The sequence below is a fragment of the Dendrobates tinctorius genome, unplaced genomic scaffold, assembly GCF_039654945.1.
Source record: "Dendrobates tinctorius isolate UK_male_01 unplaced genomic scaffold, ASM3965494v1 ptg000028l, whole genome shotgun sequence".
Taxonomy (NCBI): domain Eukaryota; kingdom Metazoa; phylum Chordata; class Amphibia; order Anura; family Dendrobatidae; genus Dendrobates; species Dendrobates tinctorius.
Genome location: NW_027361696.1, coordinates 49,262,118 through 49,334,206, shown reverse-complemented (window position 1 = coordinate 49,334,206; position 72,089 = coordinate 49,262,118). Strand labels below are relative to the sequence as shown.

The following is a 72,089-nucleotide window of genomic DNA, read 5'->3' as shown; positions in this document are numbered from 1 at the left end:
AGGCGTCTAGCATCTGTTTACTGTTCTGCCTTCATACACGTTGACATGGTGTGCAATCTAGTATACAGCATAAACCACCTTCTATCTTCCAAAATAAGCAGACAGTTCTCTGTAGTCTAACTTGTTTATTGGTGAAGAGTATAGAACATGCGGTAAAACTATAAAGAATACAAATGACATGGGTAAGTATCGGGCAGAAGATCACGCAGTTAACACAATTACAGGAAGTATACAATGTGATACAAACTTTACATACTGTAGAAATACACAGGTGCATTGCAAGAAAGATATTAATCTTATCAGATATGCTTTACCCGGATAATGAACTCAAGTAGAGGAGATAACAGGAGGACAGATAAACACGTGTGTCCTTATGAAATATACAGAATAAAATGGCATCTTCTTTATCCCAGAATACACTGCTTCATTCCTACAATGCATTGCTTCAATCCCACATGCATTGCTTCTGTTAAAGACACAGACTATAAATGCTATTTAAAACACAGCTATAAATTCAGCCATTCAGCTATAACTAAACCCAGCACATAACCAGCACATAATATAAACATATTTGCCCTATCAGAGGGCAGAACACTGGTCATGAACTTTTGGTTATTGCCCCAATGTCAAAATGACCGTATAATTCCCTGGTGGAACTGTGAACTGTCAAGTCAGAACGTAGATAGAAACTCAGTTTGTTTCAATGAAGACCAGCTTTTTGGCAAATCCTCTCCTGATCCTTGGTAAAGTCACCACATCTTAGCCTCATTTGGGTATGAGTGCTCATTGTTTGCAAGTGTCCTACCTATCCATTTTTTGTCAAAGATAACAGTGCGGCCCTTGACAAACTCTTCATTACTAGTATTTTGGTGCCTTCTCAAAACAAGGTGTTGTGAGCTCATTTTCGGGTTTGCCTCTGGCTTCTGGTGAGGGTTATGGAGCTGGCTGTGCTGACAGAGGAGTAGTGAGTTCTCTATCTGGACTCCCTCTGTTGGTGAAGGGAGGTAATGAAGCTGATCTAAATGGCAGAGACCGGCCACCTGAGGAAGAGGACTGCGATTGGACATCAGGAGTTTCTGATTGGATTTAAGGCAGCCGACTCCCTAGTTTCTTGCTGGTGATTTTTCCTGACTGTGGCTCCTGGTTTCCAGTTTGGTTCCTGCCTTCCTAAAGCTAAGTTTTCTCTGCTATTGTTCATATGAGTTTTTGTCTGGTTTACTTAGTTTTTGTGTTCAGTCAGCCCTGGCTGGAACTGGGCTGAATCCCCATTTTGTCTCTGATCGATCTGTTGATCTCTTTTGCTCTGTCTTCAGAATATACCTGAGTGCTGATATAGTGATTTGAAGTCTAGCGACTTCAGGGTCTTTTTCTATCAGACGTGTTGGACATTCTTTTTGGCAGGGTTTTTTTCGTGATTGCAGACAGCAGCTTTTCTTTTCTGTCCTTTGTAGTTAGCAAGGGCCCCATCGTTTGCTCAGCCTATCTTTCTACCTGTGTCTGTGTTTTAATCTTGTTTCACTGACAATACATGTTGGGGGCTGTCTATAGCTTTGGGGTCGGCTCTGGGGCAGTTTAGATTTTCCCTTTCTTTCTTTAGGCTTATTTAGTTCTCTGGCCGTGACGAGGCGCCTAGGACCACCGTAGGCACGCTCCACAGCTACTGCTAGTTGTTGTGGATAGGATCAGGGGTCTGCAATCCGCTAGTTACCAACCTCTCCGGTTTTCTGGGCTTAGCTTGTTTTGTTTTTTCCTCCTCGGTGACTCATTCATGACACAAGGTTTAAGCCCAAGAAATATTTGACCAACTTAAAAAATGTCTGCCCCACCTCAATGTCTACAAGCCCTGTTCTCTAGGACTTTCTTCTTCATTTCTGTGCATGTTCACATAAGATCTTACCTGCTTTAATGGTTTGCAAAGATGAGGATGATAATGGCTACAAATGTTCTCATGGTGGCTCCTTGATGTTGTATCTTTTTGTATTACAATATTACCGCCTCGTACAATTCTTGATGAATATATATATGCTAAGAGAACAGGGTGGACAGGCCTAACTATTTGTTGTCTTCCCTTTTGGTAAGACTTGTGATATCATGAAGAAAAGTTCCTCTATTTCTCCTTGAGTCAATGAAGGCTGTGCAGATGGAAAGACGACAGTAACAAGCAGTGATTGGTAAAATGGGTGTTATCATGAAGAAAAGTTCCTGTATTTTCTCTTGCGCTCAATGAAGACTATACAGAAGGAGAGATGACAGTAACAAGCTGTGATTGGTAAGAGGGATGCTATCATGAGGAAAAGTCCTTGTGTTCCCTTCACAGGGTCTGTAGGTTATGACAGAGGGAAAAGTAACAACAGGCTGTGGTCGTTTTTCGTGTTCTCACTTCCACCTCCCATATCCGTGTAAGGGGTGCCATAGGATTACTGCCTTGCTCTGCTTACCCAATGGTTCTTAATGTGTAACTGTTTACATATGGTACTGCTACATGTAAAATATGTATTACCCCGCATAGTCAATGGTACTGCCACACTCTTTTCAGTGTTACCATGTTATGTACAATGTTGTATATTTGTTATGTGTAACGTGCTGCTGCAGTGTATTACAGCACAACCTCCACCAGGGGGTGATAGTGAGGGAAAGAGGTTGCGCACGCGCACACACACACAGCATAGTAACACAGAGCAACAGCACAGGTGTCACAGGTAATGAAAGAGTGGTCAGACTAGCCGAAGTCAGCAACTGTCAGGAGCAGAAGTACCAAAGGAGACAGCAAGTGCATACTCAGGGACGAGCAAGAAGTCAGGACCTACCAGGATCGTGGTATCAGAAACGTAAGACGTAAGCCGTTGTCAGGGTACAAGCCAGAGTCAAAACCGGTCAGAGAGCGAGGTATCCGAGACAGAAAACAAGAGACAGAGTCCAGAGATCAGGCCAAGTCATACATAAGTCGGGAAGTCAGAGGCAGAAGGATCACCAGTATAGGGTCAGAGGTTCTAGCCAGGAAGCAAGAAAAAGCTGACACTGGCCCACAGACTGCAGAGGACTGAACTAGCCCCGCCAGCTCCAGAACGAGGCATAGGGGATTAACCCCCGCATGACCAGTCCAAAGAGAAGACAGCAGAAAACAAACTCTGGACTGGATCATGACATTATCTTCTTGTAATATACTTCTGTGTAAGATAGGAAAAGAAAAGTGCACTCTTCGAACATTAGAGGGGGGCACATTAGTATTCTAGTTCTTATAGTTATTGGTAAGTGTACTTTCTTTGTGGGCCACTAGATGAGGACATACTAGAGTGCATGGTTAGAAGAGGTCATAGCTGGGTGATAGGGGGTTAAAGTAGGAGGGTACGTCAGATACCAGCATGCTGATGCAGGGAGCTGGTAACCTTGGTATCTTAACGTACACTGCGGGTAACTAAGCGACGTGCGTCGCTTGTTACCCGCGTGTCGCTGTCCTGATCGCTGGTGAAGCTGCCTGTTTGGCAGCTCACCAGCGATCATGTAGCATCATACCAACGATCCTGACAAGTTCTTATCGTTGTCGGGATTGCTGGTGAGTCGCTATGCGTGACGGGGCCATAAGACGGTCCGGTTTGGACGTGTGCCGCACAGAAGCGTCAGCAGAGCAGGGAAAGATGTGGAGCCAAGTGAATTCCATGATGTGCAAACTGTGGATGTAACGTGTGAAGTACTAAATAAAAAGAATGTTCAAGTTATCCTGGACTGTGTCTCCATTACTGGGGGGGTCACCTGGAAGAGGGACTGTCCTTGCCTGAAAAGTGTTCAGGGGGATCTGAACTTGTAGATGCAGGTACGCTGAGAAGTGGAATACAGTTTTCTGTGAGGAAAGGGCAGGACATAGATGCTTCTGTGTCTCTGGTAACGACTACAGTCCTGGCCTCCCCTTACACCCCCTTTAACATCTTAAAAGCAACAAAGAATAAGAAGTTAAACTTTTCAAGCCCCAAGAATACCAAGATTCAGACTCCCAAAATAGGAAGATTCAGAATTAATATTCCTTCAGGGAATGCAATTTATGTGTATAAAGGAGGCCAAGTACAGTGCCTTGCGAAAGTATTCAGCTCCCTGGAACTTTTCAACCTTTTCGCACATACCATGCTTCAAACATAAAGATACATATTGGTGAAGAATCATCAACAAGTGTTACACAATTGTGAAGTTGAACGAAATTTATTGGTTATTTTAAATTTTTGTGGAAAGTCAAAAACTGAAAAGTTGGGCGTGCAATATTATTCGGCCCCTTTAACTTAACCCCTTTCCTACATTAGACGTACTATTCCGTCCATGTGACCTGGGACCTAAGTCCCAAGGACGGAATAGCACGTCTAGCGCGATCAGCGGCGCTCACGGGGGGAAGTACCAAAGGAGACAGCAAGTGCATACTCAGGGACGAGCAAGAAGTCAGGACCTACCAGGATCGTGGTATCAGAAACGTAAGACGTAAGCCGTTGTCAGGGTACAAGCCAGGGTACCTCACGGGGGGAGCGCCGCTTATAGCGGCCGGGTGTCAGCTGATTATCACAGCCAGGGGTGAACCTAGCCTATCTGCTGCCTGAGGCGAACAGCAAAATGACGCCTCCCGCACACAAAGTAAATTTTCATATCTATCCTGTAAAACTGAGTACAATAGTGGACATTTTGATTTAGATAAATAGAAAAAAAAGGTGTCCAAACACAAGGATGTCAGCGGCATCACACGCACATACAAGAACAACACAGAAGTATCCAGAACAAGGGTCTTTAATGGCAATGGTATTCCTGGCACAGGGCTGGACTGGGACAAAAATGCAGCCCTGCCACACAAACCCCACCATCCCACAAACTATAGCACTCCTCACCCCGATCAGTGAATTTTTGCTATACTTTGTCGTCCCCTCATCACTCTCTTTAAGGAGTTATTTGAATAGCCACATGTGAATGGCACCACAGTGCGTATAACTGACCACAGCTCCATTTACATGGTGCTCTTCAAAGCTATGTTTCCTAGGATCATGGAGGTCCCAGCGGTCAGATCCACAACAAACAGAAAGTCATCTCCTATCCCCACATAATGTCCATACAGTATTATGGGCCCCATATAATGCTCCATACAGTATAATGGGCCCCATATATTACTGCATACAGTATATTGGGCCCCAAATATTACTTCATACAGTATAATGGGCCCCATATATTACTTCATACATTATAATGGGCCCCATATATTGCTTCATACAGCATAATAGGTACCATATATTACTTAATACAGAATAATGGGCCCCATATATGACTTCATACAGTATAATGGGCCCAATATATTACTTCATACAGTATAATGGGCCCCATATATGACTTCATACAGTATAATGGGCCCCATATATTACTTCATACAGCATAATAGGCAACATATATTACTTCATACAGTATAATGGGCCCCATATATGACTTCATACAGCATAATGGGCCCCATATATGACTTCATACAGCATAATGGGCCCCATATATGACTTCATACAGTATAATGGGCCCCATATATTACTGCAGACAGTATAATGGGCCCCATATATTACTTCATACAGTATAATGTGCCCCATATATTACTTCATACAGTATAATGTGCCCCATATATTACTTCATACAGCATAATAGGCACCATATATTACTTCGTACAGCATAATGGGCACCATATATTACTGCATACAGTATAATGGGCCCCATATATTACTTCATACAGTATAATGGGCCCCATATATTACTTCATACAGCATAATGGGCACCATATATTACTTCATACAGTATAATGGGCACCATATATTACTTGATACAGTATAATGGGCACCATATCTTACTTGATACAGTATAATGGGCCCCATATATTACTTCATACAGTATAATGGGCCCCATATATTACTTCATACAGCATAATGGGCACCATATATTACTTCGTACAGTATAATGGGTACCATATATTACTTCATACAGCATAATGGGCACCATATATTACTTTGTACAGCATAATGGGCACCATATATTACTTCATACAGTATAATGAGCCCCATATATAACTGTATACAGTATAATGGGCCCCATATATTACTTCATACAGTATAATGGGCCACAAATATTATTTCATACAGTATAATGGGCACCATATATTACTTCGTACAGCATAATGGGCACCATATATTACTTCATCCATAAACAACAAGAATAAGTATAAATTGCCCAAAAATAAACACTTTTATTGAATACAAAAATACAAGGATAAAAATTACACACAAGGGTGACTGCTATCCAAAGTAGGAGCCATATTGCACTAGTGCCCATTTAACCAAATATAAGTACAAATATTAAACAATTACACATATTGATCAGAGAGTGGCATGTACTATGCTACATATAGCTGAATATTTATGTTGCCCGTTTAACCAAATATAAGTACAAATATTGAACAATTACACAATTTATACTTATTCTTGTTGTTTATGGATTCTAATTTGAGTTTTTGCCGTTATTATTCATTGGGTTTTTGTTGTTTATCATATATTACTTCATGCAGCATAATGGGCACCATATATTACTTCATACAGCATAATGGGCACCATATATTACTTCATACAGTGTAATGGACCCCATATAATTCTTCTACCCAAACCCCGCTGTTCTGGTCTCCTCAGTGTATTCTGATCCTCCGCAGTGCTTGGCACAGGGACATCATTAACTTTACCTATATAATTGTCCACTTGGACTGATAGTAATAGTGATTTGTTTGTACCCTGTTGTCTGGCGCTGGCCCACTTTATGCGGGTACTCAGGGCATATGATTATACACCAGTAAAAAGTATGAGAGGCTCAATGTGACCAGTGCCACCTAGTTTCCTACCCCTCTTATTCGACTGGTACTGTGGGCACACTGACTGGTACTGAGGAAAAGAAAGAAAGAACAGAGAGAAAAAGAAAACAGAGAGAGAAAGAAAGAAAGAAATAAAGAACTGAGAGAGAAAGAAAGGGGAAAGAAGGAAATAACAGAGAAAGAAGGAAAGAAAGAAAGAAGGAAAGAAACAGAGAGAGAAAGAAAGATTCTATAAAATACTATAGCAGTAGCCTCCCGATGCAGGACATATCATGATCCGCTCACATGGCCGGCATCCCCGAGTCCAAGGCGATCCTGCTGTCCGTGCTGTTGGGGGAGGACACGGTGATGGATCTGAAGCATTCCCTGAAGTGCCTCCATGGTTCCGTCACAATCTCCTCCCAAAATTACCTCATTTCCAGTCAGCTTCTACCACGTCACTTCCGGTGGAATGTCACATGCGAATTTTAAAGTGCTCCTCGGGGCTCCGCCGTGTACTCCTGTGTCCGCGGGAAAAGTAAGCTCCCAGCCGGGGCAGTGGGGCAGAATCTCTCTCAAAATCGGGACTGTCCCACTGGGAGGTATGAATGCTCCCCACCATACACCTTGTACACGTATGGCTCCGCATACATCATACACACACGGTTCCGCTTTTTATGCCTCGTGCACACATGGCTCTGTTCTGTACACCTCGCACACACACGGCTCCACTCAGTACACACATGGCTCCACTCTGTAAACCTCGTAGACATGCGGCTCTGCTCCGTACACCTTGTACACATGTGGCCACGCTCTGTAAACCTTGTACACAAATGGCTCCACTCCGTAAACCTTGTACACATGTGGCTTTGCTCCATACACCTCGTACACACGCGGTTCCGCTCCATACACCTCACACACACGTGGCTCTGCTCCATACACACACGTGCGACTCTGCTCCATATACCTTGTACACGTGCGGCTCTGCTCCGTACACCTCGCACATGCCCTGCTCTGTACACCTCGCACACGCACTGCTCCGTACACCTCGCACACGTGCTGATCGGCTCCGCTCCGCGTACACACACGGCTCCGCTCCGTACACACACGCGGCTCCGCTCCTTACACCTCGTACACACGCGGCTCCGCTCCTTACACCTCGTACACACGCGGCTCCGCTCCTTACACCTCGTACACACGCGGCTCCGCTCCTTACACCTCGCACACACACAGCTCCGTACACCCCACACACTCGCGGCTCTGCTCTGTACACCTCGTACACACACACGGCTCCGCTCCGTGTACACAGACAGCTCCACTCCGTACACATCGCTGCTCCATACACCTCATACACGTGCAGCTCTGCTCCGTGCACCTCCCACACGCGCGGCTCCGTAAACCTCGTACACACGCGGCTCCGCTCCATACACCACGTACACATGCGGCTCCGCTCCTTACACCTCGTACATACGCGTCTCTGCTCCTTACACCTCGTACACACGCGGCTCCGCTCCTTACACCTCGCACACACACAGCTCCGTACACCCCACACACTCGCGGCTCTGCTCTGTACACCTCGTACACACACACGGCTCCGCTCCGTGTACACAGACAGCTCCACTCCGTACACATCGCTGCTCCATACACCTCATACACGTGCAGCTCTGCTCCGTGCACCTCCCACACGCGCGGCTCCGTAAACCTCGTACACACGCGGCTCCGCTCCATACACCACGTACACATGCGGCTCCGCTCCTTACACCTCGTACATACGCGTCTCTGCTCCTTACACCTCGTACACACGCGGCTCCGCTCCTTACACCTCGCACACACACAGCTCCGTACACCCCACACACTCGTGGCTCTGCTCTGTACACCTTGTACACACACGGCTCCGCTCCGTGTACACACACATCTCCACTCTGTACACATCTCTGCTCCATACACCTCGTACACGTGCAGCTCTGCTCCGTGCACCTCGTACACACGCGGCTCCGCTCCGTACACCTCGTACACACGCGGCTCCGCTCCGTACACCTCGTGCACACGCGGCTCCACTCCGTACACCTCGCACACACGCGGCTCCGCTCCGTACACCTCGTACACACGCGACTCCGTACACCTCGTACACACGCGGCTCTGCTCCGTACACCTCGCACACACACAGTTCCGCTCTGTAAACCTCACACACTCGCGGCTCTGCACCGTACACCTCGTACACACACACAGCTCCACTCCGTACACCTCGTACACACACACAGCTCCACTCCGTACACATCTCTGCTGCGTAGACCTCGTACACGTGCAGCTCTGCTCCGTACACCTCACACACACGCGGCTCTGCTACATCCACCCTGTAAACCCCCCTGACCCCACAAATAAACTTCCCTCATCCAGGATGATGACAGCCAGCACAGACAGCAGAGTCCTGCATAAAACAAGGGCTGATTTGCACAGGACCTGTGATGAGGTCATAGGAGTACACTGGGTCTGATGTGGTGAATGAGTTAAACCAACATCGATAGACTGTTGAAATATTTATCCCATATAAATCGGAAGAATGGGATTATTGGCTCCAGTGTTTACATGAGATGTGAGAACATTATAGGTGATTAAGGGGGCTTTATACTCTCCACTATATATGTGTTTGTTCCCACCGAAGTAAGAATGTTTAAAGAAATGCTAATGGGAGCCGTTTTGTGACTATCAGTGCTAAATACAGTGGTAGTCTTTTATGTTTATTTGTCTTTTTGTGGAGTGCACTTTTAATAGGAATTATTCCTTTTTAAGGATTGAAATAAAGTATATTAGTTTTAATATTTCTGTTGATATTAAACAATGGAATATAATTAATTATGGAAATTCCCTCATTGCATTTAACCAGTTGAGAACCAACTATGCTGGTTTCAGATCTTTGCTTCCTGTCATTCTGTGGGAATCTCCTGTAACCATGTTCTTTTTAATTTTCTTTAACTCTTTTTATGTAATCTCACTTCTATATAATTCTATAATTTCAATTTGTGTTCAATGTGAGACCAATTACATCTCTTTCAAGAATAGTTTCTGTTCTGCCTTCTTCCACGTATGACGCTGTGTGGATTCCAGCATACGTCTTAACCTTTCATCCACTCGCAGAAACAAGACTGTATGGGTCCTTAAGTCTCTACTTATTGGGATGATATGGACAAAAATAGACAGTAGCTAAAACACAGACAGGTTAAAAAAGGTAGTGATCACTGGCTGGTGGGGACCCTGTTGCAATGTTAATAAGCACATGCATGGGTGGCTTACATAATGACATTAGTGACAAAATCATTGTCAAGGAACCCACCAATCATAAATAAAGTCTTCTCCAATTATTGAAAGTGTTTCTTTCAAAGTTGTAAAGGTATCTGATATCGTGCTGCGAAATCAGCTGGTGACCGTAAAGTCTTCTTTTTATGCGTTAAGTGTTGTCCAATGCTCCTATGAAGCAATTGTCTGCAGCCTAACTGACCAAGTATAATCTCGCTCTCCAAGTCCCCCACCTAACCTGGTATTAAATATATCAAATGTATTGAACACAGCCACTATTTTACCTGAACCAACTTTTGATTTGGAAGGGGAGTGTCATCTTGAATATTTCCAAATGATAGAAATGTTTTAACTTTTTTCCCCACGTCTCTTGTTATGACTGAGCTCTATTACACGGGGATGAACCAGAGGAGATATTAAACCTGCATACCATAGGCTCCTATACAGACTAGGCAAATCCCTAACCTGAACCTGATTTGTCCCTGCCTGACTGCAGAGGTTGGCATCCTAAAATTACGTAATGGCACCCCCTCTCAACGTCGGCTAACCATAAGTATCCTTAACTGCACCCTCAACTATACACAGAGTGTAAACCAAAAGAACAACAACAGAACATAGTGCACACAGACAGAGGGTGAGACACGGGAATAAAGATGAATAAAGACGGAAGGAAAAGAAAGGAATCTAAAAAGACCTCTGGTATACGGGGAAACCCTGGGAAGAGTATAAATGAGTAAAATATAAATATAAAAATATAAATATAATATATAATATATATACCGTATATACTCGTGTATAAGCCGACGAGTGTATAAGCCAACACCCCTAATTTTGCCACAAAAAAATGGGAAAACTTATTGACTTGTGTATAAGCCAAGGGTGGAATCCATAGAATATGCCCCCATATGCTGCTCCATAGATTATGCCCCCATATGATTCTCCATAGTTTATGTCCCCCATATGCTGCTCCATAGACTATGCCCCCATATGCTGCCCCATAGAATATGCCCCATATGCTGCTCCATAGAATATGCCCCCCTGTGCTGCTCCATAGATTATGCCCCCATATGCTGCTCCAAAGACTATGCCCCCATATGCTGCCGCTTAGAATATGCCCCATATGCTGCTCCATAGAGTATGCCCCCATATGCTGCAAAAAAATGCCATACTCACCTCTCCTGAGTCCATCGCCACTGTCTGCCGCTTCTTGTGTCAGTGACTGTTCAGCCAGCAGAGGGGCGGCGCGCACTAACCACGTCATCGGGCCCCCTGCTGCCTAAACGTCACTGACACAGGATGCAGCAGAGACAGCGGTGAGCAGCGATGGACCGGGGGACAGGTGAATATCGCTGTACTTACCCATCCTGCCGCGGTCTCTGCAGCCTCGCTCGCTTCTCCACTGTCTCCCTTCCCTTCCTGTCTTCAGCGGTCATGTGGTACTGCTCATTACCACTCATGAATATGCACATATTCATGAGTGGTAATGAGCGGCACCACGTGACCGCTGAAGACAGGAAGGGAGACAGTGGAGAAGCGAGCGAGGCTGCAGAGACCACGGCAGGACAGGTAAGTATGATGTGACACCCCCGCTCCCCCCCTATGACCCGTGTATAAGCCGAGGGGGGGGGGGACTTTCAGCCCCAAAAAAGGGCTGAAAATCTCAGCTTATACACGAGGATATACGGTATATAAATATATAAATGAGTAAAATAAATAAGAGTGCTGAGAAGGGGAATACGCAAGAAGGAAACAGGAGAAGCAATAGAGAAAACCTCAGCAAGATAATCCCTGACTGGGGCACTAGGACTCCAAACATCCATCTAACTTGGAGTATAGACAGCAAGGACTGCATGTCCAAGAAGAGTACAGGGTGGGCCATGTATATGGATACACCTAAATAAAATGAGAATGGTTGGTGATATCAACGTCCTGTTTGTGGCACATTAGTATATGGGAGGGGGAAAACTTTCAAGATGGGTGGTGACCATGGCGGCCATTTTGAAGTTGGTCATTTTGGATCCAACTTTATTTTTTCCAATTGGAAGAGGGTCATGTGACTCATCAACCTTATTAAGAATTTCACAAGAAAAACAATGGTGTGCATGGTTTTAATGTAACTTTATCCTTTCTTGAGTTATTTATATGTTTCTCTTTGTTTACAGCCATTGACATGTCGCCGAGGTTAACACGTGAGGAGTGGATAGAAATTGGGTTGATGTCTGGTGAACGCAGTACCCGGGTCATTGCAGCAGATTTCAAAGCAAGACACCCTACGCAAGAAAACTGTCACCTTTCCAATTTGATTTAGGTGTAGCCATATAAATGGCCCACCCAAAAAAGTCTGCCTCATCACTAAACATAATGTTCTGTGTAAACTGACGGTCCTGTTCCAATATTAGTTTTGCCCATTCGGCAAATTCTATCAGCACAAAAGGTGCCTAATAACAATATTAGGATGTTCAGAAGCTGGGGTTGGGGGTGGGAAACAATAAATGCCATTAGTTTTGGGGCACCCTTCCTATAAGGGGTTGTATACCCAGCAGGATGAATGTCCTGTCTATGTCCATTTGGGTAGCATACCTGTGTATCTTTTGGGCAGTCACATTAACATTTATTTACTAGGATCTATTTAGAACTAGCATGGACACGCAGGGTAACTTTGCAGAATAGATTAGCAATTTATTATTTTCAGTGACACAGGGCGGTGCGTGCAATAGTGAAGAATTAATGTATTTACATGACTGATAATTAATATTGTGAAATCTACAAAGGTGATAACAAGTGAGATCTGTTCTCATAGTTTCCAATAAGAGTTTGGTTAAAGAATTTCTTTACGTCACTCCTTAAGCCAAGTCTGTCATTGTTGTTATTTTGAATTTTTATGTATTATTCTGCTGGTTTATGTGTTCTTTACAAGAAGATGTATTATTCAAGCTTATAAAAGCAGCACTGTGGTTATATTGCTATAATGGTATTTATGTAATACAAAAAGTTGGAAACAATAAGTAAAAAATATAAAAATTAAATGTTAATGATATTATGGAGAAACAGAAGAAACCGCAGCAACTCAGCCACCAAGTGGAGACCCTGTAAGGTTACAGAGCGAGGGGCTGAGTACTGAGGATCAGAGGGTAGAAAAATCACCAACACTCTGCTGACTCCATGACCTCCTCTGGTATTACCATCAGCACAAACACTGTGCCCCTGCGGGTAGCTTTATGACCGAACAGCTGCATGCAGCCTTACTGTCACGGAGCAGTTGAGGGAAAACAGGGACGAGGAACCTGGGCCACCGCACTGCCCTTCAGGCTAAGGGGGTGCCCTGACTTTCCTTAACTTGGGGGTACACTTGATGGTAGTGAGGCCCAAGTCCCCGACCTGTCCCTATCTCCTGTTTAGCCCTGAGCTAAACCCCCAACCCCCTCCCCAGGAGGTGAGACAGGGAATAAAGTGAACTGCACCAAAAACCAAAGGAAAGATAATACAGGCACCTAGGGGTTAAATAAACAAAACTTAGCTTTCTCTGCTGCAAATGCTCCGAGCAGCAGAGTGAGGCACCAGATCAAGGAAATAGCTGGAGCTCCACTGTAACACAGCTTGCTCCTGACTCCAGCTTGGTTGGACTCCAAAGAGGAATAATATCACCAACAGTGAGCTGCAGCACCCGGTGAGCATTTATAGGAAGAAGGGAGTGATGACCACCTGCTGACTAACTAAACATGTAGTAAAGCCAGCGGCCACCGGGGGGGGGGGAAGCCACCAGCAGACTCACTAAACTTGTAGTAACACCAGCGGCCACCAGGGGAAAACTAATATTAACCACCAATGGCCTGAAAGGAAAAACGTTTATATAAGAGAATCCAGACTCTGACACAGATCCAAAAATGGATCGTGACAGTAACCCCCTTACAATGAGGGGCCTCTGGACCCTCAACACTGCACCTCACCAGAAAACCACCTATGGTGAGGATGCCTAGATCCACCAGAGTTCACCTCAGCAACCACCTGACTCTCAGGTTCATGGCAAACGTGGGCTGATGGAGGTGGCAATGTATGCTCTGGAGGTGCCACAAATCTCCAGAGCGCCGACCTGGGGAATGAGTTGTGTACGGGCATAACAGGGGGTAACTCCAGCTGGTAAGTCCCCGGGCCGAGAATGGCGGACACCTGATACTGATTAGTGCTGTAGCAGCCCACCTGCTAATACTATGGGCATCATTAATAGGTTGCAAGCCAGACACTTTGCATCACACTTATATATGTGTGACTGACGTCCTATGCATGCCTTATCTATGTGCATTTTTCCTACTAGGCAGCCAACCCCACCATGGTTTGTAAGGTGTGGGGTGGCTGTTTTTATCAGTAGTTTGCACCTGAGCTGCCCCTTGCCTCTATAAAGGGCCTGTCACACTAAGAGATATCGCTAGCAATATCGCCATAACTAGTGACATTATAGCGATATTGCTAGCGATATCGCTGTGTCTGATACTTACCAGCGACCCGCTCCCCCGCTGCTTATCGCTGATCGCGCGAGAACAGGCTGGACTGTTTCTCGTCGTCAGCTTCCTGCGGCGCTTCCTGCTGTGACGATGAGCGACGCGTGGAGCCGGGTGGGAGGACGCAGGATCGCCTGGTGTGACAGGTAAGTAGCGACCCCCGTCCCCAGCGATGTCGCTAGTGAGATCTGCCTATGTGGCAGCTCACTAGCGACCACTTAGCGATGTACCAGCGATCCTGATAGCGTCATATCACTGGTCGGGATTGCTGGTACATCGCTAAGTGTGACAGTACCTTTAGTGGAGGCCAGCAGCATCCTGCTATATGTGCACTTGTCATCAGACAAGGTTCTGGTAAGGCCATATCTTGTTGTGTGAGTGTTTCTGGCTGACCACACAAAAAACTGAATAGACCAACAAAATCAAGTGTGAACATTAGCAGAAAAACTTAGCTTGAAATGACTGGAACAGAGCTGAAAACCAGGACCTGAAAAGCCAGAACGAATCACCAGCACCAGACTAGGGCGTCGGCTGTCTTAAATCCAGTCTGAGATTCCTGAGGTCCAATCATCATCCTCATTATCAGGTGGCAGATCTCTACTGATTAAATCAGCCTCACTACCTCCAGTTACCACCAGAGGGAGCCTGGAAGGAGAACTCACAACTTGTGGACTGGAAAATGAACTCACAACACCCCACCATGGTTTGTAAGGTGTGGGGTGGCTGTTTTTATCAGTAGTTTGCACCTGAGCTGCCCCTTGCCTCTATTAGTGGAGGCCAGCTGCATCCTGCTATATGTGCATTTGTCATCAGACAAGGTTCTGGTAAGGCCATATCTTGTTGTGAGAGTTTTTTAAATTTTTTCTGTGTTAGCTGTTTTGATATTAGTGTTAAGGACCTGCAATATCATGAGGAGCCTTGACGTTGGCTTGCAGGCTATATCTATTTTGGCCAAAATATTAACCAATACCTCATTTAATGTTCTCATTGTATGCATTAATTTTTTGCACTTACATCATTTTTTTTAGGATGCAGTCTGGCCTCTTTTTTTGGCTTGGTCTATTGGGGCGTCTGTCACTGTGTGTTGCATATTTTAGTGCTGTAGCAGCCCGCCTGCTAATACTATGGGCGTCATTAATAGGTTGCAAGCCAGACACTTTGCATCACACTTATATATGTGTGACTGACGTCCTATGCAGCCTTATCTATGTGCATTTTTCCTACTAGGCAGCCAACCCCACCATGGTTTGTAAGGTGTGGGGTGGCTGTTTTTATCAGTAGTTTGCACCTGAGCTGCCCCTTGCCTCTATTAGGCCGGGGTCACACTGGCGATTAAATCGAAAGAATGCAATGCGATAAAAAAAAATCGCATTGCATTCGTCCCAATGTTATTCTTTGGGGCAGCTCCCATCATGCGATTTTTGATCGGATCCGATCCTCGGACCGAGAAAATCGCAGCATGCTGCGATTGTCACCGATTTTCGGATCGGATTCGACAATACAAGTCTATGGGGGCGAGAAAAAATGGGACTAAAAACGGACTAGATGTATGACTTGCGATAAAATCGCACCTGGTGTCCTTTAGCAAAAGCCGGCAATTCTTCCAATACAGTAAAATCACAGAGACCGGTTAAATAAAGAATGAATAGATTTAGACACACACATATATATATATATATATATATTATACATGTCATAGAGACACATTAATATATATATTACAAATTCATACAGTTCATCATAGCAGAATAGCCGCAGAAACATTTGCCGGCTTTTTTATAATTATTCTCCTGCCCGACATGAAATGACACATGGTTTACATATAGTTAACCATTTCATTTCATGTTTTTTTTGTTATGTCTATCACAATTAATTAGATGAGGGTTTGTGGGTAAAATTTGGGACTTGTAGGGGTTAATTTAAGGGGTTAATTCATTGTATGAAATTACGGGGACTCCCTGCAGCATCAGTGACGTCAGCAGGAGTCCCTGCAATTTAATACAACTAATTAACCCCTTAAATTAACCCCTACAAGTCCAAAATTTTACCCACAAACCCTCATCTAATTAATTGTAATAAACATAACAAAAAAAACATGAAATGAAATGGTTAACTATATGTAAACCATGTGTCATTTCATGTCGGCCAGGAGAATAATTATAAAAAAGCCGGCAAATGTTTCTGCGGCTATTCTGCTATGATGAACTGTATGAATTTGTAATATATATATTAATGTGTCTCTATGACATATATATATATATATATATATATATATATATATATATATATTTTATACATGTGACTAGATCTATTCATTCTTTGTGTGGGGAAACCAGTCATTGGGCTCTGTGAGGTGCCAAGGGGAGAGGTACTAGAAAACAGGTATGTTTCTCCCCGTTTCATTTCATATGTCTCCCTGTACTGATGATGAAGCCAGTTTATTTCACTGTAATCCAGTCCTGGTTTCCTTAGTGATCAGCATGGAAAGGACTGGTAGTTCCCCCTCCACTTATTCAATCCAGGTTTTGGTTTCCTGACTGGTCCAGCTGATATAATCAGGAGGAGCTGGGATCTCTGACTCTCTCTCGTCTGCTGAGCTGGGAGCTGACACAGTAAGATAACATGGACTTGTTTGCTGTTATATAGGTTTATTTTGTAGTTAGCCTGCTATTGTTAGTTAGTGGCCAGACGGCCTTAGACGTTTTATTTCATGTTTGGCATGTGTAACAATGGATAACAAGTGTGCACAATAAATATGCCGTGTCCATATTGCTAGTCTGCTGAAGTGACTTCATAGCCACACGCTTGTGCCAAAGCAAAGATCCCAGCTGAGCTATCTATTCCCCACAAATGGTGTTTCGAATGCGGGCACTTGTGGCTGCTGGACTGTGACTGCAGAGAAAACGCTGTGTATGTCCTGGCTGAAAGCTTCTGCGCTTTTGAAGAGCCAAGAGTCCAGTAATATGGAGGAACTAGTGAAGCAGTTATTGCAAGCAAATGTGCAACAACAGCAGACTAATGCTTGCTTCCAGAAGGCTCTGGAGCAGCAACACCAGATGCAGCAAGAGCAGTTGGAGGCAATAAAACAGGCCTTGGTTCGGCAACCCCGAGATGAGGGAGACCGTGCACAAAGCGCTGCTAGTGCGCAGAAAGCCGTACAGAAGACTTTGCTTAAAATGACCGCAGACGATGATGTGGAAGCATACCTCACCGTGTTTGAACGTATTGCAGAACGTGAGCACTTACCACTGGACAGATGGGCTGAGGTAGTGGCTCCATTTCTGAGCGGAGATCCACAAAAAGCCTATTACGATCTGAGTGGAGCGGATGCTATGGACTATATCAAACTCAAAGGCGAAATCCTGGCAAGGCTGGGAGTAAACACGTATGTACGTGCACAGAGGGTGCATTTATGGAATTTTGTGGAGCATCAGCCAGCCCGCTCACAAATGCATGATCTCATCCATCTAGTAAAAAAATGGCTGCAACCGGAGGCTTTGACGTCCGCACAGATGGTGGAGCGTGTTGTTCTAGACAAGTACCTGCGGTCCTTACCCGCTAAGATCCAGAGGTGGGTTGGACAGGGTGACCCAACTACCGCTGACCAGTTGGTGAATATGGTCGAACGCTACAATGCTTCTGAAAGCCTACTCCAAGGGACGTTAGCACCCCACTGGCCCCCCAAGAAATCGCTGGAGAGTCCTGCGAAACCTACTCCATCTTCAAAAGAAGAGAACGTCACAATGAAGGGTAGCAGACCTACAAAGGACTATGGAGGTGGTACGGGCTCACATCAAGCCAGCAGACCTCGTCTGGGATCTCCATCGAGGAGACAAGGGCCTATACAATGTTGGCGATGTCGCGGGCTCGGCCATGTAGCAGCTAACTGCCCAATGACTACAGAGCCAATGGACTGTAATGCTATGAGGCGTCTTTCATTATATGTGCAGTCAGTCTGTGTGGCGGAGACCCTCACGGGAAATGAACAACACGTGTGCCATGTCGAGGTTGACGGTTATAGTGTGAATGCCGTCTTGGATTCCGGCAGTCAAGTAACTTTGGTACATGCCAGTTTGGTGGACTCTAGCGCCCTAACGAACTTAACTGTGGGCATTAGTTGCATCCATGGGGATACTAAGAACTACCCCACTGCCTGGGTTACTCTTGCCACGCCAGTAGGGACCAAAAGACATCAGGCGGCAGTCATAAAGTCTATGGGACACAGTGTAATCCTGGGGAGAGACTTTCCCTTATTTTGGGACTTGTGGAACTTCAAAAGTGGCATGAACCCTCTAGTTGAAGACGGTGCTCCGGAGCTAGCCCCTGAACCATTGCAGCAAGACGACGGAGAACTCATCTCAGAGGAAGTACTAGAATCTGTGGACTCTCCTCTGGCTGTGTATGCAGGCGAGGCAGACCAGCTAGAGGATGTTTTAGAAATGCCTGACCTTGAGGTGGCTCGTGGTAAGTTCGGGACCGCTCAGCACCAGGATCCTACTCTAGCAAGGGCGTGGGAAAACATAAAGGTCTCCGAGGGAAGACCATTGTACCCAGGGGCTCAAAACGAGTTCCCACACGTGGCGGTGCAGCAGGATATGTTGTATTACATAGACAAGGTGCGAGGGGTGGTGGTAGAACAACTAGTGGTACCTAAGTCCTTTCGCCAGGTAGTTTTGGAGTTGGCACATAAACATCCCTTGGGAGGTCACCTGGCGGTAGAAAAGATGAAACAACGTATTCTGCAACGTTTCTTTTGGCCGGGTCTAGTGGGAGACGTGACCCAGTACTGTCGGACATGTCCTACGTGTCAATTGACCGCACCTATGTCACATTTTAGAAGCCCCTTAGTGCCCTTACCAATAATAGAGGTGCCCTTCGAGAGGATAGCAATGGATATAGTCGGTCCATTAGTTAAATCTGCCAGGGGTCATCAGTACATTTTGGTAGTATTGGATTACGCCACGCGTTATCCCGAAGCAGTGCCCTTGCGGAATGCCAATGCGAAATCAATTTCAAAGGAGCTGGTTAATATGTTTTCCAGTACCGGCATTCCGAAAGAGATACTTACGGATCAAGGGACCCCCTTTATGTCTCGTATACTTAAGGATTTATGTAAACTGCTAAAAATCTCCCATTTGCGTACCTCAGTATATCACCCTCAGACTGATGGTTTGGTGGAGCGCTTTAACAAAACCCTAAAGGGAATGTTGAAAAGGGTGGTGGATAAGGACGGGAGAGATTGGGATGCCCTACTACCATACCTCCTGTTCGCTATACGTGAGGTACCCCAATCCTCCACAGGCTTTTCACCTTTTGAGTTGGTTTATGGGCGGTGTCCTAGAGGCCTGTTAGATATTGCCAAGGAGACTTGGGAACAAGAGGTGACTCCTTATCGCAGTGTAATTGAACACATAACACTTATGCAGGACCGAATTGCAGCAGTTATGCCAATAGTTAAAGAGTGTTTAGAGCGCGCACAACATGCCCAAAGCACGGTATACAACCGAGCGGCAAAAACACGAGTCTTTCAACCCGGAGACAGGGTGTTGGTATTGGTGCCTACCATAGAGAATAAATTTCTTGCGAAATGGCAGGGACCATACGAAGTGCTGGAACGAGTAGGTGAAGTAAATTATAAGATACACCAACCAGACAAGAGAAAGCCCGAACAAATATACCACATAAACTTGCTTAAGACCTGGCGGGACAGGGAGAGTCTGGTGGCAGGAGCTGCCCTTGAGGATGGGCCTCGAGGGGCACCACCTTCTAAGGTAAAGGACCCCCAGGTAGCTCCGCCAGAAGTGGGTATTGCAGACACGCTATCCGAAAGCCAAAAACGAGAGACCAGGGAGTTCATACAGAGGAACGCAGATATTTTCTCGGAACTTCCTGGCCGGACTCACCTAATTAAACATGACATTATTACTGATCCACAGGCGCGGGTATGGCTTAAACCATATCGAATTCCGGAGGCTTGTAGACAAGCCATTTCCCAGGAAGTGAAGAAGATGTTAGAGCTCGGGGTCATTGAGGAGTCCCGGAGTGATTGGGCTAGCCCAATTGTACTGGTGCCCAAACCCGATGGGACTATCCGATTTTGTAACGATTTTCGGAAAGTAAACGAAGTATCGAAATTCGATGCCTACCCGATGCCAAGAGTCGATGAACTGATAGAGAGACTGGGTTCGGCTAGGTACATATCCACTATTGACTTAACAAAAGGTTATTGGCAGATTCCCCTCACGGAATCAGCCAAAGAGAAAACTGCCTTTGTTACGCCCCAGGGATTATTCCAGTACCGAGATATGCCATTTGGGTTGCATGGTGCCGCAGCCACCTTCCAACGTCTAATGGATATTGTCCTAAAGCCCCATGGCCAGTATGCATCTGCGTACTTGGACGACATTATTATCTTTAGCAATGACTGGGACACGCATTTGTCAAAAGTACAAGCCGTCTTAGACTCCCTAAAAACAGCTGGGTTGACTGCCAATCCCAAGAAATGTACGTTGGGATTGGAAGAGGCTCGCTATCTGGGATATAGCATAGGGAGAGGCGTCGTGAAGCCTCAAGCCAATAAAGTGTATGCTATTCAAACTTGGCCATGACCGGTAACCAAAAAACAGGTTGGAGCTTTTTTAGGGATCGTTGGTTATTATAGGCGGTTCATCAAACATTTTGCGACCATCGCAGCTCCTCTCACAGATCTTACTAAGGGGTCGAAATCTGTCACAATAAAGTGGAACGCAGAAGCAGAGGAGGCCTTTCAGCGATTGAAAACAGTCCTCTGTGACCAACCAGTGTTGGTTGCACCAGACTTTAAACGGGAGTTTATTGTCCAAACAGACGCCTCTGGGGTGGGCCTCGGCGCGGTTTTGTCTCAAGTAGTAAATGGCGAGGAACACCCAGTGGCCTATCTAAGCAGAAAGCTTACGAGAGCAGAAAAGAACTACAGTGTAGTTGAGCGGGAAGCCCTGGCTGTGAAATGGGCCCTGTGCACCTTGCGCTATTATTTACTAGGTCGCCAGTTTAGGCTAGTGACGGACCATTCGCCCCTAACGTGGATGTCCCGGGCAAAAGAAGGCAATGCATGGGTGACACGCTGGTTCTTAGCATTACAAGGGTTTAAATTTTCCGTTGAGCACAGGGCGGGCACAGCGCACAGAAATGCAGATGCGTTGTCTAGAACGCACTGCTTGGTGACTCGTCGTGTCCGACCCCACGGGCTCGAACAGAGGAGGGGGGTGTGTGAGGTGCCAAGGGGAGAGGTACTAGAAAACAGGTATGTTTCTCCCCGTTTCATTTCATATGTCTCCCTGTACTGATGATGAAGCCAGTTTATTTCACTGTAATCCAGTCCTGGTTTCCTTAGTGATCAGCATGGAAAGGACTGGTAGTTCCCCTTCCACTAATTCAATCCAGGTTTTGGTTTCCTGACTGGTCCAGCTGATATAATCAGGAGGAGCTGGAATCTCTCAGTCTATCTTCTGCTGAGCTGGGAGCTGACACAGTAAGATTACATGGACTTGTTTGCTGTTATGTAGGTTTATTTTGTAGTTAGCCTGCTATTGTTAGTTAGTGGCCAGACGGCCTTAGACGTTTTATTTCATGTTTGGCATGTGTAACATTGGATAACAAGTGTGCACAATAAATATGCCGTGTCCATATTGCTAGTCTGCTGAAGTGACTTCATAGCCACACGCTTGTGCCAAAGCAAAGATCCCAGCTGAGCTATCTATTCCCCACAGCTCCATTATATGTCCATTTAGCTACCCTGCGAGAAAATCTCGCCAGACGGATGTCAAACGGATCCTTACATGCGATTAAAATCGCATCAATGAAGAAAAACCGCATCAAAAACGGACCACTGGTTAAGAGACCTTTGTGCGATTTCGTACCGTTAAAATCAGACCGTTTTTTTAATCGTTGTGTGTGACTCCAGCCTTAGTGGAGGCCTGCTGCATCCTGCTATATGTGCATTTGTCATCAGACAAGGTTCTGGTAAGGCCATATCTTGTTGTGTGAGTTTTTTTGAATTTTTTCTGTGTTAGCTGTTTTGATATTAGTGTTAGCGACCTGCAATATCATGAGGAGCCTTGACGTTGGCTTGCAGGCTATATCTATTTTGGCCAAAATATTAACCAATACCTCATTTAATGTTCTCATTGTATGCATTAATTTTTTTGCACTTACATCATTTTTTGCAGGATGCAGTCTGGCCTCTTTTTGTTGGCTTGGTCTATTGTGGTGTCTGTCACTGTGTGTTGCATATTTTAGTGCTGTAGCAGCCCGCCTGCTAATACTATGGGTGTCATTAGTAGGTTGCAAGCCAGACACTTTGCATCACACTTATATATGTGTGACTGACGTCCTATGCAAGCCTTATCTATGTGCATTTTTCCTTCTAGGCAGCCAACCCTACCATGGTTTGTAAGGTGTGGGGTGGCTGCTTTTATCAGTAGTTTGCACCTGAGCTGCCCCTTGCCTCTATTAGTGGAGGCCAGCTGCATCCTGCTATATGTGAATTTGTCATCAGACAAGGTTCTGGTAAAGCCCCCGTTATACACTGCGATATCGCTAGCAATATCGCTGTAAAGTCACCGATTTTGTGACGTAGCAGCGATATTGCTAGCGATATCGCTACGTGTGATACTTCCGACCGGCTCCCCCGCTGATTGCGCGAGAAGGTCCTGGATCATTTCTCGTCGGGCGCTTCCTGCTGGGCTTCCTGTGGCGCCGACGAGCGACGCGTGGACGCGGGCGGTAGGACGTCAGGATCGCCGCGTCTGACAGGTAAGTAGCGACCCCCGACCCCAGCGATGTCACTGGTGAGATCTGCCTGTGTGGCAGCTCACTAGCGACCACTTAGCGATGCACCAGCGATCCATATCGTTGTCGGGATCGCTGGTGCATCGCTAAGTATCATGGTACCCTTAGGCCATATCTTGTTGTGTGAGTTTTTTTGAATTTTTTTCTGTGTTAGCTGCCGACACCTGATACGGCCCAATCACCCGAGAACTCCAGAGCCCAGCAGCACATTTCCACCGGATGTTTTTGGTGGACAGCCATGCGTACTGTGAGGTAGCGCTGTCATTCAAGGTTGGGGGACACTCGCTTGGCAGCCACACAATCAAATCCAGCATGGGTTTTCATAAGCCATAACATAGTCCATGAGGTTTATTCGTCATCATAAACCACAGAAGCAACATAAACAGCATTACAGCATTGCGTCCATTAAAGCTTCACTCTGGTTAAGCCTGTGGTCACACACAGGTTACTCAATGTCCATACTCAGGCTCTTCAGCCTAATCATTGTCTCACCCAGGTCAGGGTTCTCTCATGGCTGTTGCTCCATGCTGCAGACATCCACTCTCTCCTCTGGTACTCTCAGACGCTGGCAGCCATTACACCCAGCCACACACAGGCTGTTAGTGAGGAGATCCTTCTCCTCACGGGACCTTCCAAACTGGACCAATCAGGTCCCAGCATTCACCTACATGTGACCTAACCTGGCCACATTATATGGTCCATAGCCACGCCCACCGGGTCACATGACTATGACCTCACCACAGGTCCTTCACACAGACATATATACTTTACAATAGCGTTCATAAACATACATATGTCTCTATCTCAAGGTCACCCACCTTGAGATACATAATGGCTCTTCAACCACTCACACTCTTGGGACATCCACACAGCGCCCCCTAGTGGACACAGTGGTCATTACACCACATACCCCGCCCCTCTGTTCAAACTTGTGGGGTTGAACACACAATCTTACACCAGGATCTCGAGCCCGGTACTCATCACACCTTGCCCCACAGGTCGAGAGAACCGTCTCCATCTGTCATACGGCCTCATCTCTGCGTTAGACCTCCCCCGCCCCCAGCTGTCAAAATATCGGTTATTGTCTTTGACCCTCCAGTTGCAGTCTGTCTGCGTCATCAGACACTGTTTAGTCACCACCCTCCTAGAGTGCGCTTCGTCACCTGACCGTTCTCCCTCTGACCAGCTCTCCCGGTTGGTACGGTCATCAGTCTTAATCTGTCCTACTGTCTGGCCTGAGTCTGACTCATTCAGCGTCTCACGGGAACAGCGGTCTCTCAGCCTCACACGGCCCGTCGACCTGCCACTTGCTGACATTCTTCGGCCACCTGCCATGTCACTACTTGGAGGAACCCTTCGGGTCCTTACATCTTGGGTTGGAGGCGGCCGCCACCTGGTATTCTGTACTTCTTTATTAATTTACTGACGGTCCAGCCTCAACTGCTCAATTTCTTGCAGGTACCCCACTCGATACTCCACGAGCATCCGAAAGTCTCTCAGGCTCTCCATGGAGCCAACCACGAGGATGGGAATTCTACCCACTTCACTGGATACCGGGTCTTCATTATCAGGAGGGATCCTCACCCTCACCACACCGGAGATATTCACGAGGTCTTGCATCACCTTCCCGGATCTTCCAATGATTCTCCCAATCAGAGCTTTGGGTACCGGAACCACATGTTTCCGCAAACCCCACCGATCCATAGCCTCTCTTGCTATCTCTTGGCGTCGAGCAGCCTTCACATTACTCTGCCTAACTAATTGTTTGACACGTAGACACTGCAAATGCATCTCTTTCAGGACAGCTACTCGGTTTGATGTATCTTCTCTGGCTGATACTATCACTAACTGCCGAGTCTCAGGTGCCCAGTGCACCTCACACGCCTTGACTGCCTCTTTGAAAGCCTCATGCACACCTTCCTCAGCACAGGCTTCTTGCATGTCCGCTGGTACATCAATCACAGACTGGAAGGTTGTGGTCTTGCTCTCTTCCTGGACCGAAGGCTCTGGCTTTACCACGGACACTTCCCTCACTACAGTTGCCCCGACCGGGTGACTGTCTTCTTTAGTTCTTAACTCACCAACTTCACACGATGGGATCACTTCATGACCCTTGGCCACGATGGCTACTGACAGTTCTGTCTTATTATCACTCGCGCTCACCCGCGGTAAGTCTTCGTCCAACTTCTCTCGCAGAAGACTTTTCACTTCTCCTCTGATTTCCTCCATCTCTTCCTTGAGGTTCTTGTTCACACTTTGCCAGGTGGACAGGTGACCTCTGAGCTCCAAGATCTCTTTATTGAGCTCCTCGACCCTGTGCTCAGCCGTTTGTCTCAGGACTCTCTCTCGTTTGACACACTCATCCACCTCCTCTCTGAGGGCCTAATTCAGTCCTTGCCACGTTACCAGGTGGCCTTTGAGCTCAGAGACTTCTTTCTCTAGCCCTTCTATTCTGTGCTCCCTTCCTTTCTCAGAGCCACAGTCACCCCCCGAGATTGAGTCATCCCTCCAGATACTCACTAACCGTCTGACTACTTCAGCCGTCTTATCCACCATGTCAGCGTCAGTTTTGTCACGAGATGTCTGGTCCGTCCGTTGGGCTGACGTACCCCTTTTCCCAGTCACTTCCACCTCTGACCTTTCCACGTCAGGAGCCGTCACCGTCTTCGTATTGGTTAGCCCATCAGTAGGAACGTCTCCACCCTCCTGGCATATATCATCGAACCTGACAAAGTCCCGGCCCCACTCCAAGGCATACACTAAGTCTGATGGTAATACTGCCCCTTGGCACTCACTGCCTTCGAGCCCCTCAAACATTATTCTGTCTACCGCATAGTTCACTGTGACCCCATGTGCACAGCGAACTTGGACCATTTTCTCGGTCAGACAGAAAGTGAGAGGAGTTCCTACCAGCGTCACCTGACTCTTTGAGTCCAACCGTCCCAAGATCCCTTCCCGGTGTAGCATCACGGAACACACTTGCGGCCATTCATCACTCGGAAAGAATATCCCACATTCTGGAAATGACACAGATGAACACTGCAGTTTCCCAGACACACCCACTGAGCCAACCAGTGCTGCCATTTCTTCAAACTCGGCCCCTTTCTGGACCACCACCCCAATATGGGTTACCGCCTCCCTCTGAGACTCCACCCCTTTTTGGGTTACCACCCCAATTTGGGACTCCACCCCCTTTTGGGACTCCACTTCTTTTTTGGTTACCACCCCAATTTGGGACCCCGCCCCCTTTTGGGCTACCACCCCGATTTGGGTCACCGCCCCCTTTTGGGACTCCACCCCCTTTCGGGATCTCCCCATGTCTGTTGTACCGGTCTTCTCAGACCACAGTTCACACCACACAGTTTATGTCTCTTACGATACCAGACAAGTCCTTGCTGGCACCACCACAGTTCCTGCTGTCACCGATCACCGGCACCAACGGCTGCTGTTCACACACAGCGGCTGGAGTCAATGCAGCTCCTGCTGCACCATCTTCGTGGACCCGCCGATCCACCGGAAGCCGCTTGTCACCTTCGTGGCCCCACTGAGCCACATCAAGCCGCTTGTCACCTTCTTGACTCTCACTGAGCCACCGCAGGCTGAGTCGAGAAAAAAGAAGAAAAAACACCACAAAAAACTCACGTGTCCTGACTGTGTGCTATTCAGGACTCTCCTGTCTCCACCTGAGACCGTCCAACACACAGGGCGCACTGGGTGCGATTCAGGGAGCGACCCTCCTCCCAGGGTCTCACCACACACCGGCCTCACCAGGTCCAGGGGCTCGGCGGGTGCTCTTCAGGACATCTGTCTCCGCCTGAGACTGCCCAACACTTGCGCTTCACCAGGTCCAAGGTCACACCACGTGCTCCTGGGATTCGACTCTGCTGCCAGGGCTGACCCTCCAGGACCTTTCCTCACTGGACCCTCCAGGTACACTTTCTTCCTCACTGACCCAGGTCAGTACCACACGAACAGCTGTCCGATACCTGTGTCGGCCACACGGGTCACCGTTTTACTCATTGACCCAGGTCAGTACCACACGAACACCAGTCCGTTTCTCCTGTGTTGCCACACAGGTCCTCGGGTACCTCTTCTCCGCAGAGGCACCCTAGCAATTACCAGTCTTTCTCCTGGGGAAGCAGCCGCACTGGGCTCACCGATCCAGACAGTGCCTTACTCACTAGGCCGCCCCACGGTTTCTAGAACCACAGCCGGACAGTGGCTTCCCCACTTGCAGGCCACCACAGGCTCGGCTTACATGTGGCCGGTCAGCAGCACATCACACGGTTTCCACAACCGTCAGCCCTCCTGGCTCAGCGTTGCTCTTTGCCACCAAACTTTGCAGTCCTTTTCCGTTGCTCACAGCAACAAGGCTACAACACTGCCCGCATTCTCCACCAATTGTGAGGTAGCGCTGTCATTCAAGGTTGGGGGACACTCGCTTGGCAGCCACACAATCAGATCCAGCACGGGTTTTCATAAGCCATAACATAGTCCATGAGGTTTATTCGTCATCATAAACCACAGAAGCAACATAAACAGCATTGCATCCATTAAAGCTTCACCCTAGTTAAGCCTGTGGTCACACACAGGTTACTCAATGTCAATACTCAGGCTCTTCAGCCTAATCATTGTCTCACCCAGGTCAGGGTTCTCTCATGGCTGTTGCTCCATGCTGCAGACATCCACTCTCTCCTCTGGGACTCTCAGACGCTGGCAGCCATTACACCCAGCCACACACAGGCTGTTAGTGAGGAGATCCTTCTCCTCACGGGACCTTCCAAACTGGACCAATCAGGTCCCAGCATTCACCTACATGTGACCTAACCTGGCCACATTATATGGTCCATAGCCACGCCCACCGGGTCACATGACTATGACCTCACCACAGGTCCTTCACACAGACATATATACTTTACAATAGCGTTCATAAACATACATATGTCTCTATCTCAAGGTCACCCACCTTGAGATACATAATGGCTCTTCAACCACTCACACTCTTGGGACATCCACACAGCGCCCCTTAGTGGACACAGTGGTCATTACACCACAATACTCATTTGCACACAGATCCGGAACGGAACCTTTATTACCACGCACACGTTTGCCACAAGATAGTGAACTCTTCACAGCACTGACAACAGAGGCGTCCCCCTGTGTCATCACACTCACACCCCCACAATGCTCAGAAGTAGAGATGATCGACTTTGCCTTTTTTCGGGTCGAGTCGGGTTTCATGAAACCCGACTTTTGCAAAAGTCGGGTCGAACGAAATCGGCCGATTATCGTGAAAAGTCGAAGGCCGACTGAAACACGAAACCCAATGCAAGTCAATGGGGAAGAAAAGTCAGCAGTGAGTGGAGGACAGGAAACACACCTACAGTGCCCATTTTAATGCCAAAAACATAAATTCTTATTACTTAAGCTTGTCAACCTTAATTTACTTTATAATAATAGTTAGGCATTGAAAACTGGCTAAAGTTGTGGGGGGGGGGGTAGGGCTGGCTCTAGATTTTCGTTGGGCCCAGGGCCAAAGAGTGTCAATGGGCTCCTTTAACACATGCCACAATTCATGATCCTCTGATACGGCAGAGAAATAGCGGTATAGTACAATGAAAAATACTTCACTTCTTACATCACATGACTGATATCCATTTTAAATTCTCCAATAGCTCCAAAAATGGACAGTATATTACTCCATACAGTATTATGGCCACCGCATAGTGCGCTATACAGAGTAATGAGGCCCATTTTTTTCTCCATACAGAATCATTGGTCCCATATAATGTTCGATACAGTATATGATGAGCTCCACATAATGATACAGTATATGTTGGTCCCCATGGATGAAGCTCCACTGTCTTATGGGCCCAAATAATGCTCCATATATAATGGGCCCCATTTCTAATGCTCCAGTGTATAATGGGCCCTATAAATGCTGCTCCAGTGTCTGATGTCCACCTTTGGAATGCTCCAGTGTATGGTGGACCCCATATATCATTCTCCAGAGTATAGTTCTCCCCAAAAATTGCGTACAGACGTGATGTCATCGCGCTCTCTGACCAGAATGTCACTGTCAGGAAACGCAGAAGACGTCACGGCGGTGGAGCAGGGAAAGGTAAGTATTTCAACTTTGCAAGTGCTGTGATCCTGAGCAAGCAGGGGGGGCCCACTCGTTGGCGATGGCACTGGCACAGGGCCCCTCTAATAGTACGGTGGTGTGTCTGACGGCGGGTGGGCCCTGGGTGGGCCCTCCCATCGGCAGAGACATTTTTGCGTACTATGAGGGGCCCTGTGCCAGTGCCGTCGCCCATGAGTATGCACCCCCCACCTGCTCAAGGAACCTGCACTTTCATCTGCACCTTCCTCTTTGTCACCGTGTGTTAGGCGCCAAGTTTCTGCGTCTGCTCTGCAGGAATCCAGAGCCTCACATTCTGCAGTCTCCTGCTGTCTATATACTGCAGAGAAGATTACTTTGCAGAAGACCATTCCAGAGACTAAGTTCCTCTGTGCTTCTACTGGGCATGCTCACGAGACGATCTCCCATTGGAGATCGGGAGTCATGTGCCCAGGTCCTGCTCCAGATCTCATTGGTCTATCTCGGAGATCTGGAAGGTCCCGCACGGCTATAAAAAGCACGCGTGACCGTTCGGCCATGCGCTAGTATAGACTATACTTGTTATGTGTGAATGGTGACGGATGTATGTTTCTGGTGACTGACTCAGTATAAAACCCCTTCCCTCTGATATTACGCATGTGGATAGGGAATTAGTTTAGCAGTCAGCGCTAGAGTTGATCAACTTTAGTCGGATCGGGTTTCATGAAATAAAAGTCGCCATTGAGTGGATGAATGTCATCCGCTCAATGCCGACTTTTATTTCCCATTGACTAGCATTGGGGTCGGATTTCGGACGAAACTCCAACTTTTTTTTGCCCTAGTCGGACCAGTTTCATCTGAAACAAATTTTGTTTCATGAAACCCGATCTGACTAAAGTTGCTCAACTCTAGTCAGCGCCAGCCAGTGGCAAGCCTTAAGCCACTGTGCACACCGCACCGCTTCGCTAGCATCCGACATTGCGCTTGCTTTCTGGCTTTGTCGTCGAGCGGCAGAGTCCTACGCCATGCTGCAGTTGCAGCCTTTCTTGGCGCTCGCAGAAGCGACGCCGCACACACGGTAGGTCTAGAGGGACGCAGCTCCTCTGTCTTAGTTCCTGCTCCTGTGACCTTATACTGTGTGTGCATTTACCTGAGGCCTGTGTCACTAACAGTTTCAGCATTTTGCATGTTTTTGTTGCGGCACCTCTGAGTGTGAACAGAGCCCGCTCTGCGCACTCCGGGTGAAGTTGAACCCATGCCATATTGCTCCTCTGTCATTACCTAGCAGCGGTGTAACACCTACTGCACGGTGGACCCTGAGCGGCGAACGCACTTTATTATTTATTTTTATTTAGTGCGTTCCGCCGTTCCTAACACCGTGTAAGGTGGTATAGTATGCAGGAAGGGGAACCTGAGCTTCATCAGGGTCAGATTCTGGCTGTGTAGAGTGCGAGGGGAATGTAGTGGTCTGGGTCAATGTACCAGCAGAATCATCTAGCAGTGGCTGGGCATCAGTGCACTTTTTGGCGCCCCCAGGAGTACGGTCGCCACAGTGGCATTACCTTCCTCCTAGGGAGTGTGATGTCATGCTTGGGAGCAATGAAGGATCTCTCTAGCAGTTAAACCAAAACACATCACAATTCCCACTCCAGGCCAGCAGGGAGAGCTCTGAACCTGACTGCTGAGGAGCTGCTCTCTGTGGTCGGGAGGAGGGAAGTTAGGGCAGTCTGTGAAGGGAAGGGGAAGTGTGTGGATGTGAGAAGGGGAGCTGGAGGATGAGCAGAGTTAAGGCTCACTCCTAGCTGGAGCGCATGGTCCGGATTCCGGTCTCCGAATTTGTAGGGACACTGACGGTCCTGCAGCAGAAACCGGAGGAAGTAGCAGCTGTAAATGCTCTGTTCCCAACTAAGGCTCGGAGGCCCCAGCAGCGACTTGTGTGAGCCAGAAGGAAAAGGCTACGGCTGCCTGACATACGAGAAAGTTTCAAAAGAGAGTCAACAGGGGGAACGTCAGTGAACTCAGTACTGCGAGTATCTCAGATAAGCGCTAGAACGGAGGCCACACTACCTATCTGCAGAGAGAGAATTCCTAATTTGCTTCCAGGCTGACCAACTCCTTCTCCATCTGTACTCTGGGTCCTGTACGGCACTTACCAAGTACAGGTAAAGGAACTGCATGACTGTGTCTGTCATCTTTCTCCTGCGCCTCGCACACGGCTCTGCTACATCCTGCACTGCACACCATCTACCAACTCTTTCATCTGCCCTGCGACTACGGCCCTACCTGTGCAGCATGGCTTCTACATCTTAGCTGCACCACAACATCTGTCCCAGAGAAGCGACACTGCAGCGCTGGTTAATCTGATCAGAAACCACAGGTGGCGTCACGTATCATTCACCTATAAACGTTTTTCACCCCTTTGCATGGACGCCCAGGCCCACGGACCGGGTCTCCACCACCGTGACACATCCCTCTGAGACACCAGCCCGGTACCAATTAACCCCAGTGCCCTGGCTAGCCACCCACACTCCATGTCAGATTCATCTTGGACTGGGGAATTCACAATTTGACTTGATAACCCAGGCATGGTATGTGGGAAAGAGCTACATGGATTAATGTGAAGTGTGGCCTGCTGCATCATTCACTTTGGTGGGGGTGAAGGACACAAGGAAAGGGGTTCTTCCTGACCAGGAGCCAGCACTTGACGACTCATTGCTTGCATTTTTTGAAACTTCAGAAGAGGAGGGCATATTTGCTGGAGTCTGTTTCGGCAATGTAAGCCAAAACCAATTCCTGATGCTCCGGCTTTAAAAGCAGTTAACCTACTCCCAGAAAAGGTAGTTTTCCAGGCGTTCCAGAGCCAGACCATGACACAGGCTCAACACCTCCTGCCTTAGCTGCTGTTGTGCTTTTGTCAGTACCAGCAGATGCACCACCACCATCAGTACCAGCTGGCCCGCCCACGTCCACGTCCGCAGCCTCTTCCACAATACTTCCAAATTTTGGAGAACATGTACCCAAAATAACATCAGATATATGGTACTGTATCAGAAGCGTACAGCTCTATACAGTCAAAGGATAATTGTCAATCTCCCTATATATTTCATGAGTCACACAGAGACGCTCACAGGCTCAGTATGGATTAGACAAGAATATAAAAAGTAGAAAAAGGGTACAGTATCATCAGATACCAGGTATATATAGTATAGTTTAAACATTCTTAATCTCCGTATATATTTCAGGAGGCAGACACAGACGCTCTCAGGCTCAGTATGGATTACAACACAATATAAAAAGCCGTAAAACGGTAATGGATCTGAAGCGTACAGCTGTACACAGTGTAGGGGTCATTGTCAATCTCAGTATTTATTTCCACAGTCAGAAACAGACTCTTACTTGGTCAGTTTGGATTAGACCAGAATATAAAAAGCAGTAAATGGGTAATGTATCACTAGCGTAGAGCTGTATACAGTGTTGGGGTAATTTTTAAATCTACATATAAATTGCAAGAGTAACCCACAGACTCTCACACGCTCAGGCTGGATCACACCACAATATAAAAAGAAGATCCGCAAGAAATAATTACACATGTGGGCCAATGTTCCAGGTGTCAATGATACACTTAGAGTGGTGGGTGGAGGAGAACATCCTGGCAGAAAGGGTACATTATCACCAGATACCAGGTATATATAGCATAGTTTAAACATTAAAAATATACGTCTATATATCAGGAGTAGTGTTAAGCCACCCCGCTAGTGTTCGAGTTCGGTTCGGTTCGTCGAACAGGAGGCAAGTTTGTCGAATATTCGTCGAATGTTCGACGAACACCGTCGAGCCCCATTGAAAACAATGGCAGGCAAACACAAACACATAGAAAACAATTACAAAACACCTTAAAAGGTGTCCCAAAGCAGACAAAATGCTCAGAAGACAAAAATAACATATGGAAAAGGGCAACTACATATAGAAAAGAGGTGGAGGAGTAAAAGGAGCAGGAGGAGACACAGATATAGGCATGTCATGCCCTTATAAAGTCAAGAAAGGCTGGACTAAAAATCTAAAATAAAAAAAATCTAAAATTCTAAAATCGAAGATGATCTTATACCGTCGGACTTCCCACCATAAATTATACCAACTGCCGATCGGGCGGCGTTATTCCCACGACCCTCCGAACAGCGTCCATGAAGGCAAAGTGTTTGGTTTCTGGGGGCAGTATGGTTGCAAAGCTGAACCTTAAAGGAATGTCCAGAAGGGCACCACCAGGAGTGGAGCCTGCGGCTTAATTGGACTCCACATGGGCAACCTCAACCATGCCAGCCACGGAAAAGATGGACAGATTGCAAGCTTTGTTGATTCTGTGGGTGGTGGTGCATGGCCGTTTTTAGTTGTGCTAGCGATTTGTCAGCTTAATTCCGTTAATGAACGAGACTCCGGCATGCCCCCGCGGTCCGCGTCCAGCTTACTAGAGGGACACATGAGGCTCTGGCACGCGGGATCGAGCAATAACAGGTCTGTCATGCCCTTACATGTCCAGGGCTGCCTGCACGCTACACTGAAAGGACCAGCGTGTGTCGCTTACAGGTGCGGATAACCCGCTTAACTCCGATAGTGATGGGGATCTGGGATTCCAATTCTTCCCCGCGAACGAGGATTTCCCAATAAGTGCAGGTCAACTGGAATTCCGGAATTAGGCCTAACCGGCATTCCAGAAAGAATGTGAAAAAATTAATTGTCCAAACCACAGGTGCTGTAGCTTTCTTAACAGCTGGGCTCCTCTGCTCCTCACGCAGTTCTTACATAAACAGGCGGCATAGCTTGGTTCACGGGTGGGCAACTCTGCTGAGTAGCAGACAGTGATTACATAAACAGGTGGCATAGCTAGGTTCACGGGTGGGTTCCTCTGCTGAGCAGTAGATACAGGTACTAGGCCCAAAGTATTCACTGGGCTAAATGGAGTAAAAAAAATGGTTCTTACACAAACAGGCGGCACAGTTTAGTTCACGGGTGGGCTCCTCTGCTGAGTAGCAGACACAGTTATTAGGCCCAAAGTATTAACTGGGCTAAATGCAGTCAAAAACTGGTTCTTTCATAAACAGGCGGCATAGCTATTAGCTAGGTTCACGGGTGGGCTCCTCTGCTGAGTAGCAGAGAGTGCTACAAGGCCCAAAAGGATTTTCTGGACAAGATGCGGTAAAAAATTATTAGAAACACACACGGTGTAGCTCCTTGACAGGTGCACTACACCGCTGGCTACCAGACATTGCTACTATGCCATGAAACTGTCTATTAACATTGAAAACCATTTTTAATGTGAAAATAAAGTTACGCTTTTTGTGAACGAACCGTTCTCGAACGGAACCTCGAACAGCCGAATTTTAAGCAAAGTATTCGAGTTCGACGAACGGCTCGAACACCGCCCAAAACAGCTCGAATTTGAACTTGGCGAACAGGTCGACTCGAACACCGCTCATCTCTAATCAGGAGGCAGACTCAGACGGTCTCAGGCCCAGTATGGATTCGACAAGATTGTTGAAAGTTGAGAAAGGGTACAGTATCACCGGATAACAGGTATATATGTAGCATAGTTTACACATTAAAAATTTATGTCTATATATCAGGAAGCAGACTCAGACAGTCTCAGGCCCAGTATGGATTCGACAAGATTGTAGAAAGTTGAGAAAGGGTACAGTATCACCGGATAACAGGTATATATGTAGCATAGTTTACACATTAAAAATCTATGTCTATATATCAGGAAGCAGACTCAGATGGTCTCAGGCCTAGTATGGATTCGACAAGATTGTAGAAAGTTGAGAAAGGGTACAGTATCACTGGATACCAGGTATATATAGCATAGTTTAAACATTAAAAATCTCTGTGTATATTTCCGGAGTCCGACAAAGACACTCACAGCCTCAGTATGGATTAGACAAGAATCTGAAAAGTAGAAAAAGGGTAATGTAGTCGAAGCGTACACCAGTATACACTGTTGGGGTATTTTTCAATCTTCATATATATTTCAGTCTCAGTAAGACAGTCCTGACTCTCCGCAAAAGGAAACGAGATGGATACAAGTACAGACGGAAAGTCGAGTGGTTGCAGAAATTTTGGAATTACTAATCACGGGAAAAACTCCCGGGAGAATTCTCAGAGGCGATGCTGACCCTCAATTTGTCTGTGGAGACAGCGCAAACAGTTCTTGTGAAGAAAGGTTTGCTGTATCGCAGTACCGTGGATCCCATCACCGTTACTCATCTCCATCAAATTGTGATCACAGGGAGAGATTTAGACATTGTCCTCACTGCCTATCATGATCTGTCAGGTAACTTTGGAGTGCAAAAGACAGAAGCCACAGGCCGTAGGTAGAGATGAGCGACTTTGCCTTTTTTAGGGTCATGTCGGGTTTCATGAAACCCGACTTTCTCAAAAGTCGAGTCGAACAAAATCGGCCGACTATAGGGAAAAGTCGTGAAACACGAAACCCAATGCAAGTGCAGGGGAGAATAGTCGACAGTGAGTGGAGGACTGTAAACACACCTGGCATGAATTTTAACCCCAGTGGCGGCGAAATCTCTCTCTCTTCTCTCTCACTCCCACTCCAGCTATGCTCCCGCTACGCTACGCTCTGCTTCTCTCATTGGCTGAAAAAAGTCACGTGCAAGCATTCGGCGAATCCCGACTTTGACGCTTGGGTCGCCGACCGCATGGCCAACTTCACACTGTGGTCGGGTTTCGTTTCATGAAACCCGACTTTGGCGAAAGTCGGCGACTTTTGAATCTGACTGACCTGTTTCGCTCAACTCTAGCCGTAGGCGATTCTATTGGATTGGCATGAGAGGACACATTTAAAAATGTGGGCAGGAATGTCACACGTCTGTGAGTAGGAAAACCAGGAAAGCTGATGATAAACCACCACTGCATCTCATTGTGAGTCGACGTCCATAACAAATAGAAGCCATTTATCATCTGAAGATAGAGCCCAGCAGGACAGGGCATAGCTACGTCTTAACCATCATCTATCAGTTCACCAAATATGTATTGGCAGTCCCAGTGAAGGATTTAACAGCCCAGACTACACAGCGGTGGAGCAGGGAGAGGTAAGTATTGCAAGTGCTGGGGCCCTGAGCAAGCAGGGGGGGCCCACTCGTGGGCGGCGGTACTGGCACAGGGCCCCTCATAGTACGCCGGTGTGTTTGACAGCGGGTGTGCACCCCCACCATCAGAGACACTTGATTGTACTATGAGGGACCCTGTGCCAGTACCGCCGTGATGGGATCCACGGTACATGCTGGATCATGACTAGTGTTGAGCATTCCGATACCGCAAGTATCGGGTATCGGCCGATACTTGCTGTATCGGAATTCCGATACCGACTTCCGATATTTTTTCAATATCGGAATTCGGCATCGGAATCGGAAGTTCAGTTGATTGACGGCCTGACGTCATCATGATGCGCGGTGTGTGCGCATCATGATGCGCCGTCATTTCGGGCCTTCCGGGGGTCTCTGCCGGCCTGCCGGGGGGCTGTGTGGACTGCCCGGGGTCTGTACCGGCCTGCCGGGGGGCTGTGCCGGCCTGCCGGTGGTCTGTGCACCCTGTGGGGGTCTGTACCGGCCTGCCGGGGGGCTGTGCCGGCCTGCCGGGGGGCTGTGCTGATGTCCGGGGGTCTGTGCAAGCATCGTCCGATGGGACTACAAGTCCCATCGGGCGATGCCTGCTACCATGACAGTGATTGACACATTAGCCAATGATGGGACAGTAGTAGTCCCATCATCCGGCTAATGTGTTAAATGTTAAAAAAAAAAAAAAATACTACATACATACTACATGCATGCTACATACATGCTACATGCATGCTACATACATACTACATATATACTACATACATACTACATACATGCTACATACTGCATGCTACATACATACTACATACATACTACATGCATGCTACATACATACTACATATATACTACATACATACTACATACATGCTACATACATACTGCATGCTACATACATACTACATACATACTACATGCTACATACATACTACATGCATGCTACATACATACTACATGCATGCTACATACATACTACATATATACTACATGCATGCTACATACATACTACATGCATGCTACATACATACTACATATATACTACATGCATGCTACATACATACTACATGCTACATACATACTACATATATACTACATACATACTACATACATGCTACATACATACTACATGCATGCTACATACATACTACATATATACTACATGCATGCTACATACATACTACATGCTACATACATACTACATATATACTACATACATACTACATACATGCTACATACATACTGCATGCTACATACATACTACATATATACTACATACATACTACATACATGCTACATACATACTGCATGCTACATACATACTACATACATGCTACATACATACTACATGCATGCTACATACATACTACATGCATGCTACATACATACTACATGCATGCTACATGCATGCTACATACATACTACATGCTACATACATACCACATATATACTACATACATACAATACATTCATACAATACATACATAGACATACAGTACATATAACATAGAGTAACATACTTACCAATACTTGTCACATTGTTCCCCGAAGCCATTGTCTTTTCCGGGATAAATATTAACATAACAAACCACAAAAATACTCACCCACGATCCGAAGCAGTCCACGACTGTGTCCCACGACGATCTTGGGTAGAGAACTGCAGCATCAGATGATGCTGCCGTTCTCTACGGGCTGCAGGAATCCAATGACGGAAGGTAGGTATCCTTCCGCACTGTATTCCTCCGCCACTTAAAAAAAAAAAGTCCCTAGTCTCACTTTATGCCATTGCTGTGTGGGAAATTCCCACACAGCAATGGCATAAAGTGAGACTAGGGACTTTTTTTTTTTAAGTGGCGGAGGAATACAGTGCGGAAGGATACCTACCTTCCGTCATTGGATTCCTGCAGCCCGTAGAGAACGGCAGCATCATCTGATGCTGCAGTTCTCTACCCAAGATCGTCGTGGGACACACTCGTGGACTGCTTCGGATCGTGGGTGAGTATTTTTGTGGTTTGTTATGTTAATATTTATCCCGGAAAAGACAATGGCTTCGGGGAACAATGTGACAAGTATTGGTAAGTATGTTACTCTATGTTATATGTACTGTATGTCTATGTATGTATTGTATGAATGTATTGTATGTATGTAGTATATATGTGGTATGTATGTAGCATGTAGTATGTATGTAGCATGCATGTAGCATGCATGTAGTATGTATGTAGCATGCATGTAGTATGTATGTAGCATGCATGTAGTATGTATGTAGCATGTATGTAGTATGTATGTAGCATGTAGTATGTATGTAGCATGCATGTAGTATATATGTAGTATGTATGTAGCATGCATGTAGTATATATGTAGTATGTATGTAGCATGCATGTAGTATGTATGTAGTATGTATGTAGCATGCATGTAGTATGTAGTATGTATGTAGCATGCATGTAGTATGTATGTAGTATGTATGTAGTATGTATGTAGTATGTATGTAGCATGCAGTATGTATGCAGTATGTATGTAGCATGCAGTATGTATGTAGTATGTATGTAGTATGTATGTAGTATGTATGTAGCATGCATGTAGTATGTATGTAGTATGTATGTAGCATGCAGTATGTATGCAGTATGTATGTAGCATGCATGTAGTATGTATGTAGTATGTATGTAGTATGTATGTAGTATGTATGTAGCATGCAGTATGTATGCAGTATGTATGTAGCATGCAGTATGTATGTAGTATGTATGTAGTATGTATGTAGTATGTATGTAGCATGCATGTAGTATGTATGTAGTATGTATGTAGCATGTAGTATGTATGCAGTATGTATGTAGCATGTATGTAGCATGCATGTAGTATGTATGTAGTATGTATGTGGTATGTATGTAGCATGTAGTATGTATGTAGCATGCATGTAGTATATATGTGTTATGTATGTAGCATGTATGTAGTATATATGTGGTATGTATGTAGCATGCAGTATGTATGTAGCATGCATGTAGTATATATGTAGTATGTATGTTGCATGTAGTATTTATGTAGTATGAATGTAGCATGTATGTAGTATGTAGTATGAATGTAGCATGTATGTAGTATGCATGTTGTATGTATGTAGCATGTAATTTTTTTTTTTTTTTTTTTACATTTAACACATTAGCCGGATGATGGGACTACTACTGTCCCATCATTGGCTAATGTGTCAATCACTGTCATGGTAGCAGGCATCGCCCGATGGGACTTGTAGTCCCATCGGACGATGCCTGCACAGACCCCCGGAGCCTGCACAGCCCCCCGGCAGGCCGGCACAGCCCCCCGGCAGGCCGGCACAGCCCCCCGGCAGGCCGGCACAGCCCCCCGGAGCCTGCACAGCCCCCCGGCAGGCCGGCACAGCCCCCCGGCTGGCCGGCACAGCCCCCCGGAGCCTGCACAGACCACCGGCAGGCCGGCACAGACCACCGGAGCCTGCACAGACCCCCTGGCAGGCCGGCACAGCCCCCCGAAAGGCCCGTACAGACCCCAGAGAGGCTGTACAAGGGCAGGAAAGGGTTTTTCTTATTCCGATACCGGAAGTCCCATAGACTTGAATGGGACTTCCGGTATCGGAATCGGCGATACCGATACTTTTTTTAAAGATCGGCCGATACCATCCGATACGATACTTTGAAGTATCGGACGGTATCGCTCAACTCTAATCATGACAGATAAAAGCATATGTAACCTTTTTTTTTTCCCCTTAAGCTGTGTGCTTAAGTTTGGTTTTGCCCCCGGTGGCCATTAGTATTATTACACAGTGGTGTCTTTTGTTCTAGCTTGCCCCCCAGTGGTGGTGAGCGTTTTTGCACATGATTATGAAGCAGGTGTGATTGCTGGCTCTTACCTATAAAAGAGTGTCAGGTGGTTGCAATCACGGTTGGTGATAGTGTTCATTTCAACCATCCTTGGTGGAGGAAGGATTTAGAGAGAGGTCCTGGCAGCTCAGTCAGAGCCCTGTTGTGGAAGGAGTCAGAGGGGATTTCCTTGCAGCTCTGACAGAGCTTGGTGGCAGCTATTCAGGAGGAAAGCTGCATTCTGGTGGTGGACTCTGTTGCTGGGAGCAAGAGCAACAGAGCAAAGCTAAGTGGTGTTTCCCTGTTTGTATTTTTCCCTGGTGTGTATTAGTACAGCAGTGGGGCCAGTGCCTGCACCACCCAGCTCCCGAGCAAGGGATAGGTGTAGGGTGTGCTAGGGTCACAGGTTCCGGCTCGGCGACAAGTGAGGAACCTGTATAGGGAACGTTAGGAGTGTGAGTGACACTGACTCAGGGGAGTCAGGTCTACACGTCCCTGTTCCCTATCGCAGGGCCCACCGTTGTAACTGTTTCTCCTTCCCCCTTTTCTTGTTGTTTTAGTTACCGGCCTGCAGGTCGTGTCACACAGGATGGGTCCACGTGACAACAACATGGTCATGAAACCCCTGTGTCCAACGCCACTTTGGCTGTGTGCACCACAAACACCTCTTCCATGTTGCCCCTTACGGCTCGTGGGAGAACCATCACCGCTGCTGTGTGCTGGGAATGCCTCAAACAAACGGTTTACCAGAGTTGCTTGTTTGTTAGCCAATATTAGCTCTAGCTTCTCCTGTGGCATGATGTTTTGGAATTTGCCTTTATAGCGTGGATCCAGGATGCTGGCCAACCAGTAGTCATCATTGTTCATCATTTTGGCAATGCGGGGGTCCCTTTTTAGGATCTGCAAGGCACAATCACACATGTGCGCCAATGTTCCAGGTGTCAATGATGCACTGCTAGTGCTGGGTGGAGGAGCACTTTCTGGCAAATCCGCGTCCCTCCAGTCACGCACAAACCCTGTACCTGACCTTGCCACGCCAACATTTTCTCTTGCCCCCTGAGAAGCATCCTCCCCTAAATAATCATCCCCATCATCCTCCTCCTCTTCCTCTTTTTCCTCCACCTCGTCCACAAGACTTCCCTGAGCAGACAATGGCTGACTGTCATCAAGGCTTCCCTCCTCCTCTTCCTCCTCGGCTGCAGATGCCTGCTCCTTAATGTGCGTCAAAGTTTGCATGAGCAGACGCATAACTGGGATACTCATGCTTATGATGGCGTCGTCTGCGCTTACCAGCCGTGTGCATTCCTCAAAACACTGAAGGACTTTACAGAGGTCTTTCAGCTTCGACCACTGCACACCAGACAACTCCATGTCTGCCCTCAAACTGCCTGCCTGTGTATCCTCCCACAAATGCATTACAGCCTGCCTCTGTTTGCACAGCCTCTGAACCATGTGCAGGGTGGAGTTCCACCTTGTTGCAACGTCGATAATTAGGCGGTGCTTGGGAAGGTGGAGCAATCGCTGCAGCTTCTGCATACGATTGGAGTGTACGGGCGACTGGCGGATGTGCGAGCACAGTCTTCGCACCTTATGGAGCAGTGCTGTTAACTCCAGATAATTATTGAGGAAGCACTGAACCACCAGGTTCAAGGTGTGAGCCAGGCAAGGTATGTGTCTGAGTTTTGAAAGGGCTATGGCTGCCACAAAATTCCGGCCGTTATCACTAACTACCTTGCCTGCCTCAAGATGTAGACTGCCCAGCCATGCTTGTCGCTGCAAGTAGTCAGCCAGTACCTCTGCGGTGTGTCTGTTGTCACCCAAACACATCATCTTCAACACAGCCTGCTGACGCTTACCACTAGCTGTTCGATAGTGGGGCACCTCGTGTGCAACACTGGCAGCTGCGGATGGAGTGCTCGTGCGACTGTGCTCTGTGGACGAGCTTTTGCTTCTGGAGGAGAAGGAGGAGGGTCGAATGCTCCAGCCAACTGTTTCCTATACCGTGGGCTAGGCAGCACTGTCCCACCGCCGCTGTCCCCTGTGGACCCTGCATCCACCACATTAACCCAGTGCGCAGTGATGGACACGTAACGGCCCTGGCCATGCCTACTGGACCATGCATCTGTTGTGAGGTGCACCTTTCCACTAGCTGATTGCTTGAGTGCATGGACAATGCAGTCTTTCACATGCAGGTGGAGAGCTGGGATGGCTTTTCGAGAAAAGAAGTGCCGACTGGGTAGGTCATAGCGTGATACTGCGTAGGCCATGAGCTCGCGGAAAGCTTCGAGATTAGTTTGGCAATGTGGGCGTTCAAACACTGTGTACTCGGATGAGAGGATGAGTACTTTCTTGTCCTACTGAGAGTCTCTGGTAGGGTGAGCTGGACTTTTGAGCTGCATATGGTGGAACTAGCGGTGGACATGGCGGACTGAGAGAAGGTTGGTGATGGTGATGGTGTTGGTGGTCTTGCTGATGGCCTAGATTCAGTCTTTCGTAGCAATAACATTGTGATTCCCTGACTGCTTTGGCCTTGCGACGACACCTCAACATTTGCTGCTGGTGGTGTGCTAACCGGTGGGCTTACAGTGGGGGAAGCGATGTAGCGTTGCTAACTACCTTCATTCGGAGCAGGTGCACATGTGGTACATGAGGTTTGGTAGTCCGTCCACGCTTGCAAGTGCATGGTGGTTAAATGTCTAAGCATGCAACTGGTATTCAAATTTCTCAGATTTTTCCCTCGGCTAAAGGTCTTTGTGCACTTCTTACAGATAACCTTTGCCTGATCATTAGGATTTTGTTCAAAAAAGTGCCACACTGCACTCTTCCTACTATGGAAGACATTTTGAGGCCTTGCACGCTGTGCTAATTTGACCGTCTGGCCAAGCTGTCCTGCAATTCTTTGGGTTTTTGTAAACCGTTTTTGTACTGCTATGGGCCTGCCAGATAACAGCTGTTGCGATGTCGATGCCTGCTGCGGATCCTCCTCCTCCTCTTCTGAGCTATTGGCAGCGGCACCCTCTTCCCCCCAATGGATGCCAATCTGGGTCAACAACTGGGTCATCCATCACCTCCTCTTCAACTTCATGTGGACCTTACTCTGTGTCACCGTGTAAGGTGGTATAGTATGTGGGAAGGGGCACCTGAGTTTCATCAGGGTCAGATTCTGGCTCAGTACACTGCGAGGACCATGTAGTGCTCTGAGTGAATGTACCAGCAGAAAAATCTAGCAGTGGCTGTGTATCAGTGCACTCCATGTCCGATTCATCTTGGACTGGGGAATTCATGATTTGACTTGATAATCCAGGCATGGTATGTGAAAAGAGCTCCATGGAGTAATCTATAGTGTGGCCTGCCGCATCCTTCACTTTTGGTAGGGGTGAAGGACACAAGGAAAGGTGTTGTTCCTGACCAGGAGCCTCCACTGACGACTCAGTGCTTTTATTTTTTGAAACTTCAGAAGAGGAGGTGATAGAGCTGGAGGCTGTGTCAGCAATGTAAGCCAAAACTTGTTCCTGATGCTCCGGCTTTAAAAGCGGTTTACCTACTCCCAGAAAAGGGAGCCTTCGAGGCCTTGTGGAGCCAGACGATGACGCAGGCTCAACACCTCCTGCCTTAGGTGCTATTTTGCTTTTGCCACTACCAGCAGATGCACCACCACCCCCACCACCATCAGTACCAGCTGGCAACCCCCGCCCACTTCCACGGCCTCTTCCACCATACTTCCTCATTTTTGGAAAAATGTACCAAAAATACCACCAGCTATATGGTACTGTGAAACAAGGTACAAGGTGTATATAGTATTGGGGAGAATTAGAAGCTCCCTAGAGATTTTAGGTGGCTGAACAATTATCTCAGTCTCACTATAGATTACACCTCAATTTAACAGGCTGAAATAGGCAGGTGTATGACCAGGCACAAGGTGTGTATATAGTATTGGGGAGAATTGGAAGCTCCCTAGAGATTTTAGGAGGCTGAACTATTATCTCAGGGCCAATATAGATTACACCTCAATTTAACAGGCTGAAATTGGCTGGTGTATGATAAAGTACAAGGTGTATATATTATTGGGGAGAATTTGAATCTCCCTAGAGATTTTAGGAGGCTGAACTATTATCTCAGGCCCAATATAGATTACATCTCAATTTAACAGGCTGAAATTGGCTGGTGTGTGACAAAGTACAAGGTGTCTATAGTATTGGGGAGAATTTGAATCTCCCTAGAGATTTTAGGAGGCTGAACAATTATCTCAGGCCCACTATAGATTACACCTCAATTTAACTGGCTGAAATAGGCAGGTGTATGACCAGGTACAAGGTGTGTATATAGTATAGGGGAGAATTTGAATCTCCCTAGAGATTTTAGGAGGCTGAACTATTAGCTCAGGCCCAATATAGATTACATCTCAATTTAACAGGCTGAAATTGGCTGGTGTATGACAAAGTACAAGGTGTATATAGTATTGGGGAGAATTTGAATCTCCCTAGAGATTGTAGGAGGCTGACAATGATGCTCTCAGTCCAAGTATGGCAGCAGGCAGCCTAATAAGCAGGACTGCTGCACACACAAAAGGGTGGAAAAATGAACGCTTGGTAACTGTGCAGAAAAGAGGAAGAAAAGTATTTTTGCTTTTAAAAAAGCAGTTTGCACAGCAGTGTTCAAACAGCAATGCAGCTATCAGGGAGCCTTATAAGGCAGCCTAATAACCAACAGAGCTGATGCACAAAAAATATAGCCTTCCCTGTCACTGCACACAAACTGTTGTGTTGTACAGTGGAAATCGCTAACAGCAGAAGCAGTTTTTTTGTTCTTCTTCCCTGCCTAACGCTCTCCCTTATTCAGAATCAGCAGCTGCAACCTCTCCCTAATGCTAATATCGGCAGAAGAAAGATGACGGTCGGCGTGCACGCCCTTTTATAGCCCCTGTGACGCCACACAAAGCAAGCCAATCACTTGCATGCCCTTCTCAAAGACGGTGGTGACCGATGCCCATGTCATCGCGTTGCCCACAGTGTACGTCCTCCATCATTGGCTGAAAAAGGGTGCTGGAAGCATAATTTGAAACGCGACTTTGGCGCTCTGGTCGCCGACCTCATGGCTGATCTCACGCTATGGTCGAGTTTCGTTTCATGAAACCCGACTTCAGCGAAAATCGGCGACTTATGAATTTGACCGACCCGTTTCGCTCAACTCTACTCAGAAGGAGTCACCACCCTCCTCTGACCCCTCCTCCTAAGAGGACTCTGACACCCAGGGTTAGCATGTGGTGAGGGTAGTGACTTGCCCCTACTCCCTGGCAGCACCTCTGCTCCCCCCACTGGAGAAGAAGGGGATGGTTGTAGAATGACAGCAGAGACAGTAGCCCCCAGGCAGCAACTCTTACATGATTGACCCCAGACGACTACTTCCCTAGACCGCCAATCTATTACCAGGTTGTGTTTTTTCAACTACGGGAGGCCTAAAATGATAGGTGCTGGCATTCCCTCCAAGACGTAGCATGACAGGGACTCTTCATGATGAGTCCCTATACGTAGATGAATGTTATCTATGACTTGGGTCAACCTCCCCTGGCTAAGTGGGACAGAGTCAATGGCCTGGATGCTTAGGGGTTTGACTAGCATCCTACACCACAGGCCATGGGTCCGGACAAAGTGAGCATCCACCAGATTGACTTCAGCTCCACTGTCCACAAGTACCAGTAGACCCTCAGTTTCCCTGCCAAGCACCATTTCCGCAGACAGGTTACACTGAGGGGAAGAAATGGAGGAAATATACACTCCCTGGTCGCCTCTCTCCACACGACCAGGGGAACGCGGCTTCTTAGCTGGTACAGAAGATTTGGCACGTGCTGGGCAGACTCCGATGAAATGACTAGTCTACCCACAGAAAAAACATGCCCCCATACCACGGCGAACTGCAGGCAACACCGTTTGGCCTCCTCCCACCTGCATGGGTTCATCTGTCAGCACTGGGGTGTCCTCCTCCCTAGCAAGGACTACAGGGGGCACATTTGGTGTATGCCTCTCCTTGAGGCGTCTATCCACCCGGATGGCAAGGGATATGGCGGCCTCCAACGACCTGGGGCCGGCATACTGCACCAGAGTATCCTTCAACTTTGGGGACAGACAATGCGCAAAATGACTCCTAAGGGCAGGGTCATTCCACTATGTGTCAGTGGCCCACCCCCTAATCTCTGAGCAGTACTCCTCAGCAGGCCAGCCCCCCTGCTCGATCTTACTGAGTCGGGTTTCCGCCAGGGAGACGCCATCAGGATCTCCATACACCAGCGCCAATGCCGCAAAAAACTCATCTACTGATTGTAGAGATGGTCAAGCGACCGGCAGGGAGAAGGCCCAGGTTTGGGGATCACCCTTAAGAAGGGACATAATGATTCCCACCCATTGGTCCTCACTCCCTGATGAATGAGGACGGAGCCTGAAGTATAACTTGCAGGCCTCCTGAAAAACCAAAAATGTACCTCTCCCTCCAGAAAATCTGTCAGGGAGAGATATCTTGGGTTCTGGTTGAGCCTGTACCTGAACCAAGGCCCCAAACCCCACAAACTGCTGCAGCTGCTGCACCACCTCACCATGCAGCACCCTAAGCTCATCAGTGAGGGTCTGAAGCAGTTGGGCAAAGGCCTGGCCTGCATTTGGGTCATGTTCTCACCAGACAAAATGGGATGGTTGGTGATAATGTCACGGGGCAGTTGAGGGAAAAAAAGGGATGAGGAGCCTAGGCCCCTGCACTGCCCCTCATGCTAAGGGGGTGCACTGACTTTCCTTAACTTGGGGGTACACTTGATGGTAGTGAGGCCCAAGTCCCCGACCTGTCCCTATCTCCTGTTTAGCCCTGAGCTAAACCCCCAACCCCCTCCCCAGGAGGTGAGACAGAGAATAAAGTGAACTGCACCAAAAACCAAAGGAAAGATAATACAGGCACCTAGGGGTTAAATAAACAAAACTTAGCTTTCTCTGCTGCAAATGCTCCGAGCAGCAGAGTGAGGCACCAGATCAAGGAAATAGCTGGAGCTCCACTGCAACACAGCCTGCTCCTGACTCCAGCTTGGTTGGACTCTAAAGAGGAATAATATCACCAACAGTGAGCTGCAGCACCTCGTGACCATTTATAGGAAGGAGGGAGTGATGACCACCTGCTGACTAACTAAACATGTAGTAACGCCAGCGGCCACCAGGGGGGGGAAGCCACCAGCAGACTCACTAAACTTGTAGTAACACCAGCGGCCACTGGGAGGGAAAAACTAATATTAACCCCCGATGGCCTGAAAGGAAAAACGTTTATCTAAGAGAATCCAGACTCTGGCAAGGATCCAAAAATGGATCGTGACACTTACATCATCAAGCGCAATGCCGAGTGTCGGACACAGTGGTGTAAAGCCACCTCCCCTGGACTCTGGAGGAAATGTGTTCTGTGCAGTTTTATTTTTTGCAACTCCAAAGTTGGTGACCACCTTGGATGTATACCCATTAACTGAAAGATTGTAACTACTAAATTTTGCACAATAGTATAGAAAGCACCAAGTCAGTTTACTCTTGGTGAGTAAAGTTAAAATTTGCTGTAATTACTTCCATGTGTATTAGTCCTATCTATCACTGGCTGGGCTGTTCTATTACTTTTATAATCTATATATTTAAAATTGAATGTATATGTGTATCACCAACCAATCACAAGCATCTTTCATTTCCCCAGAGCTGTTTAAAAGAAGCTGAGCTGTGATTGGTTGCTATGAGCAACAGTTTTCCCACTCCACGACAACACCTCTGCAAACACTGACTGGGTGGGAGAAATCTAGCATCCCCAAGAACATAAGCTCCCAGACATTGTCTGCCCCCCAGAAAGGAGCAGAGAGCATATGACAGAAATGAATCCCCCCCCTCCCTGCCCATATACCCACACATCCTCCATCCCATAGGCACATCTTTCCTCTTAAAGGCATCTCCTGTATGGAAGTTAGGGCAAATCTCTCAGCGCTCTGATTCTGACCCCAGGCTTCTATTAAAGGGATCATTGGTATGGAAGTTAGGGCAATTCCACTAAGCACTCTGGTTCTGACCCCAGGCCCCTCTTAAAGTGATCCCCAGTATGGAAGTTAGGACCGTTCCACTCAGCTCTGTGGTTCTGACCCCAGGGTCTCTTAAAGGGATCATTGGTATGGAAGTTAGGGCAATTCCACTAAGTGCTCTGGTTCTGACCCCAGGCCCCTCTTAAAGGGATCCCCAGTATGGAAGTTAGGACCGTTCCACTCAGCTCTGTGGTTCTGACCCCAGGGTCTCTTAAAGGGATCCCTGGTATGGAAGTTAGGGCAATTCCATTCAGCGTTCTGGTTCTGACTCCAGGCTCTCTTAAAGGGATCCCCGGTATGGAAGTCAGGGCAATTGCCTTCAAATGCTTTTGTACTGACCCCAGGCTTTCTTAAAAGAATCTCCTCCCTCAGCGCTCTGTTTCTGACCCCAGGATTCTATTAACGGGATCATTGGTATGCAAGTCAGGGCAAATCCACTCAGCGCTCTGCTTCTGATTCCAGGCTCTCTTAAAGCGATCCCTGGTATGGAAGTTAGGGCAATTCCACTCAGCGCACTGGTTCTGACCCAAGTCTCTCTTAAAGGGATCATTGGTATGGAAGTGAGGGCAAATCCACTCTGTGCTCTGATTCTGACCCCAGGCCTCTCTTAAAGGGATCTCCGGTATGTAATTTAGAGTAAATCCCTCAGCGCTCTGATTTTCACCCCAGGCTTCTATTAAAGGGATCATTGGCATGAACGTAAGGGCAAATCCATACAGCACTCTGATTCTGATGCCAGGCCTCTCTTAAAGGGATCCCCAGTATGGAAGTTAGGACCATTCCACTGGTTCTGACCCCAGGCTGACGGGCTGATGGGGGATATTTGGGGTAGTAGTCCGGTGGCTCTGGCTGATGGGATGATGTGGGATATTAGGGGTAGTAGTCCGGTGGCTCTGTCGGAATGATGTGGGATATTAGGGGTAGTAGTCCGGCGGCTGTGACGGGATGATGTTTGATATTAGTAGTAGTTGTCCGGTGGCCATGGCTGACGGGATGATGTGGGATATTAGGGATACATATCAAAATGAGAAAAATGGTTGCACTCAATTGCATTAAGACATGTCAATATGAAACATATGAAGTGTGAATAGCATAAATGGCTTTTGAAATTTAGAAAAAACATATGACATACTTAGCACAAAATTTTGCTAAAAAATTTGAGCCCGTTCACCAAAGTCAAGGTAATCTCATGATCGAATGGGTCCCTAATCTAACTGCCTAGTGTGAACACTTACCTCAGGCTAATAACTTGGTAAAGCCTATTTTATAGGAAGATAGGAACCAAATGTGATTGGATGTAATTAAAATCACAACTTGGTGAAGGGTGGAGCATCTCATATGTTTTTTCTACATTTCAAAACCCATTTATGCTATTCACACTTCATATATTTCATATTGACATGTCTTAATGCGAGTGCAACCATTTTTCTCATTTTCATATGTAAGCTGTTTTTTGGTATGCACCTATTCAGACTAGTTCTTGATGTGCCGTCAGTTTTTCTGTTATTTGGATATTGGGGGTAGTAGTCAGGTGGCTTTGATGGGATGATGTTGGATGTTAGGGGTAGTAGTCCGGTGGCTCTGATGGGATGATGTGGGATATTAGGGGTAGTAGTCCGGTGGCTCTGGCTGAGGGGATGATGTGGGATATTAGGGGTAGTAGTCCGGTGGCTCTGGCTGACAGGATGATGTGGGATATTAGGGGTAGTAGTCCGGTGGCTCTGGCTGACGGGACGATGTGGGATATTACAGGTAGTAGTCCGGTAGCTCTGGCTGACGGGATGATGTTAGTGGTAGTTGTCTGGTGGCTCTGGCTGACGGGATGATGTGGGATATTAGGGGTAGTAGTCCGGTGGCTCTGGCTGAGGGGATGATGTGGGATATTAGGGGTAGTAGTCCGGTGGCTCTGGCTGAGGGGATGATGTGGGATATTAGGGGTAGTAGTCCGGTGGCTCTGGCTGACGGGACGATGTGGGATATTAGGTGTAGTAGTCCGGTGGCTCTGGCTGACGGGATGATGTTAGTGGTAGTTATCCGGTGGCTCTGGCTGACGGGATGATGTGTGATATTAGGGGTAGTAGTCTGGTGGCTCTGGCTGAGGGGACGATGTGGGATATTAGGGGTAGTAGTCCGGTAGCTCTGGCTGACGGGATGATGTGGGATATTAGGGGTAGTAGTCCGGTAGCTCTGGCTGACGGGATGATGTGGGATATTAGGGGTAGTAGCCCGGTAGCTCTGGCTGATGGGATGATGTGGGATATTAGGGGTAGTAGTCGGTGGCTCTGGCTGAGGGGACGATGTGGGATATTAGGGGTAGTAGTCCGGTAGCTCTGGCTGACGGGACGATGTGGGATGTTAGGGATAGTAGTCCGGTGGCTCTGGCTGACGGGATGATTTGGGATATTATAGTGAATGTGGCTATGCAGAGTGGGCAGTGCTCTACACTCAGCTTTATATATATATATATATATATATATAATCATTATAATTTGTTATAACTAACTGTATTTAGTTACTATGCCGGGACAGCACCGGGCTCTTCAGCTAGTACCTGATAAAATCTGACAAAAGTGACTTCTTTTTCTGACTTTGATTACTGGTAGAGAAAAGAAAACTGATTGAAAGTGAATAGAATTCACTTTCAACTCCACAAAAAAATTAGATTTGCTAGAATCTGAACTTTTTGCAACCTTATTAACTCAAATCAAGAAGTGCTGCTTTCTTTATTGTTTTTAAGGCTGGATAGAAATAAAAGAAATAAAACATATATACTCTCATTCCTCATATGTCTTATAACCACTGTTCCTTTCCAGGTCCTCAACTGGCTTACTTCCTCCCTCCGCCTCCGTTCTTCTCTTCCATTTTCATTCTGAGGCTCCTCCGATATTGACTAGACCTAAATATGGTGTCATAATGTTGTGGGGTGATGCAAGTTAACATGTCATGTAAGGTCTAGTGGGCACCGGAGGAGCCAAAGATTGAAGAGAAAACCAGAGTTGGAGGGAGGAAGTGTGCCAGAAGAAGACATGAAAGGTCAGAGGGAGGAAGCGTGCCAGGAGAGAACCTGAAAGGCTGGAGGCATGAAGCAAGTCAGCAGAGGACCTGAAAAGCCAGAGGGAGGAAGTGAGTCAGCAAAAGACCTGAAATGCTGTAGGGAGGAAGCGAGCCAGCAAAAGATCTGCAAGGCCAAAGGGAAGAAACGAGACAGCAAAAGACCTGATAGGCAGTAGGGAGGAAACAAGCCTGAAGAGGACCTGAAAGGTGGGAGGGAGTAAGCAAGCCAGCAGAGGACCTGAAAGGCTGGCAGTAGGAAGCAAGCCAGCAGAGGACCTGAAAAACCAGAGCGAGGAAGCGAGCCAATTGAAGACCAGAAAGGGAGACTCAGCTCCAGGATAAGTAAGTGCTGAGATGCATATAGCATTTTTTCTTTTTTTAACTCATAATAATTGTCTTTTACAAGCAATCCTAATAAATTTTAATGCAAATCAATTTTCTTCCCCGGTTTTAGGGGAAGCTTGCATTTTTAATTTGGACAGATTCACTCTTCTCTAAGTGACCATAATGGTGAGGAAGTTCTGTGGTGTTTTTACTTCTGAGGCCGGGGGCAGAGAATTATGGTTAGAGTGTGCAGTGAAATACCAGAGGAACCACCAGTGTCATTAGCCAGATGGCCACCTTTCTAAAGATGTGATGCTATGAAGCTGTATTGTTTTCTGGCTGCATCTCTTATTTGTTATGTGATGCTTCCTTGTGGCAAAAAAAAGTATAATGTCCCCGAGTTTAGCCTGCTGAGAGCCTTCTGTCTCTGATCATTGCAGAAAAATAGTGTGACATTTTGGGATTCAAGGTGGCCACCACTGAACAGTGTTAGGTTACAAAGTCCCCCCCAGAAGAGCGGAAAAAAATTTAAATCTGTAATGGAGGAGGACCAGTCAGCTCAAGAGCTCAGTAAAGGGAGAAGCTGTTTGATTCACAGGAGTGGAGGAGTCCTCTACTGAGGACAGCTTGAATTTCTGTGGAACTTGATTGGGGCAGCTTATCCAATATCCAGACTATCTCGCATTGCAACCTTTCATCAATTTTTCTCTGCCGTCCACATCCAGGGAGATTAGCTACAGTGCCATGATTTGCAAACTTCATGATTTTGTTTCACACTGTTGGCCAAGGAACATCAACATCTCTGGAGATGGACTTGTAACCTTGAGATTGTTGATATTTTGATTCTCAAGTCCTCAGACAGTTCTCATCTCCTCTTCCTGTTCCCTATGCTTAGTGTGGCACACACAGACACACAATGCAAAGATTGAGTCAACTTCTCCCCTTGTTATCTGGTTTCAGGTGTGATTTTCATATTGCCCACACCTGTTACTTGCCACAGGTGAGTTTAAATGAGCATCACATGCTTGACATAAAGTTGTTTACCCACATTTTTAGAAAGGTACCAATAATTTTGTCTGGCCCATTTTTGGGGTTTTGTGTGAAATTATGTTCAATTTGCCTTTTTTCACAATTTTTTTTATGCTGTTCCAATACACACAAAAAAAAATAAACATGTGTATAACAAAACATGTGTAATTGCAATAATTTTCAGGGAGAAATACTTCATTTTTTTATGACTGTAAACCAGAAAGGGGCCCAAGATGGGAGATATATATACCAAGATGGTGATCATATACACCATGATGGGCCCAGGATGTAGGCCATATATACCAGAATGGGGGACATAAATACCAGAAAGGGGCCCAAGATGAAGGACATATATACCAGGAAGGGAGACATGTATTACTGGATGGGGACATATCTACTAGGAAGGGGCCCAGGATAAGGGACATATATACCAAGAATGGGGACATACTGTATATACCAACTTGGGGAACATATATAATAGGAGGGGTCCAGGATGGGGAACATATGGAAACCAGGATGGGGTGAACACATATGTCTTTATAGGATTTAGATGGCTACAAGGGTCCATAGATCTGACCAATAAGGGGGGGGTCATTTTCAAATTTTTCACTGGGGCCCATTGGACTCTAGTTACACAAATTGATGGACCCATTCTATGCTGACTCATATGGGCAAGTTTTATACTGATACAGCACCTCTTTTTATGGCCTGATCATGTGGGCTATTATAATGCAGTAGGTCTTAGTAATGGCTCCTATTTTGGTTTATTTGCCATATCCCCATATCCCTCATTTAATTATATATGACATGTTTGTTTTTTTTTTAGTTCAAACTTTATTGGAAAAAGAGAATACTGGTATTTGCTCAGATTGAGAGTTTGCGTGTTGTAGCCATTTGTAAAGCATCATAATGCCCCATTTGTCAGGATCATAAAAAATGCAAAGAAGTCAAAACTTTTAACTAGGATCATATTCCTCTTCATCTTGGTCGTCTTTGTCATCATCATATTCCTCTTCATCTTTGTCATCATCCTCGACTTCGCTTCTAGTGCATGTGATTTTGTAGCCATCATGAAATACAGTCTCAGGAAAAGGAGGAATTTGATGAATGCAAATGTTCTTGGTGGCACATCCTTTGTAAGCCCAATCTTCTGCAAGAGCTGAGGAGAAAAACACTGGATATGTTAAGAAGATAAAGTGTTCAATCATCGGAGGTCAAGGTCGGTCTGGTAGACAGAGGTGGCTCAAAACCAACTGGACTTTACCAAATGGCTTTAGCTTGAGCAACCCGCCTTAACTAGAAGAGGGACCTTCAACTCCAAGTAGCATCCGCCAAAAGGTTTAATCAACTTCATCAAGGAGATCAAGCAACAAATGCGATCTTCAGTCATAGAGTTGGGATTGGTGATACAGTTGCATACACATGAGTTGTTGACACCAGAAATGCTTCAATTTCCACCTGGCATAAAAAGTGGCCTGGTCAATGACGTGGAGATGGTTCCTTTCTGCCTTATGGTCAGAAACAAGTCTGATGTGAAGTTTGTATAAGGGAGTGAAGGAAGAGCTGATCTCCGGGGACACATGTCGAAAAATTCCTTATATATATATATATAGTACACATTTGAAACATGAGACAGAATAGGACAACAGGTTGTTAAAGGGAAACTGTCAATAGTTTTTTTTCTACCTCATATGAAAGATGTAGGGGCAGAGACCTTGATTCTGGTGATGTATCACTTACTAGGCTGTTTGCTGTAGTTTTGATACAATCATAGTTTTAACTGTTGCAAATCTTGAGTACTCTGCATACTGGGCACTGTATAACCCCGCTTACATCCCTGATTGGCTGATATGTGTGTACACTGTGCATAAGCAGCAAGTTGCCAATCAGAGATGGGGGGGGTATGGTTGGACTACATGGCAGCAGGTTTATTAGTCCTCTGGAGATGAATCAGTGATTTTAACACAAACTAAAGCAATCACGCCAGAAAGTGATACATGGCTGGAATCAGTGTATCTGTCTCTACATTATGGTGCTCTCAAACTAGGTGTCAAAAACCTGGTGACATTTTCCCTTTAAGGGAAGAAATTTAGAGCTTCTTATCCATCCATACCAACTAAATGTAAAGGGAGTGCTGTACGTGATCCCTTGACAACTCTAAGGAGGGCTACCATGAATAGGCTTGCCACTAGCTACTCTGTTTTCCAGATGCCAGGGTTGCCCTGGCCTTCACCATTTAATCCCCAATACAAGTATATGGACTTAAAAATGATTCCTAGGCTCGGGCCTCTGAGTTAAATGCTTTGGTGGTGTGAGCTGGTGAGTAGAATAGTTGGGTAGCTGGGTGAGAACCAGGAGGTCATAACTGGGTCAGATTTACAAGGCAGGAGAGTAGTCAAAAGATCAGCCACGGTCAAAAAGCAGGAAAGTCAACAGGAAGTCAAAGCAGAATGCTGAGAAGTTGTCTAAGAGCAAATTATAACTGGCAGTGGACAGTAGGCTCTCAGGAGATTAAACACCCTGCAGCCCCACCCAGGCCACAAGGAAGGAAACAAACACTAAGGGTATGTTTCCACAGGCTGTATTACATCCGGATTTGCTGCGAATTGAATGCTGCGTATAGCCGCAGCGTCCAGGTGTTACAGCATAGTGGAGGGGATTTTATGAAATCCCAAGTCCACTATGCGTCCTAATACGTGGGTGACACACCCATGAAACCGGACATGCGGCGCGTCTTTTTAGAAATCAGCATGTCTGTTTACCTTGGGAAGATGCTCAGTCTCCACAAGGTAAATAACTCAGTCTATGTATACGATGGGGTGATACAGCATGTGTTCAATGACCACATCCGGAATCACTGCGCGTACAGAAGGGGCGGGGCTTTGGGCGGAGCAGACTTTCCGCTCTGTCCAAAGCGCAATGAATGTGCTTAGTGGAAACACACCCTAAAAAGCTAGCTCCTGATCTCCCAGTATGGACAGAACTACAAGTACCTGAGAACACTGAACTAGAGGGGTCGCCTCTCACTGTCCGCGACAAGAGCATGGCAGCGCTTGGAAACAGAAGCAGAAACAGGACTGGCATGTACCGACACAGATGACATACTAAGGAAGTGGGAACCACAAGATTTACAGTTTTTGCACCTTGTCAAAAAGATAACAAATGCCTTATAACTTTTTTTAAAATTTTAACTGGGTAAGAACACCTCATAGGGGACCCCACCTGCTGGAAGGACCAGGCTTTCCTAGCCCTTTGATGAGCTAAGTAAAAATGGAAGATGTTATGTACAAAACGTGGCAAAGGAAAAGAGCAAAAGAGGAAACTTATACTTACTTGAATTACAGATTTTACCAGCAAAGGAGAAGCACCGCGACTGGGGACCCCGACATTTCATGGTGTCAGATGGAGTGCAACTTTTTACTCCTTTTCCCCTTGCATAACAGTAGGGGCATTCTACCCCATTTCTTTTTTCTTTGTAGTTTGTTGGCACCACTGGGTTCAAGAAAAATCATATTAGTCCCATGCATAAAAGAACTCATCAAATTCTGGGTTAAATTCATTAAGATATATATATTAAAAAAAATAGGCAGCACTCCAAATTAAATGTGAAAAAAGTGGATACTTTACTGATCCTCAAGTGGCGACGTTTCAACGGTGACCCGTCTTTATCAAGCCTGGCTAGATAAAGACGGGTAACTGTTGAAATGTCGCCACTTGAGGATCAGTAAAGTATCCACTTTTCACATTTAATTTGGAGTGCTGCCTATGTTTTTATTTTATTAACTCGGCTGTTTGGACACTGCTGAATAGGTTCTGCACCAATTGTATAATTTTGGTAGTGCTGCCCATATATACACAGTACAGACCAAAAGTTTGCACACACCTTCTCATTCAAAGAGTTTTCTTTATTTTCATGACTGAAAATTATAGATTCACTCTGAAGGCATCAAAACTATGAATTAACACATGTGGAATTATATAATTAACAAAAAAGTGTGAAACAACTGAAAACATGTCTTATATTCTAGGTTCTTCAAAGTAGTCACCTTTTGCTTTGATTACTGCTTTGCACACTCTTGGCATTCTCTTGATGAGCTTAAAGAGCTTAAAGAGACTACTTTGAAGAACCTAGAATATAAGACATATTTTCAGTTGTTTCACACTTTTTTGTTAATTACATAATTCCACATGTGTTAATTCATAGTTTTGATGCCTTCAGAGTGAATCTACAATTTTCATAGTCACGAAAATAAAGAAAACTCTTTGAATGAGGTGTGTGTTCAAACTTTTGGTCTGTACTGTGTATATATATCTGAATGTATGTATGTATGTATGGTTGGTGATACACACACACAATCATGAAGCATCTTTCATTTCACCAGAGCTGTTCAAGAGAAGCCGAGCTGTGATTGGTTGCTATGAGCAACAGTTTTCCTTGCAACCAATCACTAAGCATCTCTCATTTCACCAGAGCTGGTTAAAAGAAGTTGAGCTGTGATTGTTTGCTATGGGCAAGTTTTCCCACTTGACAACACCTCAGCAGGCACTGACATGGTGGGAGAAACCTAGCATCCCTGGGAACATAAGCTCCCAGCCATTGTCTGCCCCCAAAAAGGAGCAGAGAGCACATGACAGAAATGAATCCCCCCTCCCATTCCCATATACCCATCACACATCCTCCATCCAATAGGCACATCTTCCCTTTTAAAGGGATCATTGGTATGGAAGTTAGAGCAAATCCATCCAGCACTGTGGTTCTGACCCCAGGGTCTCTTAAAGGGATCATTGGTATGGAAGTTAGGGCAAATCCACTCTGTGCTTTGGTACTGACACCCAGGCCTTTCTTAAAGGGATCTCCTTTATGGAAGTCAGGGCAAATCTATCCAGTGCTTTGGTTCTGACCCCAGGCCTCTCTTAAAGGGATCCCCAGTATGGAAGTCAGGGCAATTGTCTTCAAATGCTCTGGTTCTGACCCCAGGCTCTCTTAAAGGGATCTCCTGTATGGAAGTTAGGGCAAATCCCTCAGCGCTCTGATGCTGACCCCTGGGTTCTATTAAAGGGATCATTGGTATGCAAGTCAGGGCAAATCCACTCAGCGCTCTGGTTCTGACCCCAGGCTGATGGGATGATTAGGGTAGTAGTCCGGTGGCTCTGGCTGACGGGATGATGTGGGATATTAGGGGTAGCAGTCCAGTGGCTCTGGCTGACAGGATAATGTGGGATATTAGGGGTAGTAGTCCGGTAGCTCTGGCTGACAGGATAATGTGGGATATTATAGTGAATGTGGCTATGCGGAGTGGGCGGGGCACTACACTCAGCTTTATATATATAGATATAATCATTATAATTTGTTATAACTAACCGTAGTTAGTTACTATGCCCGGGCAGCATCGGGCTTTTCAGCTAGTACTGTATATGTGTGTGTGTGTGTGTGTGTGTGTGTGTGTGTGTGTGTGTGTGGTGAAAATGAGCACTGGCCGCCTGTTACACTCTCCGATTAGATGATCCCTTGGGTCTCAGAGCCGGACATTCTAAAACTAATCTATTCTTAACAATTTTTTTTAATCAAAGATGAATTTTCCAAGTAGGACAATATAATTTTGTCTTTTTATGAAGCACTGTTCAACAATGACATGCCCTGGATATGCTTCAGAGTAATAGCTTTGACCGTAGAACCCATTTATTATTGGTCCTGTTTGCAAAATTCTGACAGACTTGCCAATATTTGTATAAGGATAAGCACTCAGCTGCATAAATATGGTTAATCTTTATAACAGGAGATAATTTCTGGACATATAGTAAAATGAAATATATGGGTATAGCACATTCATTCAACTTACATGGTAGTGATTCACTATTACAGAGGTTTCCCTTGCAGCACTTTGTTAAGCTATAGATGTCAATTCCCACTGTCATGTTGAAAGTTAGGTTACACAGGGATGGAGAGTTTGCACAAGACTTCCAGATCTGGTAGAACTTCCCATTACCTAAAAATATAACACAATTGATTTTAAATGACAAAAATATACTATAATGCTGTCCCTATGTACAAGAATATAACTGCTATAATACTGCCCCTATTTACAAGAATATAACTACTATAATACTGCCCCTATGTACAAGAATGTAACTACTATTATGCATTCTTTTTCAGAGAATGGGAGCGTTACAGAATGGACATACAAAGGTTGTTCACAGGGACTTGTGTGCAATGAGACAATTTATACGGATTTGGGCTTCAGGAAAACCTATGTTAGTTCCACGTGCTGCATCACAGACTTATGCAACACTGACACCTACTACGGTATGTTACAAGCAAGTCAGTCAGAATATTCATCCTATGCTGTCAATAGATAATATTTTCCATTTATTCACAGTTTATAGGAGGCTCTCGTTCAACCGATGCAGTTGATGGTGCAAAAGCCGAAGGGCCAAATTTTAAATATATGGGGACCTAATTCACAAATGGTACCAATGGTGCTCAATTCTAGAAGTCTATTTGTAAATCATTTTATTAAAATGGGAGCTTTGACAGCGTCACCCTCCGAGAAATAGAAGAGTATGGACTTGCTTCTTCTTATGATCCCCAATATGGTGTTTTGGGGTTCCCTGGTAACTTTTTAGAAAAGGACATGAAATTGAAAATTGAATTGATAAGATCATGGTGGAAATTAACAGATCATGGTGCAGAGAACTTTAGATTGAAAGCAATTTCATGTCCATGTGAGGCTGGTTTCACACTTGCGTTTTTTTGCGCTTTTTGTAGCGCAAAAAAACGCATGCGTTTTTTCCCCTATACTTTAACATGGGTGCGCATAGGTGCGCATACACATGCGTTTGTACGCACATGCGTTTTTTTGTAGTGTGCACTCGGGCGCACAAAATGCATCCTGTTGCATTTTTTGTGCGTCCGACTTGTCCCAAAAAAACGCATGCGCACGCAATGCGTTTTTTTTACAGCAAAACACCCATTAAAAAACGCATGCGTTTTTTAAAAAAGCGCACCAAAACCCGCAAAAAAACACCCACAAACGCATGATGCGGTTTGTGTGCGCAAAAAATGCGCAGCAAAAAAGCGCAAGTGTGAAAGTAGCCTTAGAATAGAAAATGTAGTTCTGATCCGGCTTAGGAAAGATCATCCAATTGTGGTCATTTTCTTCCTATTTATTCAGGACTTTCATTTTCTTTTCCAGCTCGAGTCCCTGTTGCCGCTCTATTTTGTGAGTCCTGTGAAGGTAACAATGTGACCTGTGCAGCGTCCAACCTGACATCCCTCCAATGTGGCGGAGTACAAGATCGCTGCATGACGATCCAAACTGTGTATGTCAATGGTAAGACCAGCCCGTGAAGTGTGTATGGACACCTCGTCACAGATCCCATTCCTAATAATTCTCCCATTTCTGCAGATTCCAGCTCGAACGTTGTCTATAAAGGTTGTGCAACGGGTAACCTGTGTGGTCGGCAGTTGGCATATAACACCGGTGGTCCCAGGGTTTACACGGAGGTGTCATGTTGTGGGAACAAGTACTTCAACCATGGCGTTCAAGCAGGTACTGTGCACTCAAAAGCAAATGAGACATTTTTGTTACGTTTTTAGACAGTGCCCTACCTAGATACAGGATTGGGCTGTTGGATTTCCATATGCTCCATCTTTTCATTTTCAGAAAAGAGGTAGAGGTTTACAAACTTCCCATAAAATACAACCCAAGCAGGGGCGGACATATCATTGGTGCAGCCTGAGGCCCAAGAAGTAATGGGGCCACTACCACCTCCTAGAGCAATAAGGAGCTTCTGTCATAGGAGAACTGTGAAAAATGAAAAGGACTCATATAGTGTTCTTGCACAGGGACTCATTTCTGTCTGTTTGTGCCATTGAACCCATGGGTCTCTTTTTGGAGTTGGTTGGTGAAATCTAGGGTGGTGATGGGTCGCCCTCCCAGGGCTGTGGGGTACTCGGTACCGGGCTGGTGTCAGGGGAATGTGTCACAGCAGCGGTGACCCGGTCCGTGACCCTAGGCGACCAAGTAATGGGGGAATGTAGTTAATGAAATGGAATAGTTCGTGACGCCACCTGTGGTGTTTGGCAAGCAGATGTTAAGCCAACCCCCCCCCCGTTAAACACAGCATGTCCGCGGGCTGCAAGACAACAAAGGGTTCTGGAAGCCGAACTGGAACTGCTACCAGATGCAAGGTACTCATTGGCCATCCTCAGGTACTCCTCTTTCCAAGGTGTCAAGTTGGGGACCTTTGGCTTAGGCTGCCGGGCTGGAGCTGGTGCAAGGGCAGCCGGTGTTCTAGCAGTCTGGGTAACAACTGTGGGTGGAGGTGCAGCAGGTCGCTTCAGCCTGTACCTCTCAGCAAGCTCCTCCGGGATACGGCGTATATTCAGGGCATATCACCCCCTGAGCCCCTCATGCCGGGTGAATGTCACATACTCCCCAGGTTCCAGATTCCGGTCCAGGTGTCCCTTACTCAGATGGGACTCAACGTCTCTCTGGCTAAAGAACAGGTCGGAGATCCGTTTGGGGTCAGAGATAAACCCGAACCCCCGCTCCCGATTCACGTTGAGAACCTGGCCCCATCCTGCTGAATCCCGGTGACCAAAGTGACCACCACGGTTTTCTCCTTTCGGGCTAGATACGGGCCCAGCACAGCCATCTTTCTCTGCTTCCTCTCCCGATATTCAGCTGCCAGCTGCCGGATGGTGGCCTGACAGCTGGCCCAGTTCTCTTCTTCCTCCCGCTCCTCCCGGGACCTGCTCGCACCCACCGGGGCCCGCGGCACCACCGTTAGGGGTTCAGATGTCTCACCCTCGGGACTAGCATCCCGGTCCCAGACAAGGTCCAGCACGACCTGCCCTGCCGCTACCACGGGCGCACAACCCAGGGCCTTCCCAGGTTCAGGGGCTGCAGTCCTACCTGGGCACTCCTGGCAGTCTTCCAGCTCCAGTGCAGGCTTGAGGCGGTGAGCTGCTGCCGGGATATCCACCGGAATGGCTGGCCAGGGTGCTAGCGGTGGTGGAGCGGGTGATGGTTCCGGGTCCGCAGGGGTCTCCGATGGGACCTGCGCAGCCGCGTCAGGTCCAGGCAATAGCGCGGCCTCAGCAGGTACCGGTGGAGCGGGTACCGCAGGCGTAGGCCCCTCCTGGGCATGTTGCCGGTTCAGCCTCTCCAAGGCCTCCTGTCTCAGCTGCAGCCGGGTGGTCAGCTCGACTATTTCTTCTTCCAGCTGCCGGCGGTTCATCTCTGAGATCGGGTCGGAGCCTTCAGCCATGGCGCCAGGGAGATCCGTTTCCCCGTGCTCCGCAGGCCTCCTTCCCTCATGCTCCAAAATGGCGTTCTGGCGTTCTTCTTCCTGCCTCGGCCCCTTTCCCGCCACTGGCTTCTTCTGCCCCTCCTTCCAGGGGCGGCGTCTTCTTCCAGCGCCTCCATACCAAGCCAGTATACGAACTACTCGGGGGGTGGGCCATGTTGCTGTCACATAGTAATTCAGGCAGGGAAGGCCCAATACTCTTCGCGGTCTTTTCCTAGGACCTCCCATCTCTTCACGCCCTTCTTCTCTGCGCCAGCGGCCATTTCTAATGTCCATTTTACAGTCTATTAAATTGGGTCTTCTGCACATTTTCAAAAGTTCAAAGTCTCACAATTTCAGGCGCACAGAACTCGATGGTATCGGGTCTCGTCATCCTGTTCGTGACGCCAAAATTGGGTCGCCCTCCCAGGGCTGTGGGGTGCTTGGTACCGGGCCGGTGTCAGGGGAATGTGTCACAGCAGCGGTGACCCGGTCCGTGGCCCTGGGCACCCAAGTAATGGGGGAATGTAGTTAATGAAATGGAATAGTTCGTGATGCCACCTGTGGTGTTTGGCAAGCAAGATGTTAAGCCAACGCTGTGTGCAGATCCTCTGGGGCTGATGGTGTGTTGCAGCATAGATGGTGTAGCTCCCCACAGGTGAAACTGTAACCCCAGGGCAGTGTAATTGCAATAGATGAGGATAGGCGCAGGCGGTGTGAGGAATGCTGGTACCCAGATGTAGCGGTGCTGACGGTGTTAGCGCAGAAAGGAATGGAAGACACCAGGGCTTGTAGTTCCAAAGCTTTACTCACAGTCCATGGTACACACTGGTGCCTGCCTCCGTGCCGTGTCCTCCGGGGCAGAGACTCAATCAACCTCCCAGGCAAGTCAGGATTCTCCTCTCCAACACTCCGCCAACATGTACCTTTCCTGAACGACTCCTCTATTGCGCCTTAAGGTGTGAAGAGCTCCAGTACCGTGATACTCTGGAGTTCCTCCTGTCAGATGTTCCTAACAACTCTACTCATATGGCAGACAGCTGTAGCCTCTCTCAGAGACTCCCTTCTCCAGAGTCCTGGCTCTCTATTCAGTTGCTGTTGTGCCCCAAGTCTTAGATGGGAGTAGTGCATTTACAACCAACTACTCCACCGGTGTCTGCTGCAGAACCATAAGCGTCCATACAACCTCGGGGACCGGGCCCCGGCCTTGCACTGAGAATCTATAGGCAGGGTTCCTCTTCCGACCCACAACTCCTCTCTGTTCTCCTACTCCTTCGTTCCGCACTGTTCCTTCCCTCTCTTATGGAAGCTTAGGTTGCAGTTCTACGTCTTTCTCCTTCTGTTCCTTTCCCGTGCCAGCTGGCTCAGATCACCGAGGCAGCTGCAGCTCTTCTTCTCCTCGGACCCGTCCTCAGACTCTCCTGACTGACTGTCCTCCTCCCGCCTGACCTCCCGTCAGACTGACTTCTAGACAGTCAGACTGAACTGTAATTCTAAACCTTCCCAATCTTTTATATGGATCTCAACTCCACCCACCTCCCAGCACGTCCAGTGTTCCATGCAGGGAACCACCAGAGGTGCTCTGCTACTCTCTAAGCGCTGAGCCGCAATGTGATTGTGCAGAACTACCCTGTTGTGTGGGATGCGAGTGCTGGAGTGTGGAAAGGAGCTCCCAACTTACCTGGATGGTGGGGCACTACACCTTAGGAGAAGGTGCAATACCTCTGTGGTGACAAACTATTTCCATTGTCTTTTTTTTTCTCCAACAGTGACAGTGAATTCGACCCTAACTGGCATGCAGTGCTACGCATGCAACGAAACTGGCAAAGGAGAATGCACAGCACCCATCACCAAAATAGCCTCGTGTATGGGAAATATAAGAATATACAAGAATATAACTACTATAATACTGCCCGCTATGTACAAGAATATAACTACTATAATACTGCTCTTACACTCTTATATACAAAAATATAACTACTATAATACTGCCCCCTATGTACAAGAATATAACTACTATAATACTGCCCCCTATGTACAAGAATATAACTACTATAATACTGCCCCTATGTACAAGAATATAACTACTATAATACTGCCCCCTATGTGCTAGAATATAACTACTATAATGCTGTCCCTATGTGCAATAATATAACTACTATAATACTGCCCCTATGTACAAGAATATAATTACTATAATACTGCCCCTTATGTACAAGGATATAACTACTATAATACTGCCCCTATGTACAAGAATATAACTACTATAATACTGCCCCACTGTACAAGAATATAACTACTGTAATACTGCCCCTATGTACAAGAATATAACTACTATAATACTGCCCCTATGTACAAGAATATAACTACTATAATACTGCCCCCTATGTGCTAGAATATAACTACTATAATGCTGTCCCTATGTACAATAATATAACTACTATAATACTGCCCCTATGTACAAGAATATAATTACTATAATACTGCCACTTATGTACAAGGATATAACTACTATAATACTGCCTCTTATGTACAAGACTAAAACTACTATAAAACTGCCCCTATGTACAACAATATAACTACTATAAAATACTGCCTCATGCACAGGAATATAACTAATACAATACTGTCCCTATGTACAAGAATATAATTACTATAAAAATGCTCCCTATGTACAAGAATATAACTACTATAATGCTGTCCCTATGTACAAGAATATAACTACTATAATACTGCCCCCTATGTACAAGAATATAATTACTATAATACTGCCCCTTATGTACAAGGATATAACTACTATAATACTGCCTCTTATGTACAAGACTAAAACTGCTATAAAACTAACCCTATGTACAACAATATAACTACTATAAAATACTGACTCATGCACAAGAATATAACTAATACAATACTGTCCCTATGTACAAGACTATAACTACTATAATACTGCTCCTATGTACAAGAATATAACTACTATAATACTGCCCCTATGTACAAGAATATAACTATTATAAATACTGCTCCCTATGTACAAGACTATAACTACTATAATACTGCCCTTATGTACAAGAATATAACTATAATAATACTGCTCCTATGTACAAGAATATAACTATAATAATACTGCCCCTATGTACAAGAATATAACTACTATAAATACTGCTCCCTATGTACAAGACTATAACTACTATAATACTGTCCTCTATGTACAAGAATATAACTACTATAAATACTGCTCCCTATGTACAAGACTATAACTACTATAATACTGCCCTTATGTACAAGAATATAACTACTATAATACTGCTCCTATGTACAAGAATATAACTATAATAATACTGCCCCTATGTACAAGAATATAACTACTATAAATACTGCTCCCTATGTACAAGACTATAACTACTATAATACTGTCCTCTATGTACAAGAATATAACTACTATAAATACTGCTCCCTATGTACAAGACTATAACTACTATAATACTGCCCTTATGTACAAGAATATAACTACTATAATACTACCCCCTATGTACAAGAATATAACTACTATATTACTGCTCCTTTGTACAAGAATATAACTACTATAATATTGCCCCTATGTACAAGAATATAACTACTATAATACTTCCCCATATTGTACAAGAATATAGCTACTATAATACTGCTCCATGTATAAGAATATACCTACTATAATACTGTTCCTATTCACAAGAATATACCTACTATAAGAATGTATTATTTGGGACATTTTTAAGAAACGTATATTGTTAATCATGAAATGTAGTTACCGATATGTTCAAACATCACAGTAGTTCTGCAACTTGTGACTGATGGATCGCAGATCTCGGTAGTTGTGTTTTCGCAAGTTTTTCCATGGTAGTTTTCACACTTCTCACAGTAAAGACTCACCGCTTTAGAACAGTAAAGAGAATATTATTACATACAGATGACCTTCAAGTTCAACAGACAGGTGAGACCAATGCCTGGAATGAAAGGAGCCTAACAGTAGGTGGTCTAACCCCACCATCCACCGTCTATTTTAGGGTTTAGTATTTGGCATGGCCAAGATTGGAAATAATACATAACATCATCAAACTGTACTACGTATGGCCCAGTTATTGAGAACATAGATTACTTCTTACCAGTTGTGATGTAGATGAAGAACATGATTACGATCCCTGAGAAGTTCTTCATGGTGGCAGGAGGGATTGAGGAGGTCAGAGCTCTAGTTCCCACCTTTGATGTTTGTTCTGTATCTCCTTTTTATATCCAATTACAAGGAAGTTGTCCAGGTCAAATTCCACCTGTAAGATTAGCCGTTCTGACGTTTCAACACATTAATTATGTTAAGAATTAATTACTTGATCCACATGACATGATGACCTAGAGTCTACAGTAACACCAAGGATGGACATCTACTGTTATAATGTAAAATCTTATTACTCATCCCTTTAAAAATATTATTGTCTCATATTGGCCCTAAAGTTTATTGTTTATGAACTGCCTGGTAAAGCCGAGTGGTGGAAGCTCCTTTCTGGCAGTCTCATAGACCATCGGTGGTGCAGTGGAGCATATATGCGGCTACCACTCCATTCCAGTGGGGCATTTTAGAGCTGCATTCTCGAAATCGGTGGGGGTTTCAGAAGTGGAGAGGCAATAACTTACCTTTATAGATCATATAACGAAGGAACGGTACTGAATTTTTGAAATAGGTCCCACCTAATTTGTTCAGGTCCCAGTTTGAAAAGAGTCGGACTTTGTCCAGAGTTTGGTGTTACTTATACGTTCAATTTCACCAACTGAGATTGTAAAACACCAACAGAAAAAGATGCATATGATTTGGAAATAAAAGCTAAATTCTCTATTACTGTACATTACAAGAAAATATATAAACAAAAACAGGGAAAAAAGGAAAGAATGTGGAGGCCCTAAGGTACCCGGCCATATGCAGCTGTGTCAAAAAAAATGGTTAGGTGCAAAATGTGCATCAATGAGTTAAAATCATTCAAAGTGGAATCCGATACAGAAAGTAGCAGGTTTGCAAAGAAAGTGTAAAGAAAGTTGTGAAAAATTTGACAAAATTGTACATATGAAATCAAAATATACATAAACGCAAAAAATAAAATTAGAAAGTACGAACATAAACAGAAATATTAAAGTAATAATAAGGTTGTGTAACAGAATGGTCACAGAACTCAAAGTGTGTTTAGCATAACATGTGAGCTTCATCAGGGAGACTCTAGTCTTAGATAAAGTGAGCCCAGCAAAAGAAAGAAGATTGAAGTAATAGTAACTGGAACAGATGCATCGCTCCTTTATTTCTTCTAAAAATTGTTGTTTCAGGTCCCTGGCTCGCCTATGGATTCTCCTGATGCCTCATGTGCCAGTTCATATCCGCTTGAGTCTTCAACTGAAAGCCAAATTCACCAAAAACAGAGAGAATGAAGAAAGACTGTCCATGCTCATCCTGTGAGTACATAATCAATTACAACCAAGCAAAACAAACCAGTTGGTCATATCTTCTGACTCATTACATTTTTTCAATTTAATACATTTGCAAATAAAATTAATGGATTCTATAATAATTAAAGGGCTATTCTCAATGTGCCAAGTTTCCATATATCTACGGAATAGGTAACAACTTACTGCTATGACTGGAATCAATGAGAACAGTGATCTGAAATGCCCCGGTAGAATGGAGCAGCCACTGAATATGCCACGTGACACTGCACCTTTCATGGTCTATGGAGATAGACATGTGCAACCATTACTCCTTTCCAGTGGTACATTTCAGATCTCCGTTCTTGGAATTGGTGGGGTTACCAGTGCTGGATAGGTGACAACAACTTGATAAGTTGAGAATTAGAGTGGTTTTTGGGGGCATTTGGGGGAAACTTGGCACAGTATGAGAAATATTATAAATAAGTGATATAACTAATACTTCCCGGATGACAATGGCTCCAGAACCAATAGGCCAGTGGTCCCCTCCTACCCTACAGTGACGACACTCTGCCAACCATTCATGTGACTGGTGCAGCCAATCTCTGGTCTCTGGTCCAATGGGATGTTGCCTTACATACAGACATCACTGCTAAGGTCAATGATTGTCTGCACAGGTACTTGTAAATGATGCATGCCACATAATCCTTGCAGAACAGGAGAGGACCACCAAGGTGCGAGAGCAGAGTGCTCAAAAGGTACGTAATGGTTATTTCTTGACATTTACGATGCCCTACCCTTAAAATCTTTATTTTAATTCCTTTTAAATAGACAGATGCCACATAATCCTTGCAGAACTGGAGAGGACCACCAAGGTGCGAGAGCAGAGTGCTCGAAAGGTACGTAATGGTTATTTCTTGACATTTACGATGCCCTACCCTTAAAATCTTTATTTTAATTCCCTTTAAATAGACAGATGCCACAGAAGTAACTCACAAGTTGGCACCAAAAGGCAGCCGAGGCAAACACTTCATTGACTGGCAGAAACAATGTGTTCCCGCTTATGGAGAACACAACTGGGAAGAATATGTTCCTACAATCAAAAGAACTGCATACCAAAGCGATATGACCAATCCAGTAATCAAAAGAGGAAATACGAATAATAACAGTACCAAAGGTAATAATGCAAGATTGTAGACAGTGACTGGAAAAACTAGACTGTCAGTAAGGACAATGGAAGGATCAAAGAACATTCTGAGCCAAACAGATACAATGTGTTCTACCTTGTGCATCGCCCGAGGGACAGAGCATACCAGTGTCATGCTTCACCAGGAAAGAGATGCTTTAACAGTTTTCCTTCGAGTGTTCCTTTAAAGAGTAAACACTGTTTCAATTTTTATTTCATAAATCAATACTGCATATAAAAATATAAGCTTTGCAATACATCTTCTTAGAGAAATCAGATTCTTTCTCCTCCTGGACTGATCATCCTTTCAAGATTCAGGGGTAAAAAAATCTGTAAATTCTGTGTTCATTGAAGACAGTGGTTCCCATTACTGAGATAAGAGATGACAGTCGGTGCTTTTAAAATTCTATGGAGGAGGGAGGAGCTAGAATCTATGCCATTTCTCCATAGAACTTTATGAGCACCAACTGACATTTCCTATCTCAGTAATGGGAAAGTCTGGATTCACTGAAGACACATTTTACCCAAGAAGTGAATACGTTAAAAATGAAAGAGCCCTTGTGGAGAAAGAAGTCAATTTCTCTGATAAAATAAGTGACAAAGTTTCTTATTTTTATCTGCATATATGAAAAAACAACAACAATTAAAACAATTGCTACTATTGAAATAAAATTTACTTCTATTACAATGGTAGAAGTTTAACTGAGTATTAACTATTATTTATTTGGAAACTAGAAGAAAGTGTTTTATTCCTTTGCAGCACCTCAGCAGGGAAAATAATGCATTACACATATAAGTGATGAAATGTACAGTTCTTGTATGTATTGAGGGAGAAGAATGGCTTATAGTATTGGGGTAAAATTAACACATTTGCCCCCTAACAGTGCTGCAGATATTTTTTTGACAAAGCCAAAGATGTCCATGAATAATATGCAGTTCTCCAGAGCAAAAACTGGATATAGGCATATTTAACAGTTTAATATTCCATCTGAAACCTTGCAAATGTATTTCTCATGTAATAATTTAGTTTGCACAGGGTTAAAAAAAAATCCAAACAAATAAACCCAAACAAACTGGTTTCCAAAAACAGCGCCATGTTTGTCTACAGGTTGTGTTTGGTATTGCAGCTCAGCTATGGTAGAATAGATTTGGTAGCATGCAATAACAGCTTTCACAAATAGATGACCATAGGAGGGCTAATATTCAATAAGGCTTACAAAGAAACCCCCTAAAAACTCAATCTTTATTAAATACAATTAAAAAAGCAAAAAAACAACCCTAGCCAAAACTAAATTATTGATACCTATGAGCAAAAAAAGGGGGATGTGCGTTTAAAGCACCTCTCTAGGGGTAGGATCGACTATTTTAGGTAGATATCCCTGCTGGCTGTAGGATCATATATACATATAGATAGGATCAGACCCAATCCCATATAAAGATTGATGTTCGCCAAGATGTAGGGTTCACATAACAACCCTAACATTAATCAATAAAAAGTCTCAAGTGGACTGCAGATATGATGCAAAGAATGGCAGACCAGATCAACCTACAGAATGGCATGTGCGATGATGATGACAGCATAGTGATGCAACGACATCTTTGAGCATTGACATGCACCAGGTTAGTCTGTTCGGGGCCTGCCAGGGTAAAGTGAGTGTATGATGTTTTATTTTTTTCATTTAAAATTATGTATTTTTTTTGTCTGGGGGCTAGTAAGGGGGCCTGCATAAATAGTGGGGGCTACTAAGAAGGCTGCCATAAATAGTGGGGCTACTAGAGAGGTCTTTATAAATAGTGGGGGCTACTAGAAAGGTCTTCATAAACAGTGGGGGTTACTGAGGAGGCCCACATAAATAGTGTGGGCTACTAGAGAGGTCTTCTTAAATAGTGGAGTTTACTGAGGAGGCCCACATAAATAGTGTGGGCTACTAGAGAGGTCTTCATAAATAGTGGGGGCTACTATGGGGAGGCCACCATACATAGTCAGGGCTACTAAGGCGTTCCTTAAAACCTGGTGGGGGTCATCATAGTGTGGGTGCTATTAAGAGTGCCATCATAGAGTGTGAGTACTACCAAGGGTTCCATGATACAGTGTGAAGGTGACTAAGACGGCCAAGATACAGTGAGGGGCTACTAAAGAGGCCATGATACAGAGTGAGGGCTACTAAAGTGGTGTGGGGGTTACTGAGGGGTTGTAAGGGTGTGACCGGAATGGTCATATGCCCTCCCTCTTCTAAGACAACATTTGAAAAATGTGTGTTTTGTGAAGTGATTTTATTATATTTTATTGAGTGTTGTAATATGAGAAAATACATAGAACCTTACGAGCACTAATTGATGTGGTTATTGTAATGTAATATAAACAATACACAATGTTAGTAATGCATAGTAAATAGGGAAATACGCAGTAGTGGGCATATTAGCAGTAGGAAATAATGTACAGAAGAGTGTAGGATACAGTTAAATGTTTGGGACCAACCCAGCATGAGAGGGGTCAGGTCATATAAAAAGGCTGAGGACTTCCTGATTAGATTAGATAACGGTAGTGTGAGAGAGAGTTCAAGGACAGAGGGTGGAGGCAGGATGAGCTTGTCGGTAACATTCTTCGGACATCTGTATAATGTCCGGGGTCTACAGCTCAAACTAACAAAAGAGGAAAAAGCAGAGGGCACCACTGGAAATATGTGCCGGATCACCTACAACATGTAAAACACATTGAGTAGAATACAAAAAAAAGAAAAAAACAAAAAAAAAAGCAGTAATCAGGGATCATCAAAAGATAGTAAATTCTTTATTAGTACAAGCTTCAACAAATCATAAAAACAATTAAAAAGTCATACAAGACTAAATACAGTCACCCAGAATACGACGAAAAAACCTTGTCATTCCAAAGAGCAGAAGTTTAATATCCTATTAATAATGATTCCAGGCTAGCAAAATATTTTCTGTAAGACATCAAAAAATGATCCAAGATCTATGAAAACCACAAAATATGTGTGATATAAAGTATCAAGTAGAGTAACAGGTAAAAGATAGTAGTATAAGTGTTGCCAACGCCGAATACAAACATAATATGTGCCATAATGCAGGAATATTGGGCACAACTAACGGCACAGAATAATCTGAATGCTAGTAAGAGCCGGAGGAGAAAAGAATTTTCGAGATAATGTTCAAGCAATTATCAGCACTGTGCAAA

At 45.7% G+C, this 72,089-nt stretch overlaps 2 protein-coding genes across 2 annotated transcripts; one reads left to right on the top strand and one right to left on the bottom strand.

Moving 5' to 3' along the window:
• Nucleotides 1–53,143: 53,143 nt before the first annotated feature.
• On the bottom strand, nt 53,144–66,530 carry LOC141085359 (phospholipase A2 inhibitor gamma subunit B-like). Its single transcript, XM_073570648.1, has 5 exons — nt 66,411–66,530; nt 66,057–66,179; nt 58,818–58,964; nt 56,311–56,469; nt 53,144–54,136 (listed from the first exon to the last, which is right to left on the bottom strand). Exons 1-5 carry the CDS (start codon nt 66,460–66,462, stop codon nt 53,934–53,936), a joined length of 684 nt encoding a protein of 227 aa, XP_073426749.1. The 5' UTR covers nt 66,463–66,530; the 3' UTR covers nt 53,144–53,933.
• On the top strand, nt 59,116–64,887 carry LOC141085669 (urokinase plasminogen activator surface receptor-like). Its single transcript, XM_073571246.1, has 5 exons — nt 59,116–59,281; nt 60,171–60,308; nt 60,384–60,527; nt 64,038–64,303; nt 64,876–64,887. Exons 1-5 carry the CDS (start codon nt 59,116–59,118, stop codon nt 64,885–64,887), a joined length of 726 nt encoding a protein of 241 aa, XP_073427347.1.
• Nucleotides 66,531–72,089: the final 5,559 nt, after the last annotated feature.

Excerpts from the sequence above, each read along its gene's own strand:
- LOC141085669 (XM_073571246.1), top strand. The coding sequence starts at position 59,116 with ATGCATTCTTTTTCAGAGAATGGGAGCGTTACAGAATGGACATACAAA. Across the intron at positions 59,282-60,170 it reads CAACACTGACACCTACTACG|CTCGAGTCCCTGTTGCCGCT; the intron begins GTATGTTACAAG and ends TTTCTTTTCCAG. Across the intron at positions 60,528-64,037 it reads CAACCATGGCGTTCAAGCAG|TGACAGTGAATTCGACCCTA; the intron begins GTACTGTGCACT and ends TTTCTCCAACAG.
- LOC141085359 (XM_073570648.1), bottom strand. The coding sequence starts at position 66,462 with ATGAAGAACTTCTCAGGGATCGTAATCATGTTCTTCATCTACATCACA. Across the intron at positions 66,180-66,410 it reads CTTCATCTACATCACAACTG|CGGTGAGTCTTTACTGTGAG; the intron begins GTAAGAAGTAAT and ends ACTGTTCTAAAG. Across the intron at positions 56,470-58,817 it reads TAATAGTGAATCACTACCAT|TGGTGCCAACAAACTACAAA; the intron begins GTAAGTTGAATG and ends TCTTGAACCCAG.